The 69,397-nt window shown below is 37.3% G+C and overlaps 3 protein-coding genes, 1 non-coding gene and 1 pseudogene across 9 annotated transcripts; 1 reads left to right on the top strand and 4 right to left on the bottom strand.

Moving 5' to 3' along the window:
• Window positions 1–3,886: 3,886 nt before the first annotated feature.
• Window positions 3,887–14,205, top strand: LOC127419358 (uncharacterized; annotated as a pseudogene).
• On the bottom strand, window positions 4,240–4,311 carry trnam-cau (transfer RNA methionine (anticodon CAU)). The gene has a single exon. It is a non-coding gene; the product is annotated as a tRNA-Met (tRNA).
• Window positions 14,206–14,629: 424 nt separating the features above from the next.
• Window positions 14,630–23,671, bottom strand: ptpdc1b (protein tyrosine phosphatase domain containing 1b). The gene is made up of 10 exons (XM_051659802.1): window positions 23,534–23,671; window positions 23,110–23,144; window positions 22,655–22,829; window positions 22,287–22,367; window positions 22,048–22,166; window positions 20,431–20,568; window positions 18,790–19,841; window positions 16,908–17,090; window positions 15,830–15,940; window positions 14,630–15,750 (listed from the first exon to the last, which is right to left on the bottom strand). Exons 2-10 carry the CDS (start codon window positions 23,117–23,119, stop codon window positions 15,643–15,645), a joined length of 1,977 nt encoding a protein of 658 aa, XP_051515762.1. The 5' UTR covers window positions 23,120–23,144; window positions 23,534–23,671; the 3' UTR covers window positions 14,630–15,642.
• A 4,777-nt stretch (window positions 23,672–28,448) lies between these two features.
• LOC127418962 (androgen-induced gene 1 protein-like) lies at window positions 28,449–29,830 on the bottom strand. The gene is made up of 3 exons (XM_051659915.1): window positions 29,630–29,830; window positions 29,383–29,538; window positions 28,449–29,026 (listed from the first exon to the last, which is right to left on the bottom strand). The coding sequence occupies exons 1-3, from the start codon at window positions 29,710–29,712 to the stop codon at window positions 28,975–28,977; spliced, it is 291 nt and encodes a 96-aa protein (XP_051515875.1). The 5' UTR covers window positions 29,713–29,830; the 3' UTR covers window positions 28,449–28,974.
• A 7,798-nt stretch (window positions 29,831–37,628) lies between these two features.
• Window positions 37,629–66,187, bottom strand: mybl2a (v-myb avian myeloblastosis viral oncogene homolog-like 2a). 6 transcript variants are annotated; one of them, XM_051659785.1, is made up of 10 exons: window positions 66,114–66,149; window positions 65,986–66,029; window positions 65,000–65,062; window positions 56,911–56,991; window positions 51,808–51,913; window positions 51,521–51,592; window positions 50,920–51,012; window positions 48,043–48,263; window positions 47,498–47,645; window positions 37,629–40,443 (listed from the first exon to the last, which is right to left on the bottom strand). In XM_051659785.1, the coding sequence occupies exons 5-10, from the start codon at window positions 51,907–51,909 to the stop codon at window positions 38,641–38,643; spliced, it is 2,439 nt and encodes an 812-aa protein (XP_051515745.1). In that variant the 5' UTR covers window positions 51,910–51,913; window positions 56,911–56,991; window positions 65,000–65,062; window positions 65,986–66,029; window positions 66,114–66,149; the 3' UTR covers window positions 37,629–38,640. The 6 variants fall into 6 exon arrangements, with proteins under 6 accessions (XP_051515745.1, XP_051515744.1, XP_051515743.1 ...); XM_051659784.1 differs by lacking the exon at window positions 65,000–65,062 and having other exon boundaries at window positions 66,114–66,187; XM_051659783.1 differs by having other exon boundaries at window positions 65,986–66,148.
• Between the last annotated feature and the right edge of the window lie 3,210 nt (window positions 66,188–69,397).

The raw sequence follows: 69,397 nt of genomic DNA, 5'->3' as shown, positions 1-69,397 counted from the left end.
ATTTTTCTTTTTCTTTTTTTTTTTTCGTTTTTAAATAAATCCATTGTTACAAATGGTTTAATAATAAATGTAATTTAACAATAATTAACATAACAACATAACAATATATAAAAAATGTTTGGCATAAGTAATAGATCATTTGTTTTTAGGATACAACATCTTCACTTCACTGTTACAGATGAAACTGGTGTTTGGCATGTATTGATTACTGAAGCTGACAGTTAAGCACCTGTGAGGAGTCTGTTTCTCAAACTAGAGACTCTAATTTACTTGTCTTCTTGTTGTACATCTGGGACATCTCTCTGCTTGTCCAGTGTGATTTCTTAGTGCAGTAGTGCATGGAATTGCATTCATCTTAAAAAAAAAAAAAAAAAAAAAAAAAAAAACAGCAACAGACTGATGATTTACTACTGTAGATAAATTTGCTTCTTTCTGGCCATTTTTGCAGCCAAAATTTGACTTGCACATATAAAGTGATTTGCAGGAAATGCAAGTGTACTCAATACTTCAGCAGCTGGAAAAAACAAAAATTGCAATGTCCATATAGGCTACTTCATTAATTAGTCAAGTCAAGTCATATTTATTTGTATAGCACTTTTCACAACACACATTATTTCAAAGCAACTTTACAGAAAGACATGCTTTAACAGAAAATGAAACTGTAATATCTATGAAGTCTTAGAGTGATCATTGTGCAGTTTGATAAAAATATAATTGTAAATTGTTTATACAAATAAATAATAATTGTATTTAGAACCCCATTGAGCAAGCCGAAGGCAACTGTGGCAAGGAACACAAAACTCCATAAGATGTTGGGTAATGTAGAAAAATAACCTTGGGAGAAGCCAGGATCACTGTGGGGGCCAGTTCCCCTCTGGTTAACTGCATGAATATAATGCCAATATTAGTTATTTGTGTGCAGTGCAAGTCATGGTTTAAAATAAGTAAACTAAGTAAGTGTTAAGGGTCAGTGTTTAAAACAAAAATTTTATATGAACTGTAAGATTAATGACTAATGTCTTTGAAGTCCATGATTAACTGCAGAAGTTCACATAGATGCATTGCCCTTTGTTAGTTAGCTGATGAAGCTTTTGTTGGCAATTAATTGATAGTCTATGTATTCCATTATAAGAATGTAGTCCATCATTAGACCAAGGTGATGCAGGCAGAGATCAATGAGGTGTATGAGATAAAATGGGGCTAATATGATCATATTTCTTGGTTCTAGTCAGCAGTCTGGCTGCTGCATTTTGAACCAATTGAAGTTTATTTATTGAACTTGCAGGACAGTCAGAGCCATAGCCTAAAGGTCTGCACTCATGATAGGAGTTGCTGATGCATTGCGGGTGACCGGAGTTCAAGTGCTGGCTCGTGAGGTCCTTTCCCAATCCAATTCCCACTCTGCTCCCTCTCATTTCCTGTCATCTCTCTACTTTCCTTATTCCAGCCAAAAGACCATAAAGAAAAAAGAAAAGGAGGGACAACTCGAAATGTTTGTATTAATCAACATAATGCCACAAATGCTGTCCATTGATCTTAACTGGTGTTGAACCTGGAATATTCCTTTAAAAATTCTTGATAATACAATATAAACAAGATAATATATAAATATATTGTGCAACAATTCACTAGATTAAACTAAATTTGTCAACTAAATTTTGGTCAGAAGTGTTGCTCCTCTGAAATTCACTTAATGCAGCACATGCTGTCAGTTCTGAAATCAGTCCACACGGTTAGTATTAGTCCAGTAAAAGAGTTTTCCTCTCTGCCTGGTCACTGGCCTGCCTAACCTCAGCCAAAGCAGTCTCAGTCACCTCCTGCCCGGCTCGTGCATTAAGTGTCTTTTCCTGTCGGGCACCATATCAAGACAAGATGTCTTTTCATTACTGCACTTCATTCAACCACATGACTAATGGGGCTTTTCCACTGCACGGTACAGCTCGACTCGACTCGACTCTGCTCACTTTTTGGGGGTTTTCCACTGTGGATAGTACCTGGTACTTTTTTTAGTACCACCTCGGTCAAGGTTGCAATTGAGCCGAGCCGATACTAAATGTGATGTCAAAACCCTGCAGATCACTGATTGGTCAGAGAGAACCGTCACTACCAGCGTCACTGGATTTGCGGCACGGGACATCAACCTGCTAGTTTTAAAGTTAGCAACAGCGATAGCAGTATCATTTGTTCACGTGACTTTCAAATTGTAAAAAGAAATGGCTGTGCGCAAAACCACACCATGGTCAATAAATGAGGTGCAGACGTTCCTCTCATTAGCGACGAACGAAACGACACGAAACGAAAAAGTCTTTCGGGAAGTGTCTCAGCTGTTGGCCACACATGGCTACCACTGGACCTACCAACAGTGTAGGGAAAAGTTAGAAAAACTTAAGTGACTACAGAACCATCAAGGACCACAACAGCCAGAGTGGTTCAAACAGAAGAAAGTGGAAGTGGTTTGACCAAATGGACGCTATCTATGGCAATAGACCAGCGAGCAATGGGAGGGAGAGTGCCCTGGACTCGGCCACGGCGTTGTTGGAGTCCACGATGGAGGATGGTACGTTTTGTTATGTTAACTCTATATTCTGCTTGAAAGCTTCACTTTATTTAGTTGACCAGCTACTGGAAAGCTCGCTTCTAAAACAACCAAGCCAATTTAACTGTTACACTTGTGTAAAATCACCATGCAACAACTGCTTTATGCAGCACAATGAGCTAGTAGCTAACAGCTAGCGGTCGTGTTATTGTTTATGGTCAGTAATGTTTATGTCACATTTAAGATGATGTCACAGCAGTAGAGACGACGCAACTATGATGATCAGCCTATAATCCCACCCACATTGAGGCGGCACTAAACTGCAGTGGAAAAGCAAGCTCAGATAAGTAAAGCGAGCAGACTCAAGTCGAGTCAAACCATAACGTGCAGTGGAAAAGTGCCATTATTACTTGAAGGTCACTAGAGAAAAGATGTGGTGATGCTCTGTCCTGGAATGGAAAACTGCTGTCTGAGATCTTAATCTCTATTATTTTAGACTGATGTGGATTTATATGCCTAAAATCTTTTAGTATGAGAATATTTTATGTACTGTAAGGAATGCATTGACAAAATAAGAACATGTGCATTATGAGTAAACTCTTAAAAGTAGATTCTCTATGTCATGACGGCAATCCCATTTCACACTCATTTGTACTGTTTAAAGATGCTCCCAGGAAGTTTTTGTTCATGTGGTCTTGGAGTTACACTGACTACTGGGTTGTTTTTAGCTAGTCATGTGATCCTAAAATGGCAGCCCCCATGAGAGGGCCCTCTACATGTAGAATAAAACAGCTATCATAAGGTTACTGATATAACTGGAGTCTTTATTTTACGTGAGTGCTCATGATTTTATTCATGTCTCAATATTACAATTCAGTTATTTAGTTGTAAAATAATAATAATAATGAGGAAAAAAATTACTGAGTGCACTTTAAAATGAAAAGAAATGGATTTTCCTGGTGCACTCGATAAAATGAATCAATTAGAATCAGAAGCAAACAGATGTTCAAGAATAAAGTACTATGAGGACAGTTTCCCTGCAACTGTCCTCATAGGGGGGGGGGAAGCTGTTTATGCCTGTGAGTGTTGAAAGGGTTTTAAAGTCAGTTCCAAACACTGTCTGAAAGATCATCAACAATGAAATGAAACGATTTTACACTACTGGGATAAAAACATTAGGCTAATGGTTCTAACTTTGCAGCACATGGGATTGGGAAATGAATATAGTATGAATATTTTTAAAACTAGTGATTTCTATTTCAACAACACAGGTCAGTGGGTTTACTTTGCTGTTGTGACTTTATGTTGCAATAAATGACTGAACAGCAAGATTCCATTCAATGTGGGATCATGAGAGAAAAACTGCGGTGTTTAATGAAGACACCTCCTGAAGTGGTCAGTAGGTGTCGCTCTGTACACACTGTGTTAATGTGTTTTTACCCTTTTTTCTTATTCGAGGCTGTGCGAGTTCAAGCGGCTGTAGGAGGAAGATGTAACGTTTTGATGTCGTGTTTGATGCTGAAATAAGTAAAGTACTCCATTGATTTATTCAATGGTACTTGAGTGATACTACATGGGATCTTACGCAGGATAGGCCTACTGCTTTCAATAAAGTCTTAGTTTATTAAAATCTTTGTAAAGATATCGCCACACCCGAGGGCTGGCGACGTTCGTTTTTCGTGACATATAATGAAAAAGTCAGTTAGCAGAGGATGGTTTCGATCCATCGACCTCTGGGTTATGGGCCCAGCACGCTTCCGCTGCGCCACTCTGCTTACTCTGTGCAAATCACACATAGAAGTATATGTATGTATAATAAAAAATAAAACGGGCAACATTTTTATTTGGCAACTCCAAATGTATAATAAAGAGAATACAGTTAGAAACATTAATAATAAAAATAAATAATTAAATAAAAGGTTTTTTTTAATTGTAATAATTATTAATACTGATTTATACTACTTTACCAAACTTTACTTTTGTATTCTTCTTGTTTATTTGAAGAAAATTGAGGCTTTTTAAGAATTGATTTAGATATTCTACAGATGTGAATACAGAATTTACCAAACAAAATTAAGTTTCATGTGCAAACGTTGAAAACGTTTAGATAACTGAAAGTAACGGGCCTGACGTCAGAATGGAGATTTGCCAGAGTTCACCTGTCCGGACTGTCTGATCAGCATATTCTCTCTTCTTCAGGAGGAAGATTTGATCAGAGCGTCCATGGTCTGTTAAGTAAGTGATGTGAGAGTTAATGCTCTCATACTGGCAAGAAATGACACTGAATGAAGATTCATGTGTGTAGAAATCAACCTCAGATCTCAAACGGAGCTTTATTTCGCATACGGGATAAGTGCACTAGATACACTGATGAAGAACAGGAGGCTTTTTAATCATAGTCAATCTGGACACAACATACCTTTAAAAACTAAATAAACCTACTCGATTAAATCGGACTCTGATGTGATCCAATCGCTTTACATTACTTCTGTTAGAACTGACAAGTGATGAAAGGTTTCAATCTCCAGGAAACCGGAATTAGACGGACAGAAGAGACAGATGAACCGGTTGGTTATGAGATACTCATCGTCGAGAAAGCTGTTAAGATAAAGTTTTGGAAAATTAAGGAAATGTAGAAAGTAGTGTTGGAAAAAATCCGAGTCATTTTCACTTCATACATGATTCATTGATTCGTTTTGTTGTGGGCAACTGGAGACATTTGTTCACTCTATAAATCTATTAGTTTAATTCTAGTTCACCCGCCATACAAATTGAAACACACAATGATGTGTTAAAGGTGCACTCAGTAATTTATAATGCATGTCGTCTTGGATGACGTATTCTGCATTGTTCGAACAGTTTTCAGATACCATTGCCATTGTAGAAATTCACGAGTCACATTCAGCCATTATTTATTTAATCCATGAGTGAAAGTGTGAAGATTAAGTGAGTAGTATTCGGCTGACCATGTGATCCTAACATGGCAGCCCCCATGATCGGGACCCTCTCCCTCTAGATTAAACCAGCTTTTATCAGGTTACTGATATGTCTGGTGTCTTCATCTCATGTGAGTGCTCATGATTTTATACATATATTTCAAAATAAATATTCATTTATTAAGGGGAACAACTTTTTTTATGAGGAAGAAATTACTGAGTGCATCTTTACATATAACAATTATTATTTAGACACATTGTAAACAACCAATAGAGTGCAACAGTGCCTGCCCACTTTTTTTAAAAACTTCAATGTAAACGCTCACTGTTCTGATTGGCTAACATCATGCAGCCCCTCAAATTCAGCCATATTTGAAACTCAATCTGAAAGAGAATAAACAAGCTCCACAACATTATAAAACTAAATTTCAGGGTTTACACACAACGCACATCCAACACATTGCATCGGAATATATTCAACTGTTCACTCAAGCATCAACATCATAAACTTGTCATGACATTTGAAATATTCATGAATTAAACTGTTTACTTATGGATTTGTTGTCAAGTCCAAGTGTTTTAATTGCTCCATTCTTCAATTACAGTTCCTTTGCAAAGCTTGAAACATATTATGAATGGTTTACAAGCAGTCCACGCTGATATTCACAAATACACAGTCCATAGCACTGTAAAACATGACACACACATAGTGCACTGAGGTGCAGATCACCAGAAACGCATCCAAACGGTCAAAGATGTCCAGCTTGTGCCTGTTTACACACACCAACAATTAAAAGTAGCACAGATAGGTGCAAGAACAGCAAGATGAAGAGCAGCTCCTTCTCTGAGTTTTAACTGACACAGCGCCTTTTAAAAGCGATGCGATAAACATGACAACGGTCAAAGACGTCTGTGTAATGTTTGTTATATGCACAAAAAACTTCAAAATAGTCCAGATGGGTCCCCTTTAGTATTCAAGAATAGTTGGCAACACTAGGCCTTTCTCTCTCCCTCTCTGTTGATGATGCAAACCGAACGCCAGTGGGCGGGGCTAAGGGTGCAATGACACGTGTTGTGGGGCATGTAAATACAACTGAGCAATTTCTCGTGCCATAAACAATTAATGAACATGCACCTGTGGAACGGTCGTTAAGACACTAACAGCTTATAGATGGTAGGCAATTAAGGTCACAGTTATATAAACTTAGGACACTAAAGAGACCTTTCTTCTGACTATGAAAAACACCAAAAGAATGATGCCCAGTGTCCCTGCTCATCTGTGTGAACGTGCCTTAGGCATGCTGCATGGTGGCATGAGGAATGCAGATGTGGCCAGGGCAATAAATTGCAATGTCTGTACTATGGGAGTACAGGGAGACAGGAAGGACAGCTGATCGTCCTTGCAGTGGCAGACCACGTGTAACAACATCTGCACAGGATTGGTACATCCAAAAATCACACCTGCAGGACAGGTACAGGATGGCAACAACAACTGCCCGAGTTACACCAGGAATGCACAATCCCTCCATCAGTGCTCAGACTGTCTGCAATAGGCTGAGAGAGGCTGGACTGAGGGCTTGTAGGCCTGTTGTAAGGCAGGTCCTTACTGGCAACAACGTCACCTATGGCCACAAACCCACCATTGCTGGACCAGACAGAACTGGCAAAACGTGCTCTTCACTGACGAGTCGCGGTTTTGTCTCACCAGGAGTGATGGCAGGACTCGCGTTTATCGTCGAAGGAATGAGCGTTACACCGAGGCCTGTACTCTGGAGTAGGATCGATTTGGAGGTGGAGGGTCCGTCATGGTCTGGGGCGGTGTGTCACAGCATCATCGGACTGAGCTTATTGTCATTGCAGGCAATCTCAGTGCTGTGCGGTACAGGGAAGACATCCTCCTCCCTCATGTGGTACCCTTCCTGCAGGCTCATCCTGACATGATCCTCCAGCATGACAATGCCACCAGCCATACTGCTCGTTCTGTGCATGATTTCCTGCAAGACAGGAATGTCAGTGTTCTGCCATGGCCAGTGAAGAGCCCGGATCTCAATCCCATTGAGCACGTCTGGGACCTGTTGGGTCAGAGAGTTTGGACTAGGGCCATTCCCCCCAGAAATGTCTGGGAACTTGCAAGTGCCTTGGTGGAAGTGTGGGGTAACATCTCACAGCAAGAACTGGTAAATCTGGTGCAGTCCATGAGGAGGAGATGCACTGCACAGCTGGTGGCCACACCAGATACTGACTGTTACTTTTGATTTTGAATATATTATTCCATTTCTGTTAGTCACATGTCTGTGAAACTTGTTCAGTTTATGTCTTAGTTGTTGAATCTTTTTATGTTCATACAAATATTTACACTTGTTAAGTTTGCTGAAAATAAAAGCAGTTGAAAGTGAGAGGACGTTTCTTTGTTTGCTTAGTTTGTGTCTAAATATCAAGGAAAATTAGATTTTCCATTTCATGACCCCTTTAAAAAGAATCCTTTTTGTAGGAGAATCTGTTTGCAGAGATGGAGTTTCTGCAACGTTTCACAGTTCCTTTCAGACACGAGGACATACTCCTGGAAGGATTATTACCTGTGCCGTTCCCACCTGGAGATGAAAATGAAATCAGGCAGGTCATGTGCAGACTACAGCTGCAAGAGCCTGCGAGGTCATAAAGGCAAGTGATCTTGTGGAAATCCACAGGAACCTCAGCAAACACCTACAATGCCATTAAAAATCACAGCACCATAAAGAACCGTATTCTGCTTTGTTGATTGTGATGGCTGGTCCACCCAAACAATGCTGCCGTAACACACACACACACACACAAAATCAAAGGCAGAAACTGAAATCATAGCTCAAACACATTAGTTGCATCTTATTTCTGTTGTGTATATTGTTTGATCTGTACTCGCCTATGAGTCACAAATGATGTAGTTGTAATGTCTCGTTGTCGAGCGGATAAGAATATTTATGGTCTGTGCTGCACAATTTTGTTGCACTTTTGAAGTGAATACAATAACAGAACCGACATCACAGCTGGACAGTAGATACATTAGTAGCCACTGACATAAATATTTCATTCTCTTTTTCCACAGGAAGGGTTCTTGGTTTTGCATACTTGGTTGGAAACGATGCCTGCTCACTAGCAACAGTGAGAGAGGAGCAGGCTGTTTTATTTATATGAAGTCCCTCACACCTGCATGCTGATCTTTATCTTGATGTAATCCTTCCTCATGATCACCCAGCGTGTTTTCATATGCTGAATGTGAAGCTAAACACTATTAAAGGGTGGGTATACACTGCGGTATACCCAACAGAATCGCGCAGCGCGTGCAAATTCGCACACCAAGAGCCGATCAATTCAGGCAGTGCTTCATTTTCGGTGAATTGCATGGGTAAACATGCCCACAAAATCCCAAAACTTTATTTCCAGGTTTAATTTATATTTTAAATTAGACTAGAACCACACGATGAGTGTTTATGATTACTCTTTTAATCGTTTAATGTATTTCTGATAGTGACCGTCATTGTGGTTTAAGGGTGTATGTTGAAAATGGTGGAGAAAATAGCGGTGTCCTTTTTTCATCATGTGCTGTTTTTAAAGCAAAAAGAAACAAATAAAACATGAAATGTAGGCTGTCATCTGCTCAACCTCGGGAGTGTTTACTCGCGAGACTCACCAAAATTGAAGCGCTGCCTGAACTGGTCTGTGCAAACAGACCTTATTCACACTAGCGCCATCTTTGAAATGAAAACGAGGCTGTGAGGGATAGACTTACAGTCTCTTTAATGGCATGAACAGTATAAAGCTGTTTAAAGCTCCTACATCACATCTGATTTTCCACAACTCATGTTGTCTGGAGTTCTTTATTAACTGAATGTTCCTGGACAGATATTTTATCAATGTTATGTCCACGGAACGATCCAAAAACACTTTAAACTGCAGTACAGCCCATTGAAGATACTCTAAGTCTATCCTGCACAGCTTAATTTTCATTTCCATTAAAAATCAAAGATGGCGCTTGCGTGAATAAGGTGTACAGCTTGTGCGCGCTGTGTGGTTTTGTAGGGTATACTGCAGTCTCATCACGCTTTATGTTTAGCTTTCCATACAGCTCTAGAAAACGCAGCATGTTCATGAGAAAGGATTACATCAGGATGTAGATTTGAATGCAGGTGTGAGGGATTTCATGTAACTACTGCTCCTCTCTAGCTGTTACTTGCATACCAGTGATTACCTCTCCGCGTGCCAATGTTGGCATACGTGCCGTAGCTTGCTGACCCAGATACAGTAATGGAAATCATCCTGTTTGGACAAAAAAATTAATTCAGCATATACACTACCATAATGTGTATAGGGATGCACCAGTATTAACATTTTTGGCCGATACCGATTTTAACAAAACGTTATAGGCTGATACCGATATTTTGCCACTTAACATATTTGTAATCAGATCACTGTTTTGCTTAGGAATTATGCTTTAAAAATGTACAAAGAGGTACAAAAACTATTTTACTGTTCTAACAATGAATCATTTCATTTCACAAAATTTTAAGATTAAAAAAGAGATAAAAATATGATAACATGACGATTGATGTGGGGGAAAAAAGGTTATTTTGCACATCTAAAACCTTTTTGCACGTGTATTTGCAGCTCTAAACAAAATAATTCACATTTTACATATTATGATTAAACATTACAAACTCATATTTTGTATTCGACATGTTTTTCATTTTTTGGAGTTAATTTATTATTAGGTAGGTATTTCTTTTAAATTACACAAACAAAAAATTATAAAAAACTTTATGCAACACAGTAAAATTTACGTAATCGGTTCATGCTTATGATAATGTTTTAATTTGGTCAATAACTGGCTGATAAATATTGCTGGCTGATACATTGGTGCATCCCTAATGATGTATACTTACAATTTTACTTTTCAAATGTACTTTTACGAGATACAATTAATATATTAAAAAACATTTGTGGTTCTAAAATAGGCCTAATTTTCTATATGCCAAAAAAAAAAAAAAAAATCTCATTTGTTTTTCTTTTGATGAATTTATTGCATGTAATTCACCCATAATGTATGTGATATTTTAATGCAGGGTATTCATTTATGGTCAAGTCCTGCTCAAAGCCCCCTGCAGGACATTGTAGTTGATCCTATTCAGTCCGTTGGTGTTACTTCTGACATCACAGGAACAATCAAAACCTGGAAGGGTTTGACTGGAGAGGAGCTGGCCTCTTGTGAGTCAGGATTCTCTAAGACAACACTACTGTCATTCAACAACAATGGCAGCTCTTTCCTCATGGTATTATTATTCATAGAAGCCTTTGTTGAATTTTTGACAACACAATAAATATGTGATTTGTAAGTGTATACGTGCATGTTCATTTTTTTACTTTAGGTGGGAACTATTCAAGGTTCTCTGGTTGTCTTGACTTGTCCCGCACTGTCTGAAGTCTCGAGGCATGTGGTGTGCGACAAGTTCAATCTTAATCTTCTCCTCTCATCCCCAGATAAAAAAATGGATACTTTGTGCCTCCAAAGAAAACTTGACTTGAGCCCAAAGGTAAGCCAGGTGCTCCCAAAGTGAATTGCACTCCATTATAATTATAGGATTATATATAAAAATGAAGATTAGCGTTATAGACATTATTTGAAAGGGATGAATTGAATGACAGCTGCTGTGTGTCTCTGGAGGTTTTTTACATTGAAAGTGTGTGCGATCCTGTTGAAGACGAGGACAGTTTGTGTCAGAGTCTGCCTGTCACTGGCTGATGTGCCGCTGTATTCCTCCCATCACAAGCTGCACGTGTCATAGTGATCCATAAAGATGGTCTCTTCAACAACAAACTCTCAAGTCAAGTCATTTTTATTTGTATAGCGCCTTTCACAACACACATCGTTTCAAAGAAGCTTTATAGAAGATCAGGCATTAACAGAAGATAAAACTGTAATATCTAAAATGTCTTAGAGTCATCATTGTGTAGTTTGATAAAATATGATTATGAATTGTGTTTAAAAATAAGTAATTAAATAATAATTGTATTTATAACCCCAGCGAGCATGCCGAAGGCGACTGTGGCAAGGAACACAAAACTCCATAAGATGTTGGTTAATTGAGAAAAACAATCTTGGAAGAAACCAGGCTCACTGTGGGGGCCAGTTCCCCTCTGGCTAAACATCATGAATATAATGCCAGTATTACTTATGTATAGTACAAGTCATGGTTTAAAATTATTAAACTAAGTAAGTGTTAAGGGTCAGTGTTAAAAACAAAGATTTTGAAAGAACTGTATGATTAATGACTAATGTCTTTGAAGTCCATGATTAACTGCAGAAGTTCACATAGATACAATAGTCCTTGTTAGTTGGCTTATGAAGGCTTTTGTTGGCAATTAATTGATAGTCTATGTATTCCATTTTAAGAATGTAGTCCATCATTAGACCAAGGTGATGCAGGCAGAGATCAATGAGGTGCATCGCAGATCAATCGGCAGGTCATTTCGGTGAGGTCTATCCTAAGTCCAAGGTTCAGGCTATGGCATTTGAAGTATCCATCGTAATAGACTGAAGTGATGTTTGGCTGGCACCGGCTGCTATTAGTCATCATCACACAGCGGCACATAGCAGTGGAGTCTGACACTAAGCAGGAATGGAGCTGGATCTGGCCGGTTCTGGTGACCTCAGGATAGGAGTCCCAAGGTTGAGACAGGGAAACAAATAAAATAATATTAGCATAGATGCCATTCAGTTTATTGCAGAATTATAGATCATGATCAATGTTTCTGGTTTCTGGTTCCGGCAGACCTAACTAAAGCAGCCTAATTGTGAGTTGAAGGATAAATTATGTTTATGTCTGGCTGAATAGATGAGTCTTTAGTCTAGACTTAAACTGAATGTGTCTGCGTCCTGAACAGTGTTTGGGAGACTATTCCATAGTTTAGGAGCCAAACAGGAAAAAGATCTACCTCCTTTTGCAGATTTTGATATTCTAGGAATTATGTATGCCAATGTGACGATGATAAAATGGGGCAAATATGATCATATTTCTTGGTTCTCGTCAGCACTCTGGCTGCTGCATTTTGAACCAATTGAAGTTTTTTTTTATTGAACTTGCTGGAGATCCTCCCAATAATGCATTACAATAATCTAGTCTTGAGGTCATGAACGCATGAATTAGTTTTTTGGCATCAGCAACAGAGAGCATGTGTCGTAATTTAGCAATATTTCTGAGGTGGAAGAATGCTGTTCTACAAACACTGGTAATTATATTTTCAAAGGACAGATTGTTATCAAATATAACACATAAGTTCTTCACTGTTGAAGACGATGTAACAGTACATCCATTGGGAGTCAAATTATATTTTAGCAGCTTATTTCTCAGTATTTGACCTGAACTTAAAACAAAAAGGAGCAACAAAGTTCACCTCAGAAATAAAAGACAAAATGTAGCACTATAACTGTTCTTGTTGTAGGCTGAATGTATTTTTGTTTAAAGGCATAGTTGATTCTCTCCAGTTGTCATATAGAGAGCACTTTTCACCATCCTATCAACTCCTTATGAATAAAATCTCAGTGTACTATTTTTCTCATTGAATATTCAGTTTCACTCAGAAATATGTCATATTCGTTTTTTACACACCTGAAAAATACAATAAAAAGTATTATGTTGCAGTATTTATTAATATGTCGTCTCTTCCCATTTCAGCTCAGCAAGTCGCGTCATTTCAAGTAGAACTGAGCCATCGTTCAGACGTCACTCTGGAGGTGAGAGGGAGCAACACTCTTCTGCTTAAAGATGGAAACCATCTTAAAGTCTACACACTGAAAGGAGAACTTGTGTCTAGTTTTGAAGACAATTTACAGCCAATCACTGCTCTTTGTGTGGTAAGCTGTTGGACCAATCCACTCATTCTGGCCGGTCAAGAACATGTCCAGGTCAAATTTCAACTCAAAATCGAAAGAAAAGTATACAGAATTATATTTTGCATAAAGGAAATTAAGCCAATTTATTGGGCCATTTAGGGGATAGTCAACCCAAAAATGAAAATTCTCTTATGATTTACTTACCTTTAAGCCATCCTAGATGTGTATGACTTTCTTTCTTCAGCAGAAACGAAATGAAGATTTTTATAAGCACATTTCAGCTCACTTTGTCCATACAATGCAAGTAAATGGGTGCCATCAGGCTGCTGGCTGTTTGAAGGTCCCAAAGGCATATTTAGGCAGCATTAAAGTAATCCACACAACTCCAGCCGAACTAACCCTTTAAGATTATTTGCATTGCAATATTATTTTCATCACAATTAAACACAGTTCCCTCTGAATTACTGTAATGCATCTGGATGTTTTACCTTTGAATTTGTATGGTAATTGTCATTACTGTACTCAAAGATGGTTCTCATCCAGCCAGGACACAAGGTCCTTTTATTATTATTTAAATCAGCATAAATTAAGGGAAGTACAACAACTAATGCATTTTTTTATCAATTTGATAATCAATCATTTTTGCATTACAGTAAGAGAGATTTTGGCTAATGAGGGACATGCTTTATTGTCATGAAAATAATGTCACAATTGTTTCTTTTAATTTCAAGGTGAAATATGACCTAGACATTTTCTTCAAAGGATTTTTGAGATTCACTCTTCTTTGTTTGTGAATAAATGAAACTCTGCTGATCATGCAGGACAGTTTTCAGGTGGTGACAGCATCTCGTGATCTGTCTCTCAATTAAAAAACTGTTGACATTATTTTACATTATTAAGTGTTATTAATAAGGATTGTAATTCATTATTCTTCGGAATGATGCTTCGAAACAATATATTTATTGTGAAAAGCGCTACACAAATAAATAGTTTCTCTTTGGGTTTCTACATTTAACATTACACCAACTGAAGAACAATACACTGTCAACAGAACACTGTAAAAATTAAATATGTTTCAGATAATATTAAAAAACATTTCCTTTGGCTTTAGTAAAATGACAATATAAAAGCCAATAATAAAATGCTTCATGTAAGAAGTGTTTATAATATCATGTGTACTATTTTTCTCACACAGGGGGTCTCTCTTAGGGGATCGTCATATTTGGGGGTTCTTGGCAAATGTTTGAAAACCCCTGCTGTAATCTACAAAAATAAAGACAGTTATCAGTCTTAGTTATACAATCTAATTATTTTATTACAAATAGTTGAACAAACTTGGTACAAAAATTAGAGGTTGCAATGCTTGTCACAAAATATACAGTATGCTTTTTGTCATCAAAACATAATTTACTGTACAACATGTATTTTTCAACTTTTACAAAGGGAAACTGTATAATTTGGTCTACCCCTTTTTGGACTCCTTATCGGAATGCAGAACCCAAATAAGAACCAAAGCCTTTAACATTAATCTTCCTTTAAGTGCTCTATTCAGTCCTTTACTAAACTTTATCAGTTACTGAAAAACTACCTGTATAGATGCAGATGTAAAGTGCAGGGCTTGTCTTTGATCATGGCTAAAGATGTAAATGAACTTAAAGGAATATTCCGGGTTCAGTACATCGACAGCATTTGTGGCATAATATTGATTACCACAAAAATTTATTTCGAATCGTCCCTCCTTTCCTTTATATAAAAAAAAAAGCACAAATGGAGGTTACAGTGAAACACTTACAATGGAAGTCAATGGGGACAAACTTTGGAGGGTTTAAACACGGAAATTTGAAGTTTATAATTTTATAAAAGCACTTACATTAATTGTAAAAATGTATTATTTGAGCTGTAAAGATGTTTAAATTCATTTAAAGTCATTTTTACAGTCGTTTTAGGGTTTCAGGGTTTGTTGACATTACATCGTCATGGTAACAAGTTCAGTAAGCAATTTTATCACACTAAAATCATGTTTACATGCATATCCTTTATGTCTTGTGGCTATACTTTTGAAACGGTGAGTATTTTAATGTTCAAAAATTGGCCCCATTCACTTCCATTGTAAGTGCCTCACTGGAACAGATTTTTGCTTTTTTTATTTTTTTAAGAAAAGGAGGGATGAGTCAAAATAAATGTTTGTGGTAATCAATATGATGCCACAAACACTGTCAACCGAGCTTAACTTGCAGTGAACCCAAAATATTCCTTTAATTCTCTTTGTATTGAAGGTATTGTTTAGTTAGCTATTGTTATCTGTATTAAACCTCAAACTTGTTCATGGCAGCTGATCTCAAATGATGCAGAACGAGCTTCAAGACCTTTTTCATGATCTCATGGACACTTTTCCCACCATCTGTGTTTTTCACCTAAAAACAGTTTCATTAAAGTGAAAAAATGTATGCACGTTGTATTGATTTAAACATTTCTTAGAATAGCATACAGTACCTTTGTGAAAGCTTTGGTTGCTCGCTCTAGAAAAGCACTCTCAACTTCCTCTTGTATTGTGAATAGATGAGCAAAACAGTCCAGAATGCACGTCACTGTTTCTTTTGAAGCCTGATGGCGGCAATAAGAATTAATTCACATCTCGTAGCAAAATAAGTTGAAAATTATGCATGCTGTGTTCTCAAACTTAAATATACTGATAATTTAATGTAGGCGATCTTGGCCTTAACTAGTTATCTAAAATTAGATCACAGTTAAAGGTCAAGTGTGTAATTTTGTGCCACCAAATGGTATTGCAAAAAGAATATTTTGATAGTGGCATAAAACTGCAGTGTTTAAACTTTTCAAGAGGTTAAACCTTGGCTTACTTTCAACTGTCTCTGCATATCATCAGGTTGGGATAAGAGAAAGTGTTAACATAGAAACAAAATTACTCAATTTACTTTTAAATCATAGTCTAAAGGCTCTATTTTTGTACCCATGTTAGGCACAATCTTACACACAAGGCGTGGGTACAGGGTGTATCTGTTGGCGTACACATGCAAACAGTGGGGTGTATTCACAAAAATATATGAGAGGTCCATGTAAATGAAGTGGCGCAAAGCCAATTTGCTATTTTTGTGAGAAATAAGTCATTGTGCTTAAAATGTCTGAGAACCACCTTATAATTTAGGAGCCTACATCCAATAAGTCCCGACGAACACAGCTTTTTCCATGCGTATATAAAGAGCATGTCATAGAGGTTAGGGCTGCATGATTATGACAAAAATAATTGATATTGTAATTGCGATTCATTTCGATTAATAGAACTGACATTAAAATACTTATTTTGGGTGGATCAAATGCATGCCATATTCTTTGTGTTGGCTACACACATGCTTTGCACGCATGATTTCACAAACCCACTTACATCTAGACTTAGTTCACACTTGCATGAATATACCAAAACTTCATAGCCATGCACACTGACTTTGTGCTTATGGCATATTGCATATCACTGCACTCAAGGACGTACTGTAGCAGTCTTAAAATAGAGCTTGAAATGTTATTTGACAACAGATCAGAAATAAAATCTTACCCTATCTAGGCTATTTAGGACAGTTTTGCCATCCTGACTGGCCTTTTCCAGTGTGTGAACATCATGAGCTGAGATGACTGGTTCCTTGAGCTGCTCCAGCCATGACCAAATGATTCCAGAAAGAATAAACGGGTCTCTTTCCAAACACAGTCGCTCCCATGCACCCTGGTAATTAAGATCTGTCTGTGGAGAGGAACAAACACATGTACCAATTCTGCAACCAAAAGACAAATGAAATTTTATATATATATATATATATAAGCTTGTTTGTTTAGAACGTACAGTATTTTAAATAACCTAATGCTTAGCCAGATTGGACAACAACTACACTACTGGTCAAAAATTTTGAAACACTCATTCTTTATTATAATTTTTTTTTTTCACATTTTAGAATAATAGTAAAGTCATTAAAACTATGGAATAACATAAATGGAACTATGGGAATTATGTTGTGACTAAACAAAATCCAAAACTGTGTTATATTTGAGCATCTTCAAATTAGTCACCCTTTGCCTGGAATTTGCAGACATGTACTCTTGACATTTTCTCAACCAACTTCTTGAGGTATCACCCTGGGATGCTTTTTAAACAGTATTGAAGGAGTTCCCATCTATGTTGGGCACTAATTGGCTGCTTTTCTTTATTATTTGGTCCAAGTCATCAAATTCAAAAACATTTTTTTTAAATTAAATTTTAGTTTTATAATGAAATAAATTAATATGGTGGCACAATTATATTTTTGTCTACAAAACTAATTTCAAACATTTAAGCATACGCCTTCAGATCAAAAGATTTTTAAGATCATGGGAAACATTTCAGTCAAGTGTTTCAAAACTTTTGACCGGTAGTGTATGTGCATCTCTTAATCATACAACAACCTCATCCAGAGATGCTTGTCTCCACCAATACTGCAAGAAAGGCTCAGAGAGAAGGCAGGCAAACTAGGACATGTTCTTTTCATGCTGAAGAAATTGAAGGACTTTCAAAAAGATTTTGAGTGAAGACCAGAGCCCCTAGGTCTCAGATCAATATCAGGTCTTTTAAGGCCCAGACCAAAATAAAGATCTGTTGGTCAAAGAACAAGTCTGTTCTTTTTAATGAACTGAAATAGAAAATGCTGAATTGAATGCAACCTTTATTTCAAACTGTGAGCCACTTTGTACAGGGCTTAAATGGACGTTCAGCCGTTTGATTTATCTGTAATGGGAAAGATACCTCGCTGACCTGTGGTTGAGGTAGTTATCACCTGTAGTAGTTGTAGTTGAGGGGTGATCGCGCTTTTGCGGTAGCTGCCCCTAAACTGTGGAACAGTTTACCTATTTATATTAGATCAGCATCAACAATACATGATTTTAAAACTAAGTTGAAAACATATTTTTTCACCTTGGCTTTTAATCAATCCTAGAGGTTGTATTTCATTTTTAGTTGTGTGTTCTGTGTGTATTATCTTTTTTTACCCTTATGCTATTTTTACCCTTTTGTACTGTACAGAACTTTGGTCAACATCTGTTGTTTTAATTTGTGCTTTATAAATAAATTAGAATTTAATTGAATGTTAGAAATAGACTGTGATCTTGTCTGAAATCATAAGCCAAGACCCAGACCAATGACAAGAGACTTGTGAGTGAAGACCCTTGTGGTCTCAAGAGGTCTCAAGACCAGAACATCAAGACTCCAACTCTGCTGGGATACTGCAGTTCCCTTTAAAATAGTTTAAAGTTTGCCAACAACAAAGCCATTGATCACTTCCTGCTACACAGGAAGAAGAGGGCCCTCATGTCTGGACACAGGGAAAATCTGAAGCTTCTTAAGACAACACTGCTCCTTATCCCCAGCCTTCCTGTACTGTTATACCTCTTAGTACATTAGTACATGCACCTACCTGCCAAGTGGACACCTTCTGAATATGTTCCTTCTCTCCATCCTGCTCAAGGTCTACCACAAGTGACTGAGCAACCAAGAGGCGACGTGAGTCCAGAGACAACTCGGATTGGACAGTGATGAAGGGCACTTCCGAAAGTTCTTTCTCCTCATTTTTAGCCCCATCATGTTCAGTGCTTGGCTTGGGGTCTTTCTTCCAGAACGAAAGTATTTTGCTGATGCTTGTGGTGTTTTTCTGATCTGAAACACCTACAGACTGGCTTCGCTGCAAGACAGATTTCCTCCTTTTTTTGAGCAGTGGAGATCCTACCTGCTGGTCCATCAGAGTTTTCAGCTCCCATATATTGTTGGTTGAACTGTAGATGGGACTATCCTTACAAGTGCCTAGAGAAGGTGCAGCATAGTTTGCAGAAACACTGTTGAAAGCTTCTAATTGACTGTTGATGTTAGAGGAGTGGATGGTGGCTAAAACTCCAAGAGGGTTATCGGAGAGGTTTAAAGATGCAGCTAACCTCCGTAGGTCAGACTCACTGTAGCTAAGGCTCTTACGGACATAGTAAAGAGGTTGTGAGTTGTCTCTATTGACTTGGGGTAAACCTGGAAGACGGGGCCTGATCATAGTGATCCCATTTCCCATAATCTCTCTGTTGAATGGATACATTGCATTTTCATTCAAAGTATTCTCCACTACAGGTGTGATGTCAGGAACCTCAACAATGTCCTCCTCAATAACCTGACGATTCTCTGCAATGTCCAATAGAAGTCTGCAAATGAAGGGGACCAGCTTTGGCACATATCTTAACTGTCGAGCCTCATATCCATGTAGCATATGTTTTTGGCGGATCAAGTATTGTGAAAGAGTAACAGGGGGGGCTCTCGGCTCAGCGTAAGCAAACACATTCCTTAGCGGGACAAGGAACTGAGCGAATTGTCTGACACACTGTAGCTGTCCTCTTGTCTGGATAGAGTTTGGACGTTTTTCTCTAACCTTTAAAATGGCTTGATCTGCTGTCATCCATGAGGTAAACACCAAAAAGCAGGCTAGCAAAACACCTAAAACAAAAAGTGTATAAAATAAAGTAGTCATTTAGTGGAGTAAGTAGTCCTTTAGCAAACACTTTTATCCAAAGTGACTTACAGAAGCACTATTACAGGGACAATCCCTCTGGAACAACATGAGATAAAGTGCCTTGCTCAAAGGCACAATGATAATGGTTCATCGCTTGCACCTTATAGGGCTTGAGAAAACTTACTGTTCCAAACCCTGAGCTTAAATCAATACACTGTAAGAAATAAATGTGCAAGAATTGAACCTTTAAGGGGTTCAACAGCTTGTCACTGGGGCAGTACCCTCAAAGGTGCACCCACTGTACCCTCTTTACACAGTAAGGTAATAATACGTGCCTGATTTGTACCTTTGTACCTAAAGGGTACATATTAATACCTTAAAGTGTAAAGAGGGCACAGTGTACCATTGGGGGTGCTGCCCCAGTGACAAGCTGTGGTAACCCTTAAGGTACAACTTTTGCAAATTTTTTCTAACAGTGTATGCTACACCAAAGAAAAGATGCCACAAGTGCTCTCCTAAATTTTTGCTGGTAATTTTCATTATATATGTTTTAAAAACAAAAGCACACTGTACCTGTTCTTCCAAGCCCCGCATGACAGTGAATAGCCATTTTACCCTCTTGAATGGCAAAAGACATGACTTTCACCATATCCAAGATGGTCATGAGAGAGGCCACACCATAGTCATTCCATCTAAAGTTGTAAAAATAAACTTAAACAGAAGAAATAAAAAGAGTTACTTAATAACTTGAAGACATAAGCACAATCACAGCTTAAAATTACACCTACTACGCTGTTTTTTCATGTGTCAAGAACATTTCTTTATCTTCTGTCATATTACACAGGCACTATAGGCTGGATTACATGATACGACTTTAACCCAACAATCCACGACTATAGAGGAAACCTTGTAGTGTATGCTGCACGACTCAAAACTGAAGTCATACTGTGATCAGCCAGTGGTAATCAAGCATACAAGGCCACAAAGCACAAGAAATGGAGATAACGAACAAGCACTCAAGTGGAGTTTGACTTTTAACTTCACTCACGTGCAACTTGCATTACAATGTCTAAAGACCATACTTGCTGGGTATTCCCACCCTAGACCGCAAACCAAAATGTGCTTGGTCTGTGTAGCAACAACAACAACAGTCCATACCAATGTTTTTTATATCTGTCATGTGTCTAATAGCATTGGGAGCATTTTTTTGTGTGTTTGTGATCTGATCAGAATGACTACACAGTCGGGTAGTGTGTAATCCCCAGTGATCTTGTGTGTGATGCCCAGTTTTTGTCTGGAGCGATTTTCAAAGTCAGAATGTGTGTGATGCACAGTGGTGGAAATGGCAGAGATTCATTGGGGGGACCCTAGCTGGGGAGTCAGGGTGCATTTGAAGAACAGGTTAGAGAAAACCGCAGGATATTTTGGATGAATACCTCTCAGTTTGGTGCTCTGAAAATCAGGAATCGCACATGTAGAGGTGGATTGTGTTGTAGGGGATTTTCCCTTAAAAAAATGTATCTGATGGAACAGGGACTAATTCCCCTGTGAATTCGGCAACTGTAGGTCAAAAGTTCTTCAAATAAAATTGATCTGTGCTTACTGAAATTATAACTACTGCCCCCAGTGGCCGAAGCAGGAAGTGCTCACGTTTCTGGGTGAAATGTCCACAGAGGGATGACAAAAGCGAGTTGTTTTTAGTTGTCAATGATGTAATACAGTGAAGAGGAATTAATATTTTTTTTTAACTCTGCCCCAAACCTAGCCATCAGTGGAGTAAAAATGTAATCTTAGATGGAAAATGGAAACACCGATGGGGCTCGTCATTGATTATGTTTCAACACAGTACATGAACCCAGGTCTGTGACGCTGCTGACCCAACACACATTCAGTTGCACCATAGGAAAAGGTAAACGTACTTGAACTGATGCAAAAACATCTGAAGGGAGATGGTGCTTGTCAGTAACTCTGAATGGAGACGATATCAGAGTACTAGAAAATTTGGTAGCAACATGTTGACTTCCTGTGTGATCATGTTGGTTTGAATTGGAACTGCATCTCCTCTCTAAATTCACTCCCGGGACTCCGTCCCCCCGCAACAGCCAACCCGCAGAAATTTCAGATGCAGAAATCTGAAAGTTTGCTAGAATCAATAATGGAGATAATGCACAAAATGAAAGTTTCACTCACTGCCAACCTCCATGAATGTCTCTGGTCGGTAAGTGAAGCCACTCTCGGCTTCAAGTGGGTTTCCACAGCTGGCATGCTCACCAGGGCATTGGAGGTTAATAAGTGTCTTCAAGCCACATCTTAACATGAAGAAACACTTAATTAGTAGAGGGTGTCAAGCACAATACACAAACTTTTTGGAGTTTTCACTTCAAATCCTGTTTGTTAGAGGCTTTTTCAGTTATGAACATCAGATTTACCTCAGAAATTGGTCAATTATGTTGTATTTTTCGATAATTTCTGTGGATGGACGTGCCATGGCGAGCAAGTCATCAGTAATCCTTGAAAGACACAAAGAGGAACAATGATTTGACAACTATTATTACATGCTATGACTGCATAAAATCTTAAACTGGGATTTACTGGGGTAAAATCTAAAACTTTGGGAAGGCCATTTAGAAAACTTCATGAATAAATTAAGAGTTATTAACCTAATTATGTCAAGGTGCAGGAATCTCTTATGGCTACAAATACAGAGGCTTTCAGTTCACAGTCAAATAAGCCAATGGCCTAATTTTGAAATCCTTAAAAAAGAAAAAAAAAAAACAGGTAAGTGCATGCTGTGTACCAGGAAGAATAGATTCCATTGATGGCCTGATCGTCTTCACTCCAATGCGAGGGATCCTCATACTTGCATGCCTGGCCACCACATCCAATGGAGCACTGCATATGGCAGGGGATAACATAACGCAGCACCTCTCCAACCATTGTGTATTTTGCTCTGGGAAGCCTGGAATCCTTCACTTTAAAAGAGCAATTATAATTAACTTAGAAGCAAGAGAGAGCCTAATCACCTTAAAAATTGGATCAAAGAAACACTCTGACATTTTACTCCATCTACTCAGATAAACAACACCATTTGCCAGTTTATTATACAGAATTTGGCTCAGTACTGCAGTATAGACAAAATTGTAAAAAAGTAAAAGAAAAAAATAATATCTTGCAGAGACAGACTTGAGGAACAGATAGTTTAGAGAAATTATTTACACTGAGGATGTAACTTTGTCTTTTGCCATTCCTTACCAAAGTCCATGATACACCCACCTCCATGTCAAACTCTGTTCGGCACAGGAAAAACGAATAAGAGCACTACAGATGTAGAGTTTTTGTATCTTGGCAAATAAATCAGTTCTAAACAAGTATTTTGGACAAATCTCAGATTACTTTGAGTTTAGAATATATGACATGTTTTTTGTCTTTTGTGTAACATAACACTTGGCACTATGGACACTTAGAGATCCAACAATCCAAGGCTTCTTCAATCAAGAATAAAACATGTTTTCATACAGAATTATTAATGTTTTAATAAATTCAAGTGACTACCTGTCCACAGTTAATGCGCTGTTCTGTAGACTTCACAGACGTCCAATTAACATTAACCAACATGGTCTTAAAAGATTTAATTATTCTACCCTCTATTCTAAAGAAATTAGTTGTGATTACTCACCCAAACACAACTACAGAAAATTAACTGTAATTTCTCTTCCATCCACTGAATCCACAGCTGATTTAATAACTTGTCTCTCCATCATTATGTTGGTACATGACAATATTATTTGTCCTGTCTTCTGGCAAGAGGCACAACCAGTTTCACAGTGCAAAGCTTGTAGATGTACATCCTAGTAATATTCAGATAGCTAGAGTTTGAGAGAAGGTAGGTTTAATACTGCTTTTCTTTTCCCCAAGGGAACGTTTCACATCAAGCTTGAGGCTGAGTAAGGCTGCTATTTCAAACTCCCACAAGATTTACCAACTAATCCACTTACTCCTGAAATAGCAAAAGAAACAACCCCTGGCCTTAAAGACAGTGAATAGTATTATAAGATAGAGTTGTTCAACCTTTATTTCATTGTTTTTATAACAGAAAGAAAGGCTTTCATCCCATGATTATAATATAAATGAAACCATAATAGCATTTACATCATGCTATAGAAACTTTCCTATTTTTTGTACCACATTCAACAATCTCAACATTAAAGAATCACAATGTAAACACACATTTTGCCTTCTTTTTGATGATAGCCATGAATTTATCCAATGAAAAGTTAATATAACTCATACCATACCAGTAACAGAAAGTGTCAATTAGGTGAAGTCCTCAGAGCTTTTACAAACTGACAACTTACAGCAAATCTGATTAAAGGTGTTTCTTAAGAAGGAAGTTAAACAACCGACGCAGTGTACCAGTATTACTGCATCAACCTCAAATACACTGAGTGAAATTGATGCTTCACACTGCAACCTAATTTACAAGTTGCTAGGGTGTGATTATCAGATAAATGCAGATAATACTGCCCTACAAATGTAAAATGCAGTAACTAAACATTTTGTCAAAATTAAGTTGACTGAAATCGTGTCTTTTACGGCAATCCACACTGATCAGTTTTTTTGTTCTGTTGCTATGTTTACACTTTTATCCACAATAGAAAGTTATTTTCCCCCACTGAAAACTGATTCAAAAATGTTCTATATTAACTCATGGAAAACAATGATGTTAGAAAACTGAGGCCACATCCACAGCACATCTGTTTTCGCTTAAAATATCCATTTTCAGTTTCCTAACATCATAATTCTCCAAAACTTATGGTAATGGAAAGCGTTATTGATATGCAGTTTTCGGTGGAGGAAATGTCTTTCGGTGGACGGAACGAGATCCTGCGTGTCTAGCTGAAACTATGGGAACTTCTCCCAGGAATGACATCTCTGAAGCCCTTTAAAATCAGGCCAATCTATTGGCAGATGGTGCCTGATGCTCCGCCCCTATATAAAAATGACCCTCCATGCAGGGTAGCAGTGCTTCCCATTAATTACCTAGACTGTGGCGGCCCGTTGTGTTTTGCGCCGTTGCTCTCTCACTCTCAGTCAGTCAGTCAGTCAGTCAGCCCCCGCCCCCGCTGTACATGTGCATGCTCACACACACACGCTCTGGTACCACCTGGCTGCATCCGAGACACCAAGGCATTTTGAGGACACAACATCGTTTGAGGTAAGTCAGTGTTTCCCAACCACTGTCCCGCAGCACACTAGTGGCATGAAAGATTGTCAGTTGTGGCGTGGAAAATTATCAAATTCCACAAAATAAATAAATGCATGAAAACAAAATTCTGGGATCCAAACTCACCTTTTGACGAAATTTGCTGTTTTGAAACCATAATCGGACTCTTTTGTGATTGTGAAGAGCAATGATTAATGTGCAAAAGTGACTGATATTTATACACATTAAGGTTCTTTCACATGACTCGCGTCAGCTCTGCAGACATTGAAGTTTATGAAATGACGCAACTTTATACCAAAGTGTTTTTCACACACGTTTCTGCTTCACCAATAATGTCTTTGAGAGCACTAAGCAACAAAAAAATATTTAAAAACTGTCCAAATTTGCGAAGAGATATTGAATATCTCATAATTAAACATCACCTTATCATTTCCGAATATTAGACGTGGCAAACTCGTAAAATCGCCCCTCTGTGACGCTTTCTGCAACTCTTGTCACGTGGAGGGCAATGCGGTGCTTGACGCTGGCATTGAATGGAGTGTTGACGCCTCGACTCAACTCATGTGAAATGTGCTTTACAATGACGAAAGAACATTATTGAAATTCAAATTTATTATTATTTGTCTATTATTGTGGTCTTTTCTGATAAAAGTCATGCTCAGCAATTTAAATACTGTAGGAAAATGATACCATAGATCTGCTTTGTGTTTATAATTCTTATACTGAAGTCAGTAGATTTGTAGCCATGCAAGTTTTAATAAAGGAGAAGGTAAGGATGTTATTGAAACTCACTATTATTAGACTATTATTGTTGTCTTTTTGGATGAAAAATAATGCTGAGACTGAAGGAAGACTATAGATCTGCTTAAACACTATAAAGTTTTCGATTTCGGTCATGAACGACTCAAAATGATTCACTGACCCACTCATAGCACATAAGACGCTCATTTTTCTCCACCTAGTGACATTTCCAGAAGGGGTCACTGAACTAATCAGTTAATAAAATTGAATAAATTTGTGAAACAGAAGCAAGCCTCACCAAAATACTCTTTATTTTTGCAGCTAATTGTACACAATTGTGCAGTAAATTTAATATACTTGAATCACTAAAATTGCTGGAATCTCTGCTGAAATTTTTTTCGTGGACCAGTGATTGTCTCACCTTTTTCACCCATCATGAGTTTGCATCCCTGTAATTTGCTGTGGTATTGCAAGAACAAATCGGCAAATTTGTTGTTTTTCATTACCTATTTAGTGCTCTTGCCACCCGTGACCTCATACAGCGTACCTATGTGACTTGTGTTTTTTGCATAGCCGAATTTTCAAACATTACAAGTAAACACTAAGACGGACAGAAAACATGGACAAGTTCTTGAAAAGGAAAACTATTGATGATGGTTATGTGGGATAGTGGTGTGCCGTGGTATTTTTTAATCGTAAAAAGTGTGCTGTGGCAGAAAAAAGGTTGGGAAACACTGAGGTAAGTCATGTTAACTAACGTTACAGTATCCACTGCAGTTATCCACTAGTCCAAACACAATTTTAGCATTATCAATGTACAACAGCAAACAGATAACATTACTGCAGAAGTTGTCATCGATAATTAACGTTAATCTAATGTTAGCTAAGTTAGGTAAGGTTAACATTAGGTGACATTAATGTTAGCTAACAACATTAGCTGTCAGTCTCCTCGCTTATGTTGACTGACATATCCGGCTTGTCGTGAAAAATAATGTATAACATACTGTATGTAACATTATATCTAGCTAGCTAACGTTAGCTAATTATCTAACGTTAACATTATTACCAGTGGCTCTGACTATTTTCAGCATCTGAGGAGCAAGTTGGCTCATCATGTAACGTTAGGTTATTTGTAATGTTAACTAATCAAGTTGAAGTAACGCTACTGTTTTAACTCCATCTCGTTTACCGTGCTTTGTGGGTGTGAATTTTTTGCCGTGTCATCACCATTCATATCTATACAACCAATGAGAGCATAGCAGTGATAATTCCACCTGAGTAGAGAGCCCCCCAACTGGCAATGCCCAAAAGGCCACGCCACTCATCCACTTAGCAGGCCAGAGGACACAGAGGCTTGCCTGCATCCACCAAGGTCTGAATGCTGCAGTTATGTAGTTCACATTGGGAACTGGAAAAGAGCTTATTTTCCTGCTTATATTTAAACTCTGAGCAGTCGCAATGAGGCCTTGCAAATTTATTGGAATGCGACAAACATTTGGCACGAAGCCAATAGCAGTACAAACAGTAAAAGTGTTGTTAACATCTTCTCAATCCCAACAGTCGATGGCTGGGTGAGCTAGGAAAACTTTGCGGGGACATGGAGGAGTGAGCCGGGCCATCTTAAGAGCCAGAGTAGACAGCTCTGTGGACACTGGTCCCCACTTTATGGCACTCAAACATCAGGAACACCAGAGGGAGGTATTCTGCTGGGATGAGGGCTGGAGAGCACAATTTTATGCTTTGGCCACGGCCGCTGGCTCAGTCTCAACTTTCTGGGGGGCTAACGCGGCAAGGGCACTGAGCATAGCTGGGCGCTGCCCCGAGGAAGAAGTGATAAAGGATACGCTGTTCGTCGGAGCACAATAAGGGAGATAGATATAATCCACTCGCTGTTAAGGTGTGCCGATTCAACAACGAAGCGAAAATTCTGTCCAGAGCAACCCCGAAAGAAGATGTTATCGCAACCCCGAAAGAAAAATTCTGATGAAATAGTACTGTGCTCCAGTTTATATGCCCACAATGACACATGCATCAGGGACAGAGCATCAAGCACCAGCTGCTAATAGATTGCCGTGATTTTAAAGGGCCTCCTGGAAGGAGTTCCCATAGCATCAGCTTCAGACGCAGCACTGAAGTGACTGACTTTAAAGGGAACACCATTCTAGTGTGGATGAGAGGCATAGGCCACGTCCACACTATTATATTTTCATTTGAAAATGCCTTTAAAAACGCTATAAACGTTTATGCCTACCATCCACACTAGACCCGTTTACCATCACCAAAATTAGAGACTTCATTATTGCACTATGGAAAACTGAATTTTTAAACTTAAGCAGATTAGTGCGAGCATGGCCATAAACATAGAAAAATCAATGCGTTTTTCAACAAAAACGTGGCCTCAGACTATGATCCGTCCTGTGACAGACAGGTTTGGCTCAACTGCTCAGATTCAAAGAATCGAGTAATTTTTATAATTTGAAGCCGTTTTTCTCAGTTTTGAATGCTGGTGTAGTTACTGTGTTTTGGATTTGTGGAACAGAAAGGATACATTTAAGCTTGGAAAAAGAAAATAAACCAATCTAATTAATTATGAGACCCAAATATTTTTTTATTTTTTTTAATTGTATATTAATAATCCACAAAGATAATAGATAACACATTTATAATCATTACATTGTGCTAACAAATAGTAATCCTGATCTGTTTCTCAAGAGATAACCCTTTTCACTGTTGGGTAACATCCTTAATATGTTTCAGTGCATCTTGTATTGATGTAGTACAAATTGATTACTCTACGATTTCAGGAATTATGGAATCAATACATTTTTTTGCCATTGGTCTTACATTACTGCACTTGTGGTTACCTTGTAAACAACAAATGATCTGTCCATTCAGTTCAACCAAACTCATGACTCCACATGCATGTTTTGATTGATGCAATTGGTTTCAAGTAAAATATACAAGCATAGTAAATTTGGAAGAAAAACAGCACCATACAACACCACGACAATGAAACATTATATTCTTCCCTATAAAAATTGTGAAACACATATAGAAAACATTTTAAGATTTCATATAATGGGAATATAATTAATACAGAGTCATTTCTCTGGATGTAAATGAAATGTGTGTTAAACTGTGGTGGGGGATTATCAGGGCTTACTGATGTCTCCAGTGAAGTCCACCATCAAACCCTCAGCAAAGCTAGAAAATCACATTAAGGGCTTGATTTACGTATGAGATTACCTGAGTTCACACAGGTTACAGTCTGTCATTCAAGTACCCTCAAACCATCATATGAATTTTCTATAAATGAGTTCAATGAACAAAACAGCTTATACCTTTGTTTAGATGAGCAGAATCAAAATTACACAGCATTCATAAACTATATACACTATCCTTCAAAAGTTTGGAATTAATCAAAAATACTGCCAAATATGCTAGCAATGTTTAAAAGTACTATTACTGTTTGAAATAGCCATTTTATTACATTTTTGTTGCTGTAAATGTATAAAAGACATGTGTTTAAATTCTGGAAGTCTACCTGAGGAGTTTCTCACCTGTCGTGCTCTACATAATGTGGCTGAGCTTCTCTCCTAACAGGTAGAGAGAAGCCATGGTAAGGGATGCCAAGAAAAATACACAATCCCACGGGACTCAAATGAGCCATGATAGGATACACCCAGATCCCTGAAGCATGGTGAACCCACAACACCCTACAGTTGACAGAAACATAAATGATGTTATTTTAACAAGAAATATATTTTGAACAGATCTGTGTGTTTAATGCAAGCAGAAAGAGATTACCATGACAAATACAGGGCAGCAAACAAATCCAGACAGAGAATCCCTTTAGTGCAAGTGCTGTATTTGTGATTCTGCAGGAACATCTGCACCAGCAGTAAAAGCACGTTTACTGTGTGTTGTAGCAGAAAATAAAACAGTTCTTACACAGGCTGCAGTGTGTCAAAAACAGATGCAAAACATGCATGTACTCACATTTTTAATTTTTAATCAGAATTCCTAATAAAGAGTAATGTTAGACATTTACACTAAATAAAAAATACAAGCCAAAAGTAAGAGGGACATGACTGTGATGCAAGCTGCATGATTCTGGTAATACAGATGTGCATGCTCCACGTCAACACACTGTACTTTGTGAATCATTTACATCAACTAAACATTTATGAAGGTAAATCAGTAGCAAAACTCAAGAGCTTGCATATTTGGTTTTGAGAACTTGTACAATAAATCTTTGTACTTGTAAGTTGTAACTTACTATTACAGCACCGATGTGAAAAGTTGTAAAATAAAAATTTGAAGTTGAATGTTGCAATCTGCACTCACAGACAATAATTCAAAGCTTGTGTTCTGAATTCACAATTGCAGACATGTAGTCAAAAATGTGTAAAATGACATTCACATAAATACAACTACAGACACAAACTTGTATTACACATTAACTTTTGTACTTTAATTCATTTTCGCAGTACAACCACAAATCTGCACTTACAACCTCTCAAATCTGGCACTGCAACTTCAAATCTTCACACTTTGACTTTAGCAACTACCTTAGCGAAAAACCTGTAGCAAAACTCACTTGTGCACTTGTAAAATCCTGATGCAAGAGAGCAAGACCAGTGTTCGTTGGGGAGGGGTCAATGAAGTCATTTTATTGGTTGATGCCAAGCAAATGAATACCACCAATGTGGATCATGTTAACTGGGGATATGCGCGTGCATCTGAATAATTTAACTTGCCTTTTCAGCAGATTGGTTCAATGTGAATTGTCAAGGACCAAAGAAAAGACGTTTTGCACATTATAAAAATGTTTTGGTATGAATATTAACCCGCTTTGTTTCACTGATGTCTGTTCTAATGAATTCTACACAGTTTAAGAGCAATTTTAACGGTTTCACAGGGTAACATGATTGCCTATGTTAATGTGAGACACTGGTTTGAATGGGAACTGGCGATTACACTTGTCAGAGCAGTAAATCGCAAGTGGAATTATTTTATTTGCTAAATTAAAGCATCATACGCTGAAATATCTCAATAATTGATGGTTCTGTTGGTCTAGTGGTAGCATGTCTGCTAATCATGCATATTGACCTGGGGTCAAATCCCCTGTGAACATCTGTATTTTTATTTACATAGTTAAGTAAAAACAGCATCCTTTACTTTTCAAATGTTATGTGCATGACAATGTTGTTTGTTTATAACTACCCTTGACACTTTTTTTTGTCAGTAATTCAAGCATTCTCAGAAAATTCAATAGATTATACTGTAATTGCTGGCTGTCAGATTCAGTTACAATTTTGATTGATTTATTTAAAAAATATATATAAATTGTTTGTCTGTGTGCTTTACAAAATTGTTTTCATTATATCTGTTAAAAATACATCAAAATCTGCAGCAAAGCTACAAATGCATCCTGTCTGACCTGGATGTGAACTCAGGTTGCTGAATGTACTGCCAGCAGGATTAACCACTGGACCAGCATACCAGCTCTTATGGATCTGTCACTTTGTTGATTTTCAGATTAATCAAGTAATCATTGTAAAGAAATAAAAGCAATTGAAAGTATATTATTGACACATACACTATATTGCCAAAAGTATTCGCTCATCTGCCTTTAGACGCATATGAACTTAAGTGACATCCCATTCTTAATCCATAGGGTTTAATATGATGTTGGCCCACCCTTTGCAGCTATAACAGCTTCAACTCTTCTGGGAAGGCTTTCCACAAGGTTTAGGAGTGTGTTTATGAGAATTTTTGACCATTCTTCCAGAAGCGCATTTGTGAGGTCAGACACTGATGTTGGACGAGAAGGCCTGCCTCGCAGTCTTCGCTCTAATTCATCCCAAAGGTGCTCTATCGGGTTGAGGTCAGGACTCTGTGCAGGCAAGTCAAGTTCTTCCACACCAAACTCGCTCATCCATGTCTTTATGGACCTTGCTTTGTGCACTGGTGTGCAGTCATGTTGGAACAGGAAGGGACCATCCCCAAACTGTTCCCACAATGTTGGGAGCATGGAATTGTCCAAAATCTCTTGGTATGCTGAAGCATTCAGAGTTCCTTTCACTGGAACTAAGGGGCCAAGCCCAGCTCCTGAAAAACAACCCCACACCATAATCCCCCCTCCACCAAACTTCACAGCTGGCACAATGCAGTCAGACAAGTACCGTTCTCCTGGCAACCACCAAACCCAAACTCGTCCATCAGATTGCCAGATGGAGAAGCGTGATTCGTCACCCCAGAGAACGTGTCTCCACTGCTCAAGAGTCCAGTGGCGGCGTGCTTTACACCACTGCATCCGACGCTTTGCATTGCACTTGGTGATGTATGGCTTGGATGCAGCTGCTCGGCCATGGAAACCCATTCCATGAAGCTCTCTACGCACTGTTCTTGAGCTAATCTGAAGGCCACATGAACTTTGGAGGTCTGTAGCGATTGACTCTGCAGAAAGTTGGCAACCTCTGCGCACTATGCGCCTCAGCATCCGCTGACCCCGCTCTGTCATTTTACGTGGCCTACCACTTCGTGGCAGAGTTGCTGTCATTCCCAATCACTTCCACTTTGTTATAATACCACTGACAGTTGACTGTGGAATATTTAGTAGCGAGGAAATTTCACGACTGGACTTGTTGCACAGGTGGCATCCTATCACAGTACCATGCTGGAATTCACTGAGCTCCTGAGAGCGGCCCATTCTTTTACAAATGTTTGTAGAAGCAGTCTGCATGCCTAGGTGCTTCATTTTATACACCTGTGGCCATGGAAGTGATTGGAACACCTGAATTCAATTATTTGGATGGGTGAGCGAATACTTTTGGCAATATAGTGTACAGTTGAAGTCAGATGTTTACATACACTTAGGATGAAGTAATTCAAACTCATTTTTTAACCACTCCACAGATTTCATATTGGCAAACTATAGTTTTGGCAAGTCGTTTAGAACATCTACTTTGTGCATGACATGAGTAATTTTTCCAGCAATTGTTTACAGACAGATTGTTTCACTTTTAATTGACTATATCACAATTCCAGTGGGTCAGAAGTTTACATACACTAAGTTAACTGTGCCCTTAAGCAGCTTGGAAAATTCCAGAAAATGATGTCAAGCCTTTAGGCAATTAGTCAATTAATTTCTGATAGGCTAATTGGAGTCAATTGGAGGTGTATTTTAAGGCCTATCTTCAAACTCAGTGCCTCTTTGCTTGACATCATGGGAAAATCAAAAGAAATTTCCAAATGCCTGAAGGTACCACATTCATCTGTACAAACAATAGTTTGCAAGTATAAACACCATGGGACCACACAGCCATCATATCGCTCAGGAAGGAGACGCATTCTGTCTCCTAGAGATGCACGTAGTTTGGTGCGAAAAGTGCAAATCAATCCCAGAACAACAGCAAAGAACCTTGTGAAGATGCTGGAGGAAACAGGTAGACAAGTATCTATATCCACAGTAAAACGAGTCCTATATCGACATAACCTGAAATGCTGCTCAGCAAGGAAGAAGCCACTGTTCCAAAACCACCATAAAAAAGCCAGACTACAGTTTGCAAGTGCACATGGGGACAAAGATATTACATTCTGGAGAAATGTCCTCTGGTTTGATGAAACAAAAATGTAACTGTTTGGCCATAATGACCATCGTTATGTTTGGAGGAAAAAGAGTGAGGCTTGCACGCCGAAGAACACCATCCCAACCGTGAAGCATGGGGGTGGCAGCATCATGTTGTGGGGGGTGCTTTGCTACAGGTGGGACTGGTGCACTTCACAAAATAGATGGCATCATGAGGAAGGAAAATTATGTGGATATATTGAAGCAACATCAAGACATCAGCCAGGAAATTAAAGCTCTGTCGCAAATGGGTCTTCCAAATGGATAATGACCCCAAGCATACCTCCAAAGTTGTGGCAAAATGGCTTAAGGACAACAAAGTCAAGGTATTGGAGTGGCCATCACAAAGCACTGACCTCAGTCCCATAGAAAATTTGTGGGCAGAACTGAAAAAGCATGTGTGAGCAAGGAGGCCTACAAACCTGACACAGTTACACCAGTTCTATCTGGAAGAATGGGCCAAAATTCCAGAAACTGATTGTGAGAAGCTTGTGGAAGGCTACCAAAAAGTTTGATCCAAGTTAAACAATTGAAAGGCAATGCTACCAAATACTAACAAAGTGTAACTTCTGACCCACTGGGAATGTGATGAAAGAAATAAAAAATGAAATAAATCATTCTCTCTACTATTATTCTGACATTTCACATTCTTAAAATAGTGATCCTAACTGACCTAAGACAGGGAATGTTTTCTATGATTAAATATCAGGAAATGTGAAAAACTGAGTTTAAATGTATTTGGCTAAGGGGTATGTAAACTTCTGACTTCAACTGTATCAGCCTATAATGCTTTAATGTTGCAAATAAATAATTCCACTTGTGATTTACTGCTCTGACAAGTGTAATCGCCAGTTCCCATTCAAACCAATGTCCCACGTTAACATGGGAAACCAGATGTTGCCCTGTGAAACTGTTAAAATCGCTCTTAAAGGGTGTCAAATTCATTAGAACAGACATCAATGAAACAAAGCGGGTTAATAATGATGCCAGCATTTTCTTTTTTATAATGTGCAAAACGACTTTTCTTTGCTCCTTGGCAATTCACATTGAACGAATCTGCTGAAAAGGCAAGTGAAATCATTCACATGCACACACATCCCCAATTAACACGATCCCTAGTTGATCCATAACAGCGGCAGCCATGTTTCATTGAATCTGACGTCACCAGAAATAGAAAGATCACCCATAATAGTCTCCTTGACAAAAAAGGTTTAATGTAGCATTATGTCTGAGTAATAGACCTTATTCACGCTAGCGGCCTCTTTGATGTTTAATGGCAATGAGAATGAGGCTGTGCGGGATAGACTTACAGCCTCTTCAATGGGCTGTACTGCAGTTTAAAGTGTTTTTGGATCGTTCCGCGGACAAAACATTGATAAAATATCTGTCCAAGAACATTCAGTTAATAAAGAACTCCAGACAACATGAGTTGTGGAAAATTAGATGTGATGTAGGAGCTTTAAACAGCTTTATAATCTTCATGTCATTGAAGAGACTGTAAGTCTATCCCTCACAGCCTCGTCATTCCCATTAAAAATCAAAGATGGTGCTAGCGTGAATAAGGTATATAGGCTTATTTAATTATTTTTCATCTGTCTTTCGTTCTCTTGGCGAGAGGGCCTTTTCCCCACAACACCCACCTTCCCTTTTCAGTATTCAGTCTACTGACCTGAATACTTAAGCATGTACTTTTTTACCTGCCAAAAAGTCAAATGCAGGACATACTCTGACAGTACTTGAATTTGAACACAGCCATTGAGAATAGGGGCAATAGTTATAGGGCAAAATGTGTCAAATTATCCCCCCCAAAAATGGAGAAGTTTTTTTTTTTTTGGCGTAAGAAATTAAGATAATGCTTATTCAAAATAACCAGTTCAGAAAAGGGTACACTATTTCCTGTTTTTGTTTTCCAATCATTAATCACATTTCTTCATTTCAAGTGTTTTATACACATCTCCATTTTGATTGGACCACCCTGACGGTGGCTTTAAATAAAACAACTTTTTACAGCAAAACATAATTAAAACACACACATAAAGCAAGAACATCTATTCATTCAAAACAGATTATTTACAAATTATTTACATGCCCTCATAGGTCCACACTCTTTGACCAAGCACAATTAAATAAATTCAAGAGCAAGGGATTGTGGGTATTGCCTTCAGCCACAATGCTTCTCCAGTCGGCATGCTCAGTAGCAAATGCAACAATATAAAGTTCATAGAGCTTAACCTTTCACCCACAAACTTTGACCCGTGATTTTTCAAGACCTTTCTATGACTTTAACAGATGTTTATGACTACTGAATAGCATCCTTATATGGCCTATGAAGTGCAACAGTCTGGTTCCCAATGTAAAAATCCCATTCATTTTTTCATGTTATAGACATTACAGCTGAATTTCTATAAAATTGAATAAATAATTCTGATTAAATGTTATATCCAGCATCATACAATCACTGCCAACCATGTTAAAATAAAAGTTTTCATGATAAATTCTGAATCTATGTACTGATTATCATTAACTACGTTTCCATCCAAGGATTTTTTGCAGAAAAAAAATTTAGTGCATCAAAATAAAGCTGATGGAATCGCTAAAATTTCACAAGTGTCGACATAATATTTTTCCGTTTAACACTAGCGCATAAACTCTATGTCGATACTTCAAATGTCGCGAAAAACTGGTTTTTGTCAAGAAAATAGGCATTAACGCAAACATATGTCACATGACAGAATTTACCCCAATCTTTAGCCTGTGTTAATCATGCCGACAAGGTATACATCCTTGAAAGCCAATATATTGTACGTGAAGCATTATTCGCACTGTTATGATTTGGTCTTAACTGCATACCTGCGCATATCCGATGCTGCAAACATGACACTTCCAGGAGTGCCAACACAAATATCTCGTATCATGGAGAACAAATGAATGGCCACTCTTTGTGATTAATCGCGGTAGCCATCCGTTTATTCATTAAAGTTGCTTTTCCACACCATTCAAAATAATAGACGGCAGTCTTGGAATTAGCCCACAATACAAACAACATATCATTTCTGTGCACAAAGATGTTTTAAATTAAAAATAAATACATAATACTAGGAGAAAAGCTTAGTGTGCTTTTTTGGAACACTAACATATAACCCAATTCTATAAAATTATTGTTAAGCTTACTTTAGAAAAAATGCCAGCAAAATTCCCTGAATTAAATTAAATAAATTACCAAAGGAATAAAGCATTAAATAAAAAAAATAAATTACCAAATGAAAAAATAATATTGTTAGGCCTATATACTTGCCTTTTCTTTAGACAAACTTAAATTTGCCTTATGCCGTTTCTATAGACGAAAAAAGGCTGAATGACATTCTCAGAATGTTCTACACTTTTTTCAAACTTCTTTTTTTTTTACACATTTTCACTTCGTCGATAACAAAATAGCACGAAACGTGGATGGAAACTAGGTTATTGTCCCATGTCTGCCAAACATGTTGAGTGGTCCAAACATCTTCTGCAGCCTGAAACAACTTTTGGTCGGATTTTAGGAGTGAATGCACATAGCTGCTTAGAAAGATATAGGATGCACCCTTTCTCCCTTTTTAGTGAATGACTTAACCTCCAGTGTGCTGTTTGTCTGCACTGGTCTCAGAACAGTTCTACTAGCCAATTTTTCCAGTGATTTTCAGGTGTAAGCTTCATTAACATAATCCCCAGCCAGGCGGAGGGACGTCTGGCAGTGGGAGGTCGTTACTTATTTGATTGTCGGGACTCCCTGCTGAGTTAATGGTTCCAGCAACAAGAAAAAAGGATCCAACATGACAGAAAAAATCTTTCTGTCACCGGGGCGGTCTCTTGTGTTCTCTTCAAGTGACCAATGAGCTGTTTCTTTTAGTGAAGAACTGAGAAGACGTTGAGCTGATCTGAACATTTTCATCACTCTCAGCTGCATATCATCACAAACGCTGATTGTAATCCATAGTCATTTTGTCACCAAGCGTTTTTTTTTCCTACACTAAAATGACTATTAGAAACTGGAGACAAAAAAGTCTGTTTTTATTTAACGTAATATCTTTACTCATTGAAAGGTGCATAGGGAGATACATGCTCTAGGGCAAGTCTTGAAGGAATAAATACACAATCACACACACAATTTAAAAGGTAAATTTATTCACTTCCTAAATCACTCTTTTACAATTGTTTGTACTCAGGCGGTACTCCCGTTGTAATTTCGGCGAGCTCCACATGACAGGCAATCAGAGAGAAAGTGTTGCGGTGAGTTGGTATGTTTGTCACCCCTCCACCATTCTTAACTGGCAAGTATGTCATACCTCCCACTGAAGAGAGTGAGATCTCAGCAAAACAGTCTGCATGTGACACCCTTGGCCAAAATCGAGTTGAGTCTGCTAGTGTAACCCCAGCTTTATGTGACTTGCCCAAGATAATATATAGCCTTGTCTAGAGACGGAAACATTTTTGTCTACTACTAATAGCATACTACTGTATTACTTGTGTTGGATGTCCCTGGATGGCCTAGGGGTGACTTGTTTCACCACTGTTATTGATAATATCATCAGTAGTAAGTCATGGGGACACATCACACAAATGGCACCTTCTCCCTAAAAAAAAAAAAAATTACCCACATACTGCTTACAAAAATTGTCGGTTTAATTACGTTTGCAGCAGAGGCAACTGTATGCCTGCACCGCCAGCCCTGCAAATCTTTTTTAATTTCTGCAATTAAATTTTTATTTATTTATTTATTTTTTTGGTGTAGTGAGAACTCTTTGAGCAATTACTTCCAGATACAAATGGCAAGTTCTAGCACAGTACATCTGATGAGGCAGATCATATTAGCAGATTCTCTTTCATGCAGAATAAAATAAATAGGATGTGTTTAAACGAGGTATTTACTCCATTTTAAAGTAGTTCATTTTGCCGGTGTCAGCGCATTCAACTCATGCAGTTCAATATATCAACATACTGGATTAATGTCTTAAAAAGAAGTCTTAAAAAGAAAGTTAACCAATGCACAAGCGCATGATTTTAAGTTCTACTTTATTGAAATTGACAGGCTTATGAAAGTAAAAAAAAAAAAAAAAAAAAAGTTTATCACCATTAAATAAAATTAAAAAAAAAATGCATTAAAACTGTGCATTTTTCCAATAGTTCTTTAAAGACTAGGGCTCCATTATTAATCCATTGTGTTTATGTCATGTTTCTTTAGATACTCTCTGTACAGCAGAAGTCGTTCTGTGGTGTGTTGAGGCAGTCTGCTTCTTCGGGCCCGTACAATACAGGATGCTAAAGGAAAAAGCCGTTTAAATCCACCCGAAGACGCAGGGACTGCCAACAGTTTGCGGCAAATGCTTTGCAGCCGGGGGAAGCGGGTAGCTTCTTTCCAAAAGGTGTGAATGGAAACATCGCCATCACACAGGGGCTCTGATAAATAGAGATCCAGCTCAGACACTTTCATTGCCATGTCAGTGGACTGCATGTTATCATCTGGGTTTGCACAAGACATCTCTACTGAAGTACATCTTTCAGCTTCACTTAATGCAGACTCCACAACTGAATGTGCACGCAGTTTGGAAGGTGTAAACAGTGTGGTGCTCTTGAAGTTTTCTTTTCCATTGTCAAATGGTTGAAGCTTGATTCGTGGGTCCAGAACTGTGGCTAGTAAGAAATCTCTTTGCAAAACCAGAGGTTGGAAATAAGCACGGAGACCAAAACGAAGGGCTGTGCAGAAAAAGCTGAATTTCGTCGTCTTGGTCTTGGTCCAAAGAGTTTTATCAAGTCCAAGGATCGAAGGAATGATGAGGGACAAGGTGATACCATCTTCCTGAAGTACCTGGACTGCCTCTTCAAAGGGCTCCAGTAAGCCTACAAAGTCCACTACTTGCTCACGTGTAACTTGGACCACCGGTGGACAAATGGAGCCACCTTTTGCTTCGGTGCGGGCTTGATTCAGCACGGTCATCACTGAGCCCCATACAGACTCTTGCATCATTTCATGGAAGATGATAATTGTAGAGTTCCAGGTATAGCTGCTTGCACTGTAAGGACTAGTAAGTGAGAATTTGCATTTCTTTGCAAGAACCTCCTTCCAGTAGGCGCTGCGGCGAAAAAATGACACCATACTTTGCACCTCAAAGAATATACGTTCAACAACCCTGGACTTCTTCAGGGCCTCCTTCATCACACAATGCAGTAGGGTGGTGACACAGTCCAGATGTTTGCTGGATGAAATTTCAGCTATAGAGAAATCATCTATGGCGACCTGATCGTCAAGAAAATCTAATAATTCATCTTCGTCCGGATCGCTCTTCTGCGCAGAATACATAGTCTTGTAGTCACAGAAAAGATCATGTGATGCAATGCTGTTCTTGGCCTCGTGGACGATACTATAACCAATGTTATGGGGGAAGAGCCCATAGCTTAGAATTACCGACTCGAGTTCTCCTCCGATTTTTGATGCAAATTGTTTACACTGCAAATGGCGAAAGGCCACAGTAGGCCTGTAAATGTTCCAGTCATCATCAAGAAAATGCATCTGAACTGCAAGAAGTGGTTCAGTAAATTCACTGGCCCAAATATCTGCAGTGATGTGAACAACATTGTGGCCTCCACTCATAGATACACAATTCCTGAGCTGCTGGATCAGCTGTGGCTTGATGGTCTTCTCCACAGCATTATATAGTTGTAAACTCACCATGCGCTGTGACACCTGTGGGTACTGATGACCTATTAAATTCAAGAACTTTCGAAAGCCAGAACCTTCAGTAATGTTGAGGGGTAGCATGTCCTCAGCAATCATTTGCAATATCCCATCAACAAATATTTTATGTTGCGACTGCACAATGGGAGGACTTCTTCTGGAGCTGGAGGGTGAATCTGAACAAGTGTAGAAGGGTGGACTGTTGGCACTCAGGTCTTTTACGGAGGTCTTCCTTCTCGCTCGTTTTACCTTGGCCAACTGCTCTGCACTTCTCATTGACTGTGGAATAAATTCAAACATTAAAATAAGTGTTGGTATAAATTTACATATTTTATATACACTGGTGGCCAAAAGTTTAGAATAATGTACAGATTTTGCTGTTTTAGAAGGAAATTGGTACTTTAATTCACCAAAGTGGCATTCAGCTGATCACAAAGTATAGTCAGGACATTACTGATGTAAAAAAAAACAGCTCCATCACTATTTGAAAAAAGTCATTTTTGATCAAATCTAGACAGGCCCCATTTCCAGCAGCCATCACTCCAACACCTTATCCTTGAGTAATCATGATAAATTGCTAACTTGGTTCTAGAAAATCACTTGCCATTATATCAAACACAGCTGAAAGCTATTTGGTTCGTTAAATGAAGCTTAACACTGTCTTTGTGTTTGTTTTTGCCACAGTATGCAATAGACTGGCATGTCTTAAGGTCAATATTAGGTCAAAAATGGCAAAAAAAAAAAAAAAAAAAAAACTTTCTCTAGAAACTCATCAGTCAATCATTGTTTTGAGGAATGAAGGCTATACAATGCTTGAAATTGCCAAAAAACTGAAGATTTCATACAAAGGTGTACACTACAGTCTTCAAAGACAAAGGACAACTGGCTCTAACAAGGACAGAAAGAGATGTGGAAGGCCAGATGTACAACTAGACAAGAGGATAAATACATCAGAGACTCTAGTTTGAGAAATAGACGCCTCACATGTCCTCAGCTGACAGATTCATTGAATTCTACCTGCTCAACACCAGTTTCATGTACAATAGTAAAGAGAAGACTCAGGGGTGCAGGCCTTATGGGAAGAATTGCAAAGAAAAAGCCACTTTTGAAACAGAAGAACAAAAAGAAAAGGTTAGAGTGGGCAAAGAAACAGACATTGGACAACAGATAATTGGAAAAGAGTGTTATGGATCTTAACCCCATTGAGCTGTTGTGGGACAAAGCAAAGCTTTTTTTTATGGTGGGTGTGCCAATTTTTTCTTTGCCCGGTGATGAAATGCTCTGACCAATAAAATGAGCCTTGGATCATGTGTCAGGAGCCATTGCAGTTATCAAAACCAGTGCAACAGGTGACACTTAAGCACAGAAAGCTGATTTGACTAGTGGTCGACTGATATGGGTTTTTTAGTGGCCGATGCCAATATCCAGAGAGCAGGGTGGCCGACAGATAACACTATTTAATATAGTAAATAAAATAAACATAAAATTGCTAAAAAAAAACTAAAAAAAAAAAAAAAACTCTTATTTAGCACTATATTTACTAAATTTCACACAAAACTTTAACTTTGTCAAAAAGAATCTAAAAAAATATTATATTTTAAATGTTAGATAGCAGTTTCTTCTGATTTCTATTTAGTCATCAAATTTTAGTAATTTATTTGCACATGAAGAAATTGTAAATATATTAGGAAGAAGGAAATAACAGTACACACAGTAGTCCAGCAACCATGTATGGCATGTCCACATTAGCAATCTTATTTTCTCAAAAAATACAGAATCAAATCAATTGTACATAGAGTACATAGTGAATAAGACATTTACACATAGCACACGTGAAGCGCTTTTACCTTGAAGTTGCACCAGCGACTATTTAGCAGAGACGGGCCACTTCTATTAAAATTAATGGTAAAAATTAGAATGCCCAACTGCAGCCAACGGTCAATGGATGTAGATAGGAAGTCCTGCCTTACAGGTAAAAGAGCCAATCACCTTTTAGATACAGACATCGCCTGTCAATCAACTCGAGAACATGCATGCGCATTAGCTATAAAAGCTGGGAAAACAGCTTTGTGTGTGTGTGTGTGTGTGTGTGTGTGTGTGTGTAATCTGAGATAAGAGGCACCAGTTATGATACCCGTGTTGTCAGATTTTACTGCTGATTTGAAATATGTTCTTTGATCGTAATCTTGACCAACCGTTTTGGAGATTTTGGTCTTTCTCCATTCAAGTAGATAGGAGCTGCAATTTCATGACTGGAAATAGCCTCCTGAGAGCGTTTCAAACATGGCAGACTGTGGACTGACTTACTAGAAAGACTTTGCTCCAGCGTGAGCCTCAATCTCCTGCCAGTTTAAACGGCCTGGATCGCCTGCTTGGATTGTTGTCATCATTTGTGAATCAGAGGAACTTTTGATCCTAATGTTTTCTGGCTGATTAGATGAGCACTTGATGGGAAGAAAACACTGGATTTTCGTGAGGTTCGTGAATTACATCTGTTTAAACGAGATATCTGCATATTTGCAGGTGGTATATAATAGAAGTTTTATTTATATTTGCCTTTTATCATTAGAAAAGTGACAGGGAACTGCTGAGGAGAGGCTGATAGAATACTTGCTTTAGGAGGAAGATAAATGAGCACTCCACAGGATGCTGAAGTTGTGTGAGGTTGGGTTATTACATGTTTAGACGAGATATGTGCATATTTGCAGAGGGTATATGATATTAGTTTTACTGATATTTGTTTTTTTATCATTAGAAAAGACATTTAAAAGTTACAGGGAACTGTTGAGGAAAGAGAGGAATAAAACAGGCAAGCACTTTAACATTATGAGCTCAAACGCATCTGTCACGGCTCTGATATGCGGACCGTTTAAATGAGAATGTGTTGCACACTGGTCTATTATTGTAGTAACACGATGGAACGTAACAACAAAACAAACGGTGACTGCTCGTTTACATGTCTCAGTCGCTTCACATGCAAGCAGCCGATTCTTGGCGCCCTCAAGAAACAAATTGGCCAAAGGGGAAAATTTATCGGCCGATCCTGATAATTAAAAAAGTCAGAATATCGGCCTCTGTGATATATCGGTCGACCACTAGTTTTTACCATGACATTAAAGAGTTAGTTCACCCAAAAATGAAAATTCTCTCATCATTTACTCACCCTTATGATATCCCAGGTGTGTATGACTTTATTACTTCACAAGAACACGTTTAAAGAAAATAGAAAAATATCTCAGCTCAGTAGGTCCTTAAACTAGTGAATAGAGATTTCTCTTTTGATGCTCTAAAAATCACAGACAGTCAGCATAAACGTCATCCATATGGCTCTAGCGTTTAAATGAATGTATTCTAAAGTGATACGATCTCTATTGGAGTGAAAATTTCAATATTTAAGTACTTTTTAACTATAATCCATTGCTTCCGTTCAGCAGCAGTAAGCGTGTGATGTAATCGCATTGGCATTTGAAACACGCGAGAACTGAGGCACGTGAGACACGGCCAGAAGAGCAGCGCTGTTTACAAGTGAAGAGGAACGCTGTACAAAAGCTTCATTGGTTTTGGTTGAGATCTGTATTTATCTGTTTGTTTACTCACAATGGTGCATTTGTGTGCTCATCCCAGATGTCTCAACCGAGAGGAGAACGTGAGATTATGTCCGTAACATGCCAATGCGAATATGTCAAACAAGAGACCGCATGAACTCAGCGCTCTCGTACCGGAAGCGATGATTTATAATTAAAAAATACTTAAATATTGATCTTATTTGCACCAAAAGTGATCGTAGTGATCAAGAAGACATTAATTTAACCGCTGGAGTCGTATCGATGACGTTTATGCTGATTGTCTGTGATTTCTGGAGCTTCAAATGTCCGATCACCATTCACTCTCATTTAAATGACCTACTGAGCTGAGATATTTTTCTTCAAATGTGTTCTGCAGAAGAAAGTCATACACACCTGGGATATCATGAGGGTGAGTAAATGATTACAGAATTTTCATTTTTGGGTGAACTATCCCTTTAAATGCTGAAGGAACTTGAGAAAGACAACCTGAACAAGCATTGAGGATGTGTATTTCATATGCATCAAATGCCTTAAAAACTGAAACATGTTTTTCTTAAATGGGTTAACATGAAACTGATATTGCTGCATCACTGCCTTGCATCCCCTTTAAAACAACTCTTACGTGGATTGTCTTTATAATGTATTCCATATTGCTGCATTTTTTGCTTTTGCATTTAATCTTAAATTAGTTCTCTAAAATAATATACTGCAGCATCTTTGCCTTTATATCATGTTTTAATCAACAACTTTACAGATCTCAAGTGTTATTCTTCGCCAAATATTAATAATATTAATAATACTATTGCTGTGTCAGTGCCCGACAGTGACACAGACTGTGCCTTTGCATACCAAAAACGTGGTGTTTTCTTCACAAAATTATATAATCGTTATTGCTGTGCTATTGTTAAGTCGTTAACAGCTGTGCTGATATTAAGTTATTACATATTTTACTGCTAATAGCAGCACAGGTGTTAACGAATAGGCCAGACTGAAGAAGGTTGTGTGTGTAAATGTCACATTTAATTTGAGCAGATGTTTAACACAAGTAGATATACATGGAAATAAGAAACAATCGGTATTGTTCCTGTCTTAAGTCATTATGTGTGAATCGAATCCAAAAATTTCACATCTGCAGATGGTCAGAAAAAATGTAGGATGAGTGAATGTCTAATATGCATCAATCATTATCCAGAGCTGTCAGGATCAGGGGAGCATATTACACTTTTGATAAAGTTCAGAAAGGGATCCCAGATTTAAGAGAGCCGCAGAGCATAAATCTTAATTTTTCTAGCTTTATGCAGAAGAAAATTTCTTGAATCCATCTATCATGCATTGAGGAAGATGTGTAGAGAAATATTTAAATCCATATAGGCACATGAAGATGTTCTGTGTAAGTCCCCTTTGCTGTAGATAAATCTCCCATGACAGGCCCATGTCTCTCCTCTTCACCTGCGTGATTGACTGTGTAACTGAGCACCAGTGGGCAGGGCCAAAGGTGCAATGACAAAAAATAGTCATTATGCAGATGCATTTGGTCCTTGTGACTTCACAAGTTCCACAAATTCCAAATGGCCCATTTCTGGAGCCTGGTTTAAATAAATGCTCATTTTCTATTGAGGAGGAAGTTTTCAGTTCTGAAACTTACAGCATGTTTTTGTAGGGCTTTACTGGTTGTTTAGATCAGTGTTACTATCAGAAATAATTAATAATTATTTCTGTAGTTATTAATCAATATTTAAATTAATTAATTGGATCTAACTCATTAAAACCTCATATAGGACTCCAGTAAATGTAGTGTGCTACGTTTAGGAGCAAGTTTGGTTATTAGCAATAATTAATAATTATCAAAGATAATTATTAATTATAAAAATCAATAGAACATTGATGAGAATCAATGTTAGCTTTTTTTAATCCTTTAAAATCAACACTTATCAAAGATAATCGTTAATTGTTAACATCGATGAAACATTAAAATTAACACTAGCTTATTGATCATTCAAATTCAATCAAAGATAATTATCAGTTATCAAAAATCAATAGAATATTAATAAGGATTAACATTGACGGGGCACCACCCTGGAATCAGGGACTAATAACCAGATAGTATAACAGTCTCAATATTAGATTGTTTTCTTAGGAAAATCGACATCCGAAGAATATCGATTTTCGGGGAAAAAAACAAATGAATGAAGGTTTGAATCCGAGCACTGACATCCCGTCAGCATGACACAGGCATATGCAAAACAAACCAAAACACTTCTCTTTGTAATATAAACAAAGTTTATTTATGCAGTAATATCAATTAATAATTAATACAATGCAGTCAATAAACTTCCAACTTACAACTACAAACTAAACAGTGATATGATTAGATATGGAAATCAAAATAATCCTATAACACATAAGGTGTGTGTGTGTGTGTGTGTCAGTGTGGTTAGTGAGAGAGAGAGAGAGAGAGAGAGAGAGAGAGAGAGAGAGAGAGAGAGAGAGATTATTAAGTGACAGCCCGAAAGCTGATTTCGCGATAGCTGGAGATAAAGCAGCCGTGTTCATCACTCAGAGACGCGGTTTTACGAGCGGGGCTCGTAAAAGTCCTGCGTTATTTGACTCTAATGGATGAACTCAGTTTCTGTCTCACCCGCAATGGCGAAAATGCACAACAATCCAATTTGGTTGGACCACAATACAGCAAAACAAATTTGTGATAATTAATACCCTGAGTATTAATAATGAGCGGACATGGCGGTCCATAAACTGTACAAGCAAAAACCTTGAAACACAAGAATAACACGCTATAATATTCTATCTCTGCCCAGACGTAACCTCTTACTGGAATCGCATGAGGACACAGGTAGAATGTGTTTTCCTCCGTCCTTTAACTTTGACCCGGTTCCTTGAGGCTCGTGTGATGACGGGAGGCCGTTTCCTCGCGCTGTCGGCGGGCGGTACGGCTGTTGATTCTCGGCGGGCTGGCGGAGAACTCAGAAATGTCGACTTGATTGAAGGTGGAAGAGAAATCTTTAATTTCTTCACTTCTGTAGGGCAACGGATGAAGATGCGAATTGCTCGGCGGTCTCCTTCGGATCCGTTAGAGTGTTCGGTTGAACACCGAGTAATCTCAACTCGTCCAGCGAGATGGAGATTGTATGGCTACAGTTTCAAGTCAGACATTACTTCCTTATGCCACGAGGCTGCACCGGAGAGCAGCAAAAAGCTACGTCCGTATTCGGTGAACTAAGTCGCTGGAAGCAACTCTGGAAGCATTTCAGAATTATTTGAAGTCCTGATGATGTCATGTTTGAGGGACGTTCTGTGGTGTGCCTCATCCAATAGGAGTTGAGAGCTCGATCCTTTAGAGGGCAAGGCTTCATGGATCTGTAGTCTGTTTTGGACTCCCTTTGTTTGATTTTGGCGCGATTTTTATCAGTAAAATTTACGACTTAGAAGGTGAGTTATGTTTTTATGACTGTTAGGCCTGCCTTTGTCTTTTATCTGAACACATGAGGCCCAACATTTTTATAGTGCAATGACATCTTGTATGTCAAAAGATCAAGGAAAATGTGATTTCTCGTGTCATGACCCTTTTAAACTTTGCTGTCCTTTTTGTAGGACTATGTTCTAATTTTACTTTTAGGTATTGTTGTTTCTGACACAGCGCTCTTGACACAAAAGTAACATCATAAAACAATGCAACATGATCTAACGCTGAGTATAACAAATATTTACTCAGTCTTAGGGAAAAGGTAAATAATCAAGATATACAATACCTTATCATGACTTTTGGAGGTCGATGTTTCTTTTATTGGTTGGTAGAGTCCAAGATCACTCAAATCAATATCTTCCATCTTGTAAATGCCCTTGTCCATTTTACGCTTTAGGGTTGCGTACCAATGGTTTTTTATGGAATTATCCGTCCTACCAAACATTATCAAACGATAACCAAAGGTTTCAGTGCCTTAAAGGAATAATTCAGCCAGAAATTAAAATTCTGCCAACATTTCTTAAGCCTCATGTTCTTCCAAACATGTTTGACATTCATTCTTCTGTGAAACACGATAGATGTTAGGCAGTATGTTAGTCTCAGTCACAAATTACTTTCATTGCATCTTTTTTTCCATACACTGAAAGAGAATGGTGACTAAGGCTGTCAGCACCTTACTTCTCTTTTTGTGTTCCACAAAAAAAACAGTCCTACGGGTTTGGAAACAACATGTCAGTGGGAAAATGATGACAGAAATCTATTTTAAGTGAACTAAACCTTTAATTTATTTAGTAAATAAGTAAAAAAGATTGCTTAAAGATATTATGATACCTTCCATGGAGAAATTTTGCCATTTGTGCCCATCGTGTTCCCAGCACACAATGGCATTTAATGATTATCAGGTCTTCCTCTTTTGTCCACGGTGTCTTAATCACAGAGGGGTCCAGATGATTATGCCATCGCTCTCGACACTGTTTACCTCTTCTACCTTTTAAGTGCTTTGCAACTGTGCTCCAATTCTTATCACCATACAATGACACCAACTTAATGAGCTACAGCAGAAGAGACAACACGGTTAGAGAAGCCATAGCAAGATGTGTTGATACGGCATACTATGCAAAGTAACACTGACTTATTTGCTTATCTTTTTTAACATTCAAATTGATGCTTCCAAGACACTTGGAAAAAAGCAAGGATATCCTAGAACAGTGCACTTGATAAGCTTGTGTGGACTCCATGTCTTTGCACAACATTAGTGCCCGACCGATATATCGGTCGGCTGATATTATCAACCAATATTAGCCTTTCACCGATATATCGGTATCAGTGTATATTTTACAGATATGCGCCGATATGAAAACTTTTTCAGAACATATAATGCAGAAAACAATGTTTTAGAATTGGTGTCATAGCGTAGTTTGTCCTGCAGAGCGTGCTCCTACTCCACTGTTTACAGAGCTGAGCTGACGGTGGCTCTGCAGACAGGGCGGAGTTCAGCTGTGTCTCGTTAAGTTGTTAACTAGTTTGTGAAATACATACAGGAAACGTAATAAACAATGACCCCATCATTTTCCCTTTTCAATATAACTAATATAAATGTTAACCCTGTCCCTGACATCCATGTCACTCATGTCTGTTTGCTGTTAGCCAGCGATAGTTTGTCAGTGCAGTCAGTAATGTAGCAGATTGAAAGGTAAACATCAGAGCATCTTTTTGCAGCTCAGCAGACAACGGTGCGGTGGTGGATTGTGTCTGTTGAGTGTTGATTTCACGCTATGTTGTTACCTAGTTGGTGAGACACAATGCTGGAAAGTAAACTAAACAACATCCGTCTTTTACTCTCCATGACAACGAGCTTATAGCTAACTAGCTAATCACGTGGCAACTTTCATTGATGTCAGCTGAGTGGAAGCTAATGTGTAAACATGTATTCACCAAACTAAATGCTTCTTGTTTTACAACCTCCAATAATTGACTGGCAGTATTAATACAGTCAGCATTTGACTGATACTAAACAGTACTGATGTTTATTTAACTATTTATTTTATTTTTATTTATTCTTTATTTAAATGATCAGCATTTGACTAATACTAAACAGTACTGATGTTTATTTAACTATTTATTTTATTTTATATATTCTTTATTTTAATGGTCAGCATTTGACTGATACTAAACAGTAATACTGATGTTTATTTAGCTATTTATTTTATTTTTATGTATTCTTTATTTAAATGGTCAGCATTTGACTGATACTAAACAGTACTGATGTTTATTTAGCTATTTATTTTATTTATTCTTTATTTTAATGGTCAGCATTTGACTGATACTAAACAGTACTGATGTTTATTTAACTATTTATTTTATTTTTATTTATTCTTTATTTAAATGGTCAGCATTTGACCGATACTAAACAGTAATACTGATGTTTATTTAACTATTTATTTTATTTTTATTTATTCTTTATTTTAATGGTCAGCATTTGACCGATACTAAACAGTAGTACTGATATTTATTTAGCTATTTATTTTATTTGTATTTATTCTTTATTTAAATGGTCAGCATTTGACTGATACTAAACAGTAATACTGATGTTTATTTAGCTATTTATTTATTTTTTATTTATTCTTAAATTTAACGGTCAGCATTTGACTGACACTAAACAGTACTGATGTTTATTTAGCTATATATTTTATTTATTCTTTATTTTAATGGTCAGCATTTGACTGATACTAAACAGTAATACTGATGTTTATTTAGCTATTTATTTTATTTTTATGTATTCTTTATTTAAATGGTCAGCATTTCACTGATACTAAACATACAGTGCTGATGTTTATTTAGCTATTAATTTCATTTATTCTTTATTTTAATGGTCAGCATTTGACTGATACTAAACAGGTATACTGATGTTTATTTATCTATTTATCTTATTTTTATTTATTCTTTATTTTAATGGTCAGCATTTGACTGATACTAAACAGTAGTACTGATATTTATTTAGCTATTTATTTTATTTTTATTTATTCTTTATTTTAATGGTCAGCATTTGACTGATACTAAACAGTACTGATGTTTATTTAACTATTTTTGTTTATTATTTATTCTTTATTTTAATGGTCAGCATTTGACTGATACTAAACATACAGTACTGATTTTTATTTAGCTATTTATTTTATTTATTCTTTATTTTAATGGTCAGCATTTGACTGATACTAAACATACAGTACTGATTTTTAACTATTTGTTTTATTGTTTATTTATTCTTTATTTTAATGGTCAGCATTTGAATGATACTAAACATACAGTACTGATGTTTAACTATTTTATTTGTATTTATTCTTTATTTAAATGGTCAGCAATTGACTGATACTAAACATACAGTACTGATGTTTATTAAGCTATTTATTGTATTTTTATTTATTCTTTATTTTCTCAGTGTTCATTTCTAGAATTTGTTGACAATGTATAATAATAATATCAAATATTCTTTGATAAAAATATTTGTTTAAGAAAGCAGCCTTCTGAGTACCTTTGCATAGTCATATCGGTGCAAAATCTGTGAACAATCCACATAGAAAAGTCTGTTTATCATTCCAAATCGGTGAATTTTCCCTTTCTAAAATCGGTATCGGTCTCAAAAATCCCATATCGGTCGGGATCCACACAACATTGTGGAAAAGTCTAATAAATGCAGTAAACAATGCTCACTTTATGATCTTCTTCTTTGGTCCAGGTTCCCTTAATGAGCTCTGGGTCTATGACAACTGTGAAGCGGTATTTACAGTCTTGTGCAGAGCGCCCCTGCAAATACACAAAATTTATCCCAGACAGAACTCTTAAAAATATCTTCAATGTAATTTTCACCTAAAATTCTGAACAAAACTTAAAGTCTTTTGAAAGACTTAAAGTAATTTATTATGGCTAGGGATGTGGACGGTTAACTGATTAACAGACATTAACTATTTTTTTTGACAAATGCTACAAGTTAAAAAAGATTTTTGCTTTACAATAAACAACTAATGACAGCTAACTTGGTGGGTTTATGGTAAGGTACAGTATGTAGGTTGTAATTGTATGTAATTGTAATTACACAACACCGTTACAAGTATTTTGTTGCTACAGAAGTGTCTGTTGGGCCATGTTTGATTTAAGACTTGTCAGTAAATGGTTAATAACTGATTAATAATGGTTGGTGATTGGTTAAAAGAGTCTGAATTTGAGAATCTGAATCCCTAATTATTGCATACACTGAACATTTCAGCATTCACTCATGACAATAAAATTAGACTGTATTTCACAAATCACTCACAGGTAGAAAGCTCGCAACCGACTCCCAGTCATCTCTTCCAAATTTCCCCACGAGTGATGCAAGACTTTCATCCTAAAGGTTACACAGAAAAATGCAGACACCAAACAAGGTTATCCTGTAAAACTGTGCATGTAAATATACAAACTAGATTTCAGAAGAATTTTAAATTCACTTCAATACTGTCCTGCAATACGTGTGTTTGATTCATGTAGTTAATTAGATCACTCATCATTTATAGCCTTCATTTAATGGTAATGATTTTATGGCATCTTGATGCTTTCACTCACCTCTTGTAAAGTCCATTTGGTCTTCAGTTGCTCAATATCTTCATCAATTTCAGAATCAGGATTTCCCTCAGACTTTGACTCAATGCTCGCACCGCCTTCCATTACACTAGAAATGATAAAGCGAGTGCAATAAGCAAAGCCAAGAAAAAAGTTAAGCAACACATTACTCTGTTGTTAAATCTGGTAGTTCAGGCCTCAATTTTAAATTTTACTCCTCCCAAACTGAACTACATCAGTATATGAAAGCTTTCACGAGTGACCATGGCCTTTTGTACCACAATCATTGAAGCATAACTGAAGCATGCAAATAGTTGATCAGATTTATATATGGAGTGGTGGTGGCATAGTGGACTAAAGCACTGAACTGGTAAGTAGAAGGTTGTTGGTTCAATCCCCACAGCCACCACCATCGTGTCCTTGAGCAAGGCACTTAACTCCAGGTTGCTCCAGGGGGACTGTCCCTGTAATAAGGGCACTGTAAGTCGCTTTGGATTAAAGCATCTACCAAATGCATAAATGTAAATATACATTTTACAGAGACACATTTATTTGGCCAAATATAAATGGAATATGTATACCCAACCAGACAGCAATCCGATCAATCAAGACCCATGAAGTGAGTGGAAGTGTAAATACTGTATACGTCTTACTACCCAAGTTAGGGGTGCTCACACTTATATGGCATGAGATCTACTTTTTCACAATGCCATTTTAGTAAGATCTACCATGCATTGTATGCAGTGTTGTCACAATACTAAAATTTGTGTAGTCGGTAGCAATACCAGTCAAATTTGTTCAAATTTCAAATATTAACTAATTTTTTAAATAGGTAACCATTGTTTCAAACTCTTAAGTAATGATTCAAGAGTCAAGACAAGGAAACTTGCAGTAATAAAATAAGAACAAAGAAACAAATGAAGAAAACAGTGCTAAGTTTCTAACAGTAGTATGAATTATTCAAGTAAACATTTAGAAATTGAAAAAAGGTTTGCTAGCATCACCATGGCATCCGCCCCACCGTGGTGGTAGAGTGCCACTGGCAGTTATGCACGTGACATAAATACTGTATATAAACTTATATAAAAGACCTAGCGAAAACTTGAAATAAATCAGAATCAGAATGAGCTTTATTGACAAGTATGCTTACACAAGGAATATGTCATGGTGACAGAAGCTTCCAGTGCAAGAGAATGCAACCATATATACATACATACAAACATATACATTTAAACATATATACATATAGTGACATAAAAATAAAAAGATATAACAATAGAGCAATAATGTTGTCTGAATATTTTATATACAGATATACAGTTATGTGCAGGTGATGTATTGAAGAAGAGGTAGGATATGTTAAAGAATATAAATGAAATATGGATATAAGTAGGAACAGATGGATTGAATATTGCACATGTTTGTATTGATAAAAGGAAAGTATTTGGGGGCAGTTTTAACTGTTCATGAGGTGGATGGCCTGAGGGAAACTGTTCCTGTGCCTGACTGTTCTGGTGCTCAGTGCTCTGTAGCGCCGGTCAGAGGGCAACAGTTCAAATACCTGAAATAACGTCATTTAATGAGTATAGTTATATTAGATCCTTAGTAACTGTGTTGTGAATTCTTCCCCCTTGGGACACATTAATTTTCAGCTTTTTAGAGACTTCTTGATTTTGCACTACATAATGCATTATGGCGGCAACAGCGTATTCACAAGATACACATTTAGGGTGCAATTCAAGCCAAATGCACACCTAACGACTCAGCAAAGTGTTTTGTATTCAACTGCAATTCCTTTATAAAACTCACGCACAGGAGAGTTTATTCGTGATAACAAACAACGTGAAATAAAGGGCTTGCACCCGTATATGCGCTCTCTCTAGAACTCAAGTTCCGTTGTGCATTCTCTTCATTGCAGATTTAAGTTGCATTGTCAGTGCATTGGTAATATCTTACAGTGCTGTTTATTTCTCATCATATTTTCATCAACATATTTTAATTAAGATTGTTAAAATTATCCTCATGTTCCCATCTTTGTTAATGGAATCAAACAACACCTCCAACATTTTTGCATTTGAGTAATTTCACTGGCGAGATTAACACCGCTTTCTCGGCATGAATTTAGTGTGGCTGGAAACATAACTCACGTCAGATCCTCTCAAAAAACGGACAATGTTGCTTTTTTCCTGTCAAACAAATTAAAAGCATCTGAAAAGCTTTCAGCAAAGGTAGGACTGAACTATTTAACTATTGTCCCACTGTTTAAAAATATTTAGTCGTGAATTTAGGATTTTAGCAATATTAACAGAATCTGACAATCTAGAATATTATCAATTTACATGTACGTTACTGACGTATAAGATCGGCTGTACGGTGCAATAACAGACAGAAATGTTAAACCAATGCAGAAAGTTTTGTATTCATGTAATTGTGTATTTTTGTAGAATTTACAAAGAATCTAATTTTTATTTTGTGTTCAATGACCCACTTTTTAAAGCTTGATCCACAATAAACTTGTAATTCAAAATGAATGAGTCTTCCGCTGCCATCCTACATTTTAGAAATCCATGCGTGGGAGCCGAAATAAGGAAATAAAAAGTGATCTATAAGATTTTCATTATTTGTGTAGTTTGTTTTTCTACTCCATTTCCCTTTTGACCTGTTAACGAGATCGACCAGTGGTTATCTTGCGATGGACATAAAAAGCACCCCTCACCTACACTGGTGGCCAAAAGTTTGGAATAATGTACAGATTTTGCTCTTATGGAAAGAAATGGGTACTTTTATTCACCAAAGTGGCATTCAACTGATCACAATGTATAGTCAGGACATTAATAACATGAAAAATTACTATTACAATTTAAAACAAATGGTCAGAACTTCTTAAACTACTTCAAAGATTTCTCATCAAAAAATCCTCCATGTGCAGCAATGACAGCTTTGCAGATCCTTGACATTCTAGCGGTCAGTTTGTCCAGATACTCAGGTGACATTTCACCCCACACTTCCTGTAGCACTTGCCATAGATGTGACTGTCTTGTTGGGCACTTCTCACGCACCTTACAGTCTAGCTGATCCCACAAAAGATCAATGGGGTTAAGATCCATAACACTCTTTTCCAATTATCTGTTGTCCAATGTCTGTGTTTCTTTGCCCACTCTAACCTTTTCTTTTTGTTCTTCTGTTTCAAAAGTGGCTTTTTCTTTGCAATTCTTCCCATAAGGCCTGCACCCCTGAGTCTTCTCTTTACTGTTGTACATGAAACTGGTGTTGAGCGGGTAGAATTCAATGAAGCTGTCAGCTGAGGACATGTGAGGCGTCTATTTCTCAAACTAGAGACTCTGATGTATTTATCCTCTTGTTTAGTTGTACATCTGGCCTTCCACATCTCTTTCTGTCCTTGTTAGAGCCAGTTGTCGTTTGTCTTTGAAGACTGTAGTGTACACCTTTGTATTAAATCTTCAGTTATTTGGCAGTTTCAAGCATTGTATAGCCTTCATTCCTCAAAACAATGATTGACTGATGAGTTTCTAGAGAAAGCTGTTTCTTTTTTTGTTGTTGCCATTTTTGGCCTAATATTGACCTTAAGACATGCCAGTCTATTGCATACTCTGGCAACTCAAAAACAAACACAAAGGCAATGTTAAGCTTCTTTTAATGAACCAAATAGCTTTCAGCGGTGTTTGATATAATGGCAAGTGATTTTCTAGAACCAAATTAGCAATTTAGCATGATTACTCAAGGATAAGGTGTTGGAGTGATGGCTGCTGGAAATGGGGCCTGTCTAGATTTGATCAAAAGTGACTTTTTTCAAATAGTGATGGTGCTGTTTTTTACATCAGTAATATCCTGACTATACTTTGTGATCAGCTGAATGCCACTTTGGTGAATTAAAGTACCAATTTCCATCTGAAACAGCAAAATCTGTACATTATTTCAAACTTTTAGCTGCCAGTGTAAGTTTTACTACACAAGACTTTTAAACACGTAATTAGTTTTAAAAGCTGGAACCCTTAAAATGCTTTAAAATAGATGATCTACAGTATCTTGGAGAAGGCTTTTGAAGCTAATAAAAAGATTATGTCTTCTTGAATGATCACAGGCAATATGTTGAAAAATTGAAACTTTTTTACTTGACGCATGGTTATAATACGACCCATGGACCACATTTGGGTTTCATTGACTATGTTTAGACTGCCATGGAAAGTGGCGTTCCCCTTCACATGCACTGTATAAGCAGCGTCCTCTTTACTCCAGTATACGTGTGGCTCATCAGTAAGAAGCTTTCTCCACAGCAAAGTAATTTCCCCACGACGCTTGTATAAATAACATACATTGCAACGAGGAAGACTTCACGATATTATTCTCTGTTGCTTTAATTTATTTCCAGATATTCCACAGTTGTTGCTGTGTTTGTTTTCTTAACTTTCCATCGCGACGTGCAATGGAATTGCGCTGCAATAGTGTGGTTTCTCTTTTATATAAAACTCTAGGATTCCCCTAATATACCAGCAAATATATGCGGATGTGAGGGATAGTCAATATTTTAAATTGGTGTGTATGAATGGGTATAGTTTAAAGTGTATGTGATTTTCCCACAGTACTCCCAGAAATGTTGAATTCTTTTTGCTGTGTTGACTTGTTGTTGGGCTCCATCCTATGACGTTTGTTATTCGTCTGTTTACGCACATGTGCACTCCTCAAAAACCTGTCTGTACATAGCATTTGTGCTTTTACGTGACGATATAAGTCGCATTTTCCAGGAGAAACCCAGGTGTGTTAAACTGCTTTCTCTAAATCCCTTAAATGGTGTAAAGAAAATGGTGTTCTAAATTTACATGGTGCTTCAGACAGTTGTTTTCTGCAAAAACTTTCTCAGGTTTCAGGGATAAAAAAAAATCCTCACTGACAGACCTAGAGTCGTCCAAAGGCCATGGACGATTTTAGGTCTGTCACAGAGAAATTTTTATAAGCCTATAACTTAGAGCCCTGAAAAACTACGCAGCATGTACATTAGGGCCAGTACAAACACAATTAGAGTGGCAGAGACCACTTAATTATACAAAACAATAAATAAATAAATAAATAAAGCATGCAAAGTAGTACCTTAATTTCCTGTGTAGAGTAATCCACAGCAAATACTTTTAAAGGAAGACTCAAAGGAACAGCTGGATGAGTATAATGAACCTAAAATTTTGAAACAAACAGTTCTGTAAAATTCACTTGGGCTGAAACGATTAGTCGACATTATTGACAACGTCGACAATAAAAAACTGTCGACAGAAATTTTTGCTGTCGAATAGTTTGATCTCATTTAATGTAACGTGAGATCACGTCAAACTCTACTGATGACGCACAAGAGGAGCACCGACCACAGCTTGCGTCTGATTGAGAAGAGGAGAAGAGACAGCTCACAGTCCAGACGCACTCCAAACTTTCCAAACAGCTTAAGGTGATGTAGTAGTATAAGTACATATAAAATAAATAAATACAGAAGCACTCTAGTGGAATAAAGTGAAGCCGGAGCTGCCATTCCACTTAAGCAAAACTTGCATGTTGAGCGTCTTTAAGGAAACACCCCGGCATTATATCTTTAATGCATCCTTTATTAAACTTCATATAATAAGGAAACGGGTCATGTAAATAAGTACAAACTCTGAACCTGGCATTTCTCTGTGCGTTCAGAGCCGCTTCTGTGAGTCACGTGAGGTGTCCTGATCTAAGGGGGAGAGATTGAAACTGCACCCGGCTGATGGACACTCTCTCACAGAGATGCTCATCCCTCACATGCACTTGCTGCAGCGAGATTGTAACGTGATGGTTCGCCACGTAGTGAATCATAATACATATGTGTTGCAGTGTGTATCTTATCGTGAAGAAAACGCAGCTCTATTAAGAAGAGAGTTCAGAATGGATTGAAGTTAACAAAAAGGTGAGAGGGTAGTCTTCGCCCCATTATACACCGCTACAAAATACGTTTTTGATGTGTTGTTGTTTTGGCTTGTTTTCCATTATAAATATCTAAAACTTCTTTAAAACAACATACATTTACTTTAGCGCCTATACTACAGAAGAAGAATTTTATCGGAGAATGTTGAATATAATATAAAATATTTTAAAATAACTAAAATTCCTTAAAACAACATATATTCACCTGAGAAGCAGCATATAAGATATTTAGACTTGCTTTTAGAGAATAGATCTTGAATATAAATATATTTTGTCTTTACTGCACTCGCAGAAGTAGAACCAAGTGAAAAAATACACTTATATACAAAATACACTTATATTTAAGATACAACCTCTTAAAGCAAGTCTAAATATCTTATATGTTGCTTCTCAAGTAAATGTATCTTGTTTTAAGGATTGTTTTAAATATTTTTTAATGGAAATCAAGACAAAAACTCTTGATAACAATAGAATTTTTTTGCAGTGAATTTTTTACTGAGTTAAACTTATTAAAAGTATTTTTTTCCCTTTAATTCAGTGAATGTCATTTAGAGGTATTTCTAAAAGATGATTTTGTCCTCTTTATTGTTAATAAGCACGTTTAATACAACCTTTTAAGTCGGGGCACAAGCTGAATAATCGGTTAAGAGCTAATGATTAATCGTTGCAATAATCACCGAATAGTCGAATAATCGTTCTAATAATCATTAGATTAATCGATTATCAAAATTATTATTTGTTGCAGCCCTACAGATGACACTTGCTTTGATATTGTGTTATCGATGAAATGAAATTCATACATTTTTGTGTCTTAAAAATGTCCACATCATTTTTGGGAAATTATGTGAAATTGTCCTCGTTATTTAACCCCACTAAAAATCAATAAATAAAAAAAATAATAATAAGTATATTTTGCATTAAGGAAATAAAGCCTACATTTAAGACCATTAAGATGTTTTGCATTGTGACAGAATTTTCAGGACACTTAAACACATTTTACCTCCCGGTTCTCGGTACTGTATCTTACCTTTTCTGGACGTTTTACCTTTACTATTCCTATTGTTTCTTATGATGATTGTCATTACCGTAACGCCGTAATTTTTTACTGTATTACAGTAGAAAAGATGCAGTAGTACAGGTAATTTTTAAAATTCAAATCAGTGAAAATTAAAGAGTTAAACTTATTAAAAGTATTTTTTTTCTCCATTAATTCAGTGAATGTCCTTTAGAGGTATTTTTAAAAGATGATTTTGTCCTCTTTATTGTTAATAAGCACGTTTAATACAACCTTTTAAGTCGGGGCACAAACTGAATAATCGGTTAAGAGCTAATGATTAATCGTTGCAATAATCGCCGAATAGTCGAATAATCATTCTAATAATTGTTAAATTAATCAATTATCAAAATAATCGTTAGTTGCAGCCCTACTTTCCAGCAATTTTCACAAGTTATTACATAGCACTCTGGAATAAAATTTTTATTGGGCAATGGTGGTATTCTGCAGCCAAATATTTTATAACTAAAACCGAGGTCACACACCGCAAAGGACAGGATGTGATGTCACACTCAATGATTTATGCTACTATTTGTTCTCTATAAAATTCATTATTATATGGACTATGTATTGTATAAAAATCATACCTACAATCATAAATATAACTGTTACTTGTGTCCGGCATTTACATTTCGTTTTTGGGCACCATCACAGCATTGCATTATGGGTGATACTACAACCATAACAGATCTCAACAGTCTGGTTCCGGAAGTAAAAATCCCATTCATTTTTTCCATAGACAAATTGATTTACAACAATGACTTCCAAATCTTTAATGACAGACCTACCGTGAGCTCCGAGGCAGTTCAACAATGGTATATATATATTTTATTTATTTTAATAATTTGTACTTTTTAAAATTTATTTTATTACCTTTTATTCTTATTTCTTGTTCCTAATTGGTAAGAAAATTTATTTTCTTGTATTTTCTTTATTTTTATTTTCTCCCCAATTTGGAATGCCCAATTCCCAATGCGCTCGTGGTGTCGTAGTGACTCGCCTCAATCCTGGTGGCAGAGGATGAATCTCAGTTGCCTCCGCGTCTGAGACGTCAACCCGCGCATCTTATCACGTGGCTTGTTGAGTGCATTACCGTGGAGACATAATGTGTGTGGAGGCTTCACGCCATCCACCACGGCATCCATGCACAACTCACTACGCTCTCCACCAAGAGCGAACCACATTATAGTGGCCACGAGGTGGTTACCCCATGTGACTCTACCCTCTCTAGCAACCGGGCCAATTTGGTTGCTTAGGAGACCTGGCTGGAGTCACTCAGCACACCCTGGATCGCGACTCCAGGGGTGGTAGTCAGCATCTTTTCTCACTGAGCTACCCAGACCCCCTTGTATTTTCTTTATCATTTTTATGTAAAGCACTTTGAATTGTCATTGTGTATGAAATGTGCTATATAAATAAACTTGCCTTGCCTATATGCTTCTGTTAAAGCCATAAGTCTGTGTTATTTCAACTTCATTGTTTAAAAATCTTGTTAAATTGTGAAATTCCTGGTAAACAACTACATTACCCATGATCCAGCAGAGAAAGGTCCACCAATCTGAGAATCACAGCCAAGAAAGCCCGTGAAACTAGCCCAGGAGCGACCGCCCACTCCCATGACGCACTGTGAATGACGCAATCGAGTCGGTCACCCTACACTCTTAAACTACTTATAGGCCATGTACACACTACTAAGTTTCGGGAGTGACAACCGCATTTAAATGCAGGAGTAAATCCCCTAAATTATCAATTCATGTGTACACGGAATACAGGACTGACTCCCACAATTGCGATGATTGACAAGTGTAGCCATAGCAACGCTTACAGCTACTCACAGCTGTGAAACATGAATGCCAGCAGTTTAACCCGTTTTTTTGTTCAGATTTTGAGCAAAGAGTTTATCCATCACAGATGTATTATCATCTGACAATATTTATTTAGCTGCCATTTAAAGAATCGCTGTTTTGTTTATGCGCGAGAGGCTGTTGTTAAAAAGCGCGCATACTCTTGACTGTAATATACTGGTTTCCTAGAGACCACATGGCTGATTAGAGAAACTACAGATGAGAGAGAAAGACTGGAATATATGAATAAATGAAGACACATACCTCTGTAAGTGTGATTTACACCAGGAGAAGATGGACACCAGTGTTATTATAGTTAACAAAAACGAAAACAAACTAAAATAATTTTCATTAACTAAAATAAAAATAGAAACTGAAATTATTGGAAAAACTTAAACTAAAATACTTTTTTATAATTCCCAAACTAACTAAAATAAAATAAAAATGATCTTGAATACCTTTTAGTTTTTTTTTTCTCTCCCCTTTTCCTCCCCAATTTGGAACGCCCAATTCCCAAGTCCTCGTGGTGGCGTAGTGGCTCACCTCAATCCGGGTGGCGGAGGACGAATCTCAGTTGCCTCCGCATCTGAGACCGTCAATCTGCACATCTTATCACGGTGCTTGTTGAGCACATTACAGCGGAGACCTAGCGCGTGTGGAGGCTTCAATTTTTATATTTTCTAATACACTTTTACAGCATTAAGTTTACATTAAGTTTATTTTTTATAACCTTAACAAGACTTACATACAATTTCTGTCTTTTTCTTTACTATTGCTTTTACCACTAGTGGTCATGATCTGCCACACATCCCAAAGTAAAATCATCAATATAAAACCTCAAAAAGATAAAGGGATAGTATTCTCTCCTCATTTACTCACCCTCATGCCATTCTAGATGTGTATGAGTTTCTGTCTTCTACAGAACACAAATGAAGATTTTTAGAAGAATATTTCAGCTCTGTAGGTCCATACAATGCAAGTGAATGGGTGCCAGAATTTTGATGCTCCAAAAAGCACATTTAGGCAACATAAAAGTAATCTAAAAGTGGCTTAATCCATGTCTTTTGAAGAGATCTAATCTGTTTTGGGTGAGAACAGACCAAAATGTAACTCCTTTTTCACTGCACATCTTGCAATTGCAGTCTACAGGACCGATCATTATTTCAAGCTCTATTACACTTTCTAGTAGAGTCCGCAGAGCGCTAGATGGCACTGGGAAATATAATCAAGCTTGAAACCATGATTGCCAAGGAGACTGCTGAAGTCAAGGTTTACAGTAAAAAATGACTTAAATATTGATCTGTTTCTCACCCACACCTATCATAGACATGGATTTAACCACTGGAGTTGTAAGCATTACTTTTATGCCACCTTTATGTGCTTTTTGGAGCTTCAAAGATTTGGCCCCTATTGACATGCATTATATGGACCTACAGAGCTGAAATTTTCTTCTAAAAATCTTCATTTGTGTTCAGCAGAAGTAAGAAAGTCATACACATCTGGGATATCATGAGGTTGAGTAAATGATAGGGATGCACTGATACTGGTATCAGAATCGGTTCCAATACTGTGCTCATTTACTTGCAGCAGATGACAGCAGGCAGAGCGCTAATTTACTTTTTATCACGAGTCATATACAGGCTGCATATTTATTTATTTATTTAGTAGCCTTTTGCAGTTAAATAATCACTGTGATTCATGTCGCGACCGGCTTTTTTTTTTTTTTTTTTTAGTGACCGGCTTTTCCGAATTGGGTATCTGCCGTCATTACATCAGAGCTCCTTGGTCTAACAACACAGAAACACTTCAAAATAAAAGCTCCGCCAAAATAAAAGCTCAATTTAAATTAAGAGTATGATAGAAATAGATCACTACTGTATAGCTATATAATATTCACAGTTAAACTACTACTAATAATAAATCAATTGTAACTGTATTATATTTAAGCAATATCTCACATCTGTGATGCTCTGTTATGCAGCAATTTATATGACAAAAATAACTCCAATGTTGTATTTAGGATTGGCTGTGAGGTTCTGTATATAAGCACTTAATTTGATAAAAAAAATAATACAATATTATGTTGAAAATGTATTGTTATACTTGTTTGATTAAAGTTTTAATTAATGTATTTATTTAAACACAATTTTGATGATAAAACTGAAATAAACTGCTGATATTGAGTTCAGAAAACAACAGGTATCGGACTCTGTATCGGCGAGTACTAAAAGAAAAAGTATCAGTGCTTGTACTCATTCTCAAAAAAGTGGTATCAGAACATCCCTAGCAAATGATCAGAACTTAAATTTTTTTGGTGAACTATCCCTTTAATTGTTTACTCCCCAAACATTAGATAAGTAATGATTGGAAACAATGTGGATCAAGTTTAAATGTCCTTTGCCACTTTACCCATAATCACCTTATTTTATAAAACTGCAACATTTACAATCCACATTAAACATGAAAATACCACTAGACAGAGATAACACAAGACTGTCCTGAGAAATGTAATGATGTTAGACTTTTTAAATTACACCAGTAAACATTCAGTTTTGGCAGCCATAAAAATGACCAAAACTAATATAAAAACTAACTAAACTGAAACTACAATTCACTGAGAAAACTAAAACTAAACTAAAACTAACAGACAAACTGTGAAAACTAAACTAAATTGTAATGACAAATTGAATATAAAATAGAAATAAAAACTGAATTAAAAATCCAAAACTATAATAACAATGACGGACACATTTCACACGCACCATTAATCACATCATTAACAACTAGTTGTTCAGTTCGGTTTTGTACGCACTAGGGCTGCAACTAATGATTATTTTGATAATCGACTAATCTAACGATTATTAGAACAATTATTTGACTATTCGGGCAATTATCGCAACGATTAATCATTAGCTCTTAACCGATTATTCAGCTTGTGTCCCGACTTAAAAGGTTGTATTAAACGTGCTTATTAACAATAAAGAGGACAAAATGATTTTTTAAAAATACCTCTAAATGACATTCACTGAATTAAAGGGAAAAAAATACTTTTAATAAGTTTAACTCAGTAAAAAATTCACTGCAAAAAAATTCTATTGTTATCAAGAGTTTTTGTCTTGATTTCCATTAAAAAATATTTAAAACAATCCTTAAAACAAGATACATTTACTTGAGAAGCAACATATAAGATATTTAGACTTGCTTTAAGAGATTGTATCTTAAATATAAGTGTATTTTGTATATAAGTGTATTTTTTCACTTGGTTCTACTTCTGCGAGTGCAGTAAAGACAAAATATACTTATACTCAAGATCTATTCTCTAAAAGCAAGTCTAAATATCTTATATGCTGCTTCTCAGGTGAATATATGTTGTTTTAAGGAATTTTAGTTATTTTAAAATATTTTATATTATATTCAACATTCTCAGATAAAATTCTTCTTCTGCAGTATAGCTGCTAAAGTAAAGGAGTTTCAGATATTTATATTGGAAAACAAGCAAAAACAAAAACAAATCAAAAATGTATTTTGTTGCAGTGTATAATGGGGCGAAGACTACCCTCTCTCACCTTTCTGTTCACTTCAATCTATTTTTAACTCACAAAAAATCAAACTCTCTCTTATTAATAAAGCTGCGTTTTGCCAATTTTCTTCACGATAAAAAATGCACAGTGACACATATATTATGATTCAATAGGTTGCCATCACTTTATAATCTAGCTGCATTAAGCGCACGCACTCGAGGGATGAGCGTCCCCGCAACATAGTGTACCTCAGACGGGTGCAGTTTCAATCTCTCCCCCTTAGATCGGGACACTTCGAGCAACTCATAGAATAGGCGTTGACCGCACAGAGAAATGCCAGTTTCCTTATTATTTGAACTTTAATAAAGCTATAACGCATTAAATAGAACTGCATTAAAGATGTAATGCCGGGGTGTTTCCTTTAAAGACGCTCAACACACAAGTTTAGCTTAAGCTGAGCATCAGCTCCGGCTCTGCTTATTCCACAACAAGAGTGCATCTGTATTTACTTATTTTGTATTTTTGCACTATAATTCCCTCATACTTTGCGATCGACATCACCTGAAGCTGTTTGGAAAGTTTATAGTGCGTCTGGACTGTGAGATGTGTTTTCTTCCTCTCCTCAGTCAGGCGCGAGCTGCAGTGCTGCTCTTGTGTGCAATCATTAGTTTCATATGATCTCATGTTACGTTAAGATCAAACGACTATTCGACAACGAAAATCTTTGTCGACAATTTTTTATTGTCGACGTTGTCGATAACGTCGACTAATCGTTTCAGCCCTAGTACGCACTGTGTGGAATTCTTTGAAAATGCAGTCGTTACTACCTGAATTTTTTTTTGAGTTAATTTGCTTGTAGAATGCAGTTGTCACTCCCATATTTTACCGAACTGTGTGTACAGAACAGGATTAAGCACTCAAAAGTGAACTGACAACCGAATTTAGCTGCAGTGTGTACGTGCACATACACTGTACATATCAAAATATTTTGCATTAAACTTAAAATATATTGTTTCTATACATGTAATCAACAACCTAAAATCAACAGTTTTATATATTCCCATCGTTTTTTATTTTATTACATCATTCGCAATGCTTCATGGGACTGTAGTTCATGCCCTTGTCTAAGAAGGTAAGTACACAGCCTTATATCTTTGTCTTTTTGTTCGATTCTAAATACTTTTATGCTTCAAAATACAGTTTGTGATGTTGTGATTCGCCTCGGAGCTGGTTGCTTTGGTTCATGACTTCCAAATCTTTTATGAAGGATTTTGTAAAAAGTCTATGGAAGAAATGAATGGGAAAAATACTTCCGGAACTCAGACGGCTGACAAAGGGGGCGGGCACTTTTGCGCCCAATAGAACATTATTTCAACATCTACATAACTGGACTGCATGTTATAAAGGGAATTAAACTATTCAGACAAAACCACTACCACCCTACACAGTGCACTACATAGGGTACATGAAACAATCTGATACACTCCTAACTAAACTTTGTTGTTAGCATGCCTAGCTAGTGGACAGGCAAACTAACCGCCAACTTCTGTTGAAAACGAACTCGCGCTGTGCTAGACGTCTCGCGTTACTGCGAATAATTCAGTAAAACTGAAGCTGTTCACTTAACTATATTTCAGCTACTAAAACAAAACAGTTTGATACGTTACTAACACCTATTTATGCAGACAGATGAGCTGATTTGGTATGTTAACTTTAATTACCAAGATTTCATACGATCATATTTGTTTCGAGTTTTGTATTGTGGACAACATCAGTAAGTTATCGAGAAAACCTTTAAAGATGTTTTTCTTACCCAAACACTTGCACAGGCATATCTTTACTGTCCTCCAGAAGTTTCTGAAATGTCACCGATTATTCATGAGGTGAACAGAAGCTTATGGGTGTATTGAATCTATTATTGTCAGTGTAATAAATATCTACCATCTGTTTGTTGTCTCACTCAACTGCTGCTGCCTGCAGAGCCCGCGCACACCCAAGCTGTATTCATGTGCGTCACAACTGCGCTCCACTTTGCGCAGTAATGGGTATTATGTAGTTTTATTGCACATGAAATATTTTTGCGCATAAATACGCAGCAGCTACTGTTCACGACCGTTAAAAATACCTCACAAGAAAAATTACACCCCGCAACACCCCATGTGTTCAGGTGTGATATTTGTATGCTTTATATTTTCATGTATTGCTATTTATGATGTACTACGAGTAAATGTAATACTATTATTGCTGTTATTCTTAATAATCATGATTCTTTGTCTCAGATGTCAGTTTTTTGTAATAATATCGTGTATCTGAATGCCAGGATATTTAAAGTCATGAATCAATCATTTTCCTTATATTCGTCATATTCGTGTTTCTACTCGCCAACGGGCACGGACAGGTATAAAAATCAATATTTAATTCCTTTTTTACTATAAATTTCCACCTTTGACCAGCCCCGACCTGTAGGTGGCAATATGGTCTAGGAATGCGAATCACAAAAAAACTAAATAAGAAAGTGAAAGTAGAGATTTATAGTAATAAAGGACTTAAATATAAATAAATATATATTTGTTTCTCACCCACACCAATCATATCGCTTCTGAAGAAATGACTGGAGTCTTATGAATTACTTTTATGCTGCCTTTATGTGCTTTTTGGAGCTTCAAAGTTCTGGGCACCATTCACTTGCATTGTATGGACCTACAGAGCTGAAATATTCTTCTAAAAATCTTCATTTGAGTTCAGCAGAAGAAAGAAAGTCATACACATCTAGGATGGCATGAGGGTGAGTTAATGATGAGAGAATTTTCATTTTTTGGGTGAAATTACAATTAAGTGTTATAGAAAGCCCCTTAACTGCCATTTTCCTAAGTATACCTTAAGGTTAGGAAAGCTTTAACTTAAGTGTAGGTTAAGAGGTACACGATTTCTAAAAAAGAAGAATTGACTCTATTTATAGAACTGATTGGTGAGTACAGTGTGGCAAGGCTAATTTTCCATTAGAGAACCCTTTGGACTATCTTAGCAATGAAAAACTATTGCAAGAGTACAGATTTGACTGTCAGGAAATATGGGAAATCACTAACAATCTGGTGGGTGATCTTGACAATGTTTCGCTAAGGTTGATTTTTACCAGAATAAGATCAGTAACACTTCAGATTCCCGTAAACTGTTTTCAACTTTCTCTTCTCTTCTCTATGCTTCCCCACTTCCTCCCACTTCTTCTCTGAGACTAAGACTTTTTTCACTGACAAATTACTGAACATCAGCAGCCAGTTCTCTACACCACATACCCACAACCGCTCCCTTCCCACTTCCCATCCTCTGTTTTCCTCTTTCAATTGGATGGTTTGGGTCATACCTCACAGGAAGATCCTTCAAGGTCACCTGGAGAGGAGAGGTGCCCAAGGAGGATCTGCTAACCACTAGCTTGACCCCAGCCTAAAGGTGACTACATGTAAATACGTTTTTTGGAACAGGGAGTTTCCATTTGGTAGTGGCAGATGTTTTCCACATACACAAGTTGTCCATGAGTAGAGTTGTTCACAGGGTTGCAGGAGCCCTTTACCATTGTTTAAACAAAACGGTTAAGTCTCTGTCTCATCCTGTGCAAAAATAATTAAAACTAAATTTTTTTAGAAAGCAGATTTTCCTGGCATATGTTATGTAATTTACAGCATACGTGTCAAGATACAGGCGCCCCGGATGCACAAAGATCAATACATTAACAGAAAAACTATCATTCAATAAATGTGCAATTAGTGGGTAACATGACTGCCCCCATGAGGGACCCTCTCCATGTAGAATAAAACTGCTTTTTTTGACTAGAGTCCTCATCTCATGTGAGTGCTCATGATTTTATACATATGTTTCAAAATTACTATTAATTTCTTTAGAAGTAAAACTTTTTAAATGAGAAAAAAATTACTGAATGCACTTTTAAAGCACCGTTGATACTGATGTTGGTCAGTGTTTTATGGTGGCCCAGTCTAGGTGCACAACACCTGAAAACATAATGGAAATAAGCCACAACACAACAAAATTAGCATTTCGATAATTAATTTGTCAAATATTAGGCTCTCTAGACAGCATTTGTGGCATAATATTGATTACAACAAAAATTTATTTTGACCTGCCCCGAGTCACTTGGGGCCATGTGGGGGTCGGACGTGTGAACAGCGAGCTCTGCGCAATTTGCTAGCTTTTAATTATTTTTGTATCATAAACCGGTAAGATTAGATACACCCTGCTACATAACTGTTCTAAGAAGTCAACATGTCAAAGAATTCAAAATCCTCGTGCTCTGGAGATATTAAAAGACACTTAAGTGCTCAAGCTGATACCCCAGGCAGGGCCGCAGACCAGGGACTCAGTTTGGACGGTACGGCGGGAGACATTCAATGGCAACTGTCCAGCATGTCTGTAATGCTGGTGAAGGTTGTGGCGGACTTGGAGGATCTTGTGGTAATGCGTTGATCGATTACTTCCACAGAGGCGAAATTCTCTGAATTGGTTACAAGAATCGGGGATGTCGAGAAACAGATCAATTATCTGGAGTCATCAGAGAGGGAATTAGCTGCTAATCCACTAGTGTCCAAAGCAGAATTGGAACACGTTTTGGAAAAGCAGGAAGACCTTGAGAATCGTAATCGGTGAAACAACGGCCGAATTGTTGGAATTCCTGAGCATGAGGAAGGCCGAGATATGGTGAAATTCCTAGACGAGCTCTTCCCGAGTCTGCTCGATATAACAGGCCATAAGCTGGAAATCGAGCGAGCTCACAGAGTCCCAGCTCGGAGATCTGATGAGGGAGACAATTCTGGCCAAATTTCTGAGATCATCCGATAAAGATCTTGTATTACGTGAGGCAAGGAATAAAGGAAGACTTTCCTGAAAGAACCACAGCATTTTCTTGTTCCCAGACTTTGCGAATTCGATAAGAGAGAAACGTGATCGATTCAAGGAATGCAAGAAACTCTTACATCAACGGAAGATCGCTTTTGCACTGATGTTTCCGGCCAAACTGAGAATAGACACTAAGGATGGCCGCAAAGTATTTACATGTCCCCAGCAAGCATTGTCTTTCATAGAGTCAATGGGGTAAGCCATTTGGTGATTTTCATATTGCCCCCAAGTGAGCTCAACTCGCTGAACATACACTTGACTGTCTGAGGAAGCTGGGTGCCTTTTTGTTCCTTTTTGTGTTGGTTCCACCTAGCGGCTAG

This window comes from Myxocyprinus asiaticus, chromosome 28, assembly GCF_019703515.2.
Source record: "Myxocyprinus asiaticus isolate MX2 ecotype Aquarium Trade chromosome 28, UBuf_Myxa_2, whole genome shotgun sequence".
Taxonomy (NCBI): Eukaryota; Metazoa; Chordata; class Actinopteri; order Cypriniformes; family Catostomidae; genus Myxocyprinus; species Myxocyprinus asiaticus.
This window is presented reverse-complemented; position numbering and strand designations above follow the sequence as displayed.

What these genes read in the sequence shown, in the direction of transcription:
- ptpdc1b (XM_051659802.1), bottom strand. An exon ending in AGAAGGTGTCCACTTGGCAG is followed by an intron (nt 17,091 to 18,789) that starts GTAGGTGCATGT and finishes TCCTCTCCACAG; the next exon opens with ACAGATCTTAATTACCAGGG. An exon ending in TCCTAAATAGCCTAGATAGG is followed by an intron (nt 15,941 to 16,907) that starts GTAAGATTTTAT and finishes TGCCGCCATCAG; the next exon opens with GCTTCAAAAGAAACAGTGAC.
- LOC127418962 (XM_051659915.1), bottom strand. Translation starts at nt 29,712, where the DNA reads ATGTTCCTGCAGAATCACAAATACAGCACTTGCACTAAAGGGATTCTC. An exon ending in GCTGCCCTGTATTTGTCATG is followed by an intron (nt 29,539 to 29,629) that starts GTAATCTCTTTC and finishes TGTCAACTGTAG; the next exon opens with GGTGTTGTGGGTTCACCATG. An exon ending in CATTATGTAGAGCACGACAG is followed by an intron (nt 29,027 to 29,382) that starts GTGAGAAACTCC and finishes GTGATTTTCTAG; the next exon opens with CTTTGCTGAGGGTTTGATGG.
- mybl2a (XM_051659780.1), bottom strand. An exon ending in ATGCCTGTGCAAGTGTTTGG is followed by an intron (nt 51,914 to 65,985) that starts GTAAGAAAAACA and finishes TATCATTTCTAG; the next exon opens with TGTAATGGAAGGCGGTGCGA. An exon ending in CGGTTGCGAGCTTTCTACCT is followed by an intron (nt 51,013 to 51,520) that starts GTGAGTGATTTG and finishes GTGTATTTGCAG; the next exon opens with GGGCGCTCTGCACAAGACTG.